Consider the following 54,768-nt stretch of genomic DNA (forward strand, 5'->3'; position numbering starts at 1 on the left):
AGACAAGCACACTGAGCTGAGATTCAAAGCCCTCTCCTCCCAAGAGAAGAGCTTGTTTGTTGGAGGCTCTTCTGGGCGATACCTGGTGCCACAGCTCCAGCTCAGCCCGTCTCTGGAGCTGAGGTGGAGCTTAGCAAGTTTCATGGTTCTCCACCACTTCCTCTCGCTGAGGACCTTCTCAGCTGGTGGTTTCTGCTCCACCTTCCAAGTTGAGCAGGTGATACTTCTGCATTCCTGCCACCAGTGTCTCTGCAGAAAGAGTCTTCTCTACTGTTTTATATTATATTGTAGAAAATTAGGATTTTTGGCTGATCTCTTAGATGTTGTTGACTAAGAGCAGGTTTTTCTTTCATAACATAAAAAGATTCAATTAGAAGAGCAAATGTATTATTTTATGAGCTACTTCCACTACTATTATATACACATACTTCCATATTGTCTTAGATTGCAAGCTGCATTTATTGCATCGTTCATAGAAAGTCATATTTGTGAGGAGAAAAACTCAAATAAGGTCATTTTCTTTAATGACCATTACAACAGAAGGAGGCGATGAACAAACAGATTCATATAAAAATGTGTGAAAACTTATGGATGGAAACCTTTTTAAAATGGTTGCATTGTGTAGAATCGGTGTAGAATCAACTTGTTGACTTCTGATTTGGACTCCAATGGAAGTGAGGTGCAACAATTGTGGATGCTGAAAGCTTCAGATCTTCATGAAGGTTTCTGTGGTTGGACTGACCTGCTGCCCCTTTAAGAGGGAGGCAGGTTTGGGCTTCTGGCTGGAATGAAGCCACCTAAGATGAGAATGACTGCAGGCTTTCGGTACCAAGGTTTAACAGGGTGCTCACTTCACACTTGGGCTTTTCTCTTTTTTGGGATGGCTTTTCTCAGTAGAGAAGGGGCATGGCACACTGCAGCATCTTTCTTTTTGGGTTTTCTAGGTTTCCTTCTGATCTTTAAAAGACAGGAAGAACCATTTTTGATTGGTCTGAATGTTTGGGCGGTTTTGTGGCCAGCCTAAAATAAAACAAGACAAATCTACAACTGATACTTCCTTTCTAGTCATTGATGACCATCCTCACATGGGACAGATTTCCACAACCAATTTAATACTACAAATCTGTCCTGTGTGGTCTTTCTTCTGAGAACTGTAACACTACGTTTATAACAAAGATCAAACATGGAAACATTTATTGTCTAACTAGTTACACCTGGGAAAGTACTGGATCATCTCTGACTGACCTGAGAGTCTCCAGCTTACAGAGAGGATCCTGGAGAGCACCACAGAGCAGCTTCACTGCTGGATCCTTCAGCTTGTTGTAGCTCAGCTCCAGAACCCTCAGATGGGAGGGATTGGACCTCAGCGCCGAGGCCAGAGAGTCACAGCTGATCTCTGATAACCAGCAGTCACTCAGTCTGGAAAAGGAATAAATGGGGCAAATAAAAACACATTTCTAAATCTGAAAATGAAGAGAAAAGCAGAAAATGTAAAGAAATTTAGAAAAGGCCAACAGAGGCCTCCTGACCTGAGCGTCTCCAGTCTGCAGTTTGGATGCATCATTGCAGAAGACAGTAACTTTACGGCATCTGCCAGGTTTTCGTTCCAGCTTAAGCTCAGCTCCCGTAGATGAGAAGGGTTTGACGTCATTGCTGAGGCCACAACTTCCCAATGACTCATTGAAAGAAAACTATCAGACAGTCTGTTGTGTATGAAACAAAAATAGTGAGTCAAACTTTGGGATTTCTAATCAACTTATCTGAGAATCTACCTCAACACAAATGTAGCTCATTTCCTGGAAAAGCTAAATTCAACACCGTAGAGCAACAGTTTGAACGACCATCAGATCTGAAATGCAACTGAATTATTCTCAACATTTGTCTTATTTTAGAACAGCTCATAATTACTCAATATTTAAAATGATTATAGCAAATGGTTTAAAGAAACGTGCATCTTTTTATCTGTCTATCGGCTCTTTGGATATTTTGCATTTCATCCCATTTGTACGATGGTGCGTCAAGTCTTAATTCAGCGATCCGATCGATGACATCAGAGTCTCTGGTTGCATCGATTGCCCTCAGCTTCTGTTATATCTGCCTGTTTCCCTTCAAATCATTTTCACTGCACCTTTTGTTGCTAGTGATGAAGTTGCCACCTAACGGGTGTGGAAAGGCTCAAACAACTTTGTGGGTCACATAAAGGCTCCAAACGGAACCGCCACAAAGACCTAAAACACCCATTTAAACCAACGAGGCCGGCTGTTTTTACGTTGAACAAATAAAGCAAAATAGTCACGTGTCATTAGTTAAAATGTGTTTTTCTGTTGTTTGAATATGATGTATACAAACAAACAAAAGTGATTTAATGACATGACAGTAATTTCATGATAGTCAGTTCACTTGTGGCTCCTATTATTCCTGCCTTATGTTGGTTTGTCTGGATTGACCTTTGAACTTATATCCAGCCAGTGTTGAACATTTCTGGATGAATTGTTGTTGTTTTTAATTTATGGACGCTGCAATAAGAAGGGGGACCGGAGGGTGTGTTCCAACTATAGGGGGATCACACTCCTCAGCCTCCCTGGTAAGGTCTATTCAGGGGTACTGGTGAGGAGGGTCCGCCGGATAGTCGAACCTCGGATTCAGGAGGAGCAATGTGGTTTACGTCCTGGGCGTGGAACAGTGGACCAGATCTACACCCTCAGCAGGGTCTTCGAGGGTGCATGGGAGTTTGCCCAACCAGTCCACATGTGTTTTGTGGACTTGGAGAAGGCATTCGACCGTGTCCCTCGGGGGATCCTGTGGGGGGTTCTCCGAAAGTATGGGGTGTCGGGCCCGCTGATACGGGCCGTCCGCTCCCTGTACGATCGGTGCCAGAGTTTTGTCCGCATTGCTGGCAGGAAGTCGAACTCGTTGCCGGTGAGGGTTGGTCTCCGCCAGGGCTGCCCTTTGTCACCGATTCTGTTCATAATTTTTATGGACAGAATTTCTAGGTGCAGTCATGGTGTTGAGGGGGTCCGGTTTGGTGACCTCAGGATCAGGTCTCTGCTTTTGGCGGATGATGTGGTCCTGTTGGCGTCATCGGCCCGTGACCTCCAACTATCACTGGATCGGTTCGCCGCCGCATGCGAAGCGGCTGGGATGAAAATCAGCACCTCCAAATCCGAGGCCATGGTTCTCAACCGGAAAAAGGTGGAGTGCCTTCTCCGGGTCAAGGAGGAGATCCTGCCCCAAGTGGAGGAGTTCAAGTACCTCGGGGTCTTGTTCACGAGTGAGAGGAGAATGGAGCGGGAGATCGACAGGCGGATCGGTGTGGCGTCCACAGTAATGCAGACTCTGCACCGGTCCGTAGTGGTGAAGAGAGAGCTGAGCCAAAAGGCGAAGCTCTCGATTTACCGGTCGATCTTCGTTCCTACCCTCACCTATGGTCATGAGCGTTGGGTAATGACCGAAAGAACAAGATCACGGGTACAAGCGGCTGAAATGAGCTTCCTCCGTAGGGTGGCTGGGCTCTCCCTTAGAGATAGGGTGAGAAGCTCTGCCATCCGGGAGGAGCTCGGAGTAGAGCTGCTGCTCCTCCGCGTTGAGAGGAGCCAGATGAGGTGGCTTGGGCATCTAGTTAGGATGCCCCCTGGACGCCTCCCTGGTGAGGTGTTCAGGGCATGTCCCTCCGGTAGGAGACCCCCGGAAGACCCAGGACACGTTGGAGAGACTATGTCTCTCGACTGGTCTGGGAACGCCTGGGGATCCCCCCGGATGAGCTAGAGGAAGTAGCTGGGGAGAGGGAAGTCTGGGATTCTCTGCTTAGGCTGCTGCCCCCGCGACCCGACCCCGGATAAGCGGTGGAGAATGGATGGATGGATGGATGGATGCAATGGAGATAAAGAATTGAAGGAATGACCACTGGAGGGGGTATTGCTACCTGACATGATCCACTCGCTTGATTTAAACGCCGATGTCCAGCCCTAAAAATCTTTACTTACTCGGCCTTCCTGCAGTTCCTCACAGCTGGAATCAGGCGACGTCGTCCCTCATCTGAGGTGTTGTACTGCCGTAGGTTCAGCTCATCCAGAACCTCCTCTGACATCTGCAGCAGGTAGGCCAGAGCTGAACAGTGGATCGCTGACAGTTCCCTCTCTGATTTCTTCTCTGACTTCAGGAACTCTTGGATCTCCTGATGGACTGACTGATCCTTCATCTCCATCAGACAGTGGAAGATGTTGATGCTTCTGTCTGGGGAGAATTCACCACTGTTCACCTCCTTCAGGTTGTTGAGGACCTTCTGGATGGTTTCTGGGTGGCTGTCCATCTGATCCAACAGTCCACCCAAGATCCTCTGATTGGACTCCAGAGAGAGACCATGAAGGAAGCGAACAAACAAGTCCAGGTGGCCATTTTCACTTTTGAGAGATTTCATTAGTGCTCTCCTGAGGAAGTCATCAAGAGATGTGACTGGATCGTTATTAAACAACCCAACAAACCCGGAAAAGGGGTTTGGTTTCAAATATTCTAGGAACTGATTTATAACCACTGTGTCTTTCCTGGTGTAACGGTGGAACATGTAGACGGCAGCCAGAAACTCCTGAACGCTCAGATGAACAAAGCAGTAGACTGATTTCTGGAAGATCACACTCTCTCTCTTGAAGATCTCTGTACAAACTCCTGAGTACACCGACACCTCGGAGACGTCCAGTCCACATCGCTCCAGGTCTTCTGAGTAGAACATGATGTTTCCTTTCTCCAGATGTTCAAACGCCAGCCGACCCAACTTCAGAAGGAGTTCTTTATCAGCCTCAGTCAGTTTCCCTGGTCTCTGCTTTCCTCCATACTTCTGCTTCTTCCTCTTTATCTGAACCCTCAGGAAGTGTGAGTAGAGGTCAGTCAGGGTTTTGGGCAGCTCTCCTCTCTGGTCTCTGGTCATCATGTCCTCCAGAACTATAGCAGTGATCCAGCAGAAAACTGGGATCAGACACATGATGTGGAGGCTCCTGGAGGCCTTGATGTGTGAGATGATTCTCTTGGACAGATCTTCATCACTGAACCTCCTCCTGAAGTACTCCTCCTTCTGGGAGTCAGTGAAGCCTCGTACTTCTGTGATCCTGTCAACACACGAGGGAGGAATCTGATGGCTGCTGCAGGTCTGGAGGTGATCCAGATGAGAGCTGAGGGAAGCAGGTTCCCCTGGATGAGGTTCACCAGGAGCACGTCAACGGACGATACTTGTGTGACATCAGAGATGAGCTGATGCTTGTTGAAACCCAGTGAAAATCTGCTTTCATCCAGGCCATCAAAGATGAACAGAAGTTTCCAGACAGTCAGATCTTCTGCTCTGATCTTCTGTAATGTTGGATGGAAAACATGAAGCAGTGAGAGAAGACTGTGCTGCTCATCTCTGATCAAGTTCAGCTCCCTGCATGAGAGCGGAAGCACCAGACTGATGTCTTGGTTCTCCAAACCTTCTGCCCAGTCCAGACTGAACTTCTGCACTGAGAAGGTTTTTCCAACGCCGGCGACACCGTTGGTCAGAACCACTCTGATGTGTCTCTGTTGCTCAGATAAGACTTTGAAGATGTCCTGGCACTTGATTGGAGTGTCCTGGATGTTCTTCTTGGAGGTTCTCTCAAGCTGTCTCACCTCATGTTGTGTGTCCACCTCCTCACTTTGTCCCTCAGTGATGTAGAGCTCAGTGTAGATCTTGTTCAGCAGGGTTCCACTTCCTGCTTCATGAGTTCCTTCAGTCACATGTTCACATCTTCTCTTCAGACTCATCTTATGACCTTCTATCAGCTCCTGCAGATCACTTCCTGAACATAAGTAAACCAATGATTTCCATCTATAATAAATCATCAACACAACTCCAAATTCGTGACATCACAAGTTAAATCTCATATTGAACAGTTTTACTTTGTTTGGGCTTCATTTCAGCATCTCCAGATCTGCTTCCAGATTGTGAACAAGAGGACTCTCCTGGTGGAGCTGCCTGGTCCCAGTTTGATAGGATGTGCTCCCCCCTCTCACTATGAAACACATCTCTATCAGTCCTTTGATTTATAGGATGAAAGAACCTGATCAAGACTCAATATTGTTCCAGCATTTATGTCTGAATTCATCTTTCAGTTTAAACATGATTCTTGTTTCTAATCAACAATATTCACATTAAGTCTGTAACTATATGACTGTCTGAGGTTTAAGTGTTAAACATCTCCAATAATAAACTCACAACCTGCTGCTGTTAATGTGACTAACAGCTGCCACACAAACACATCATCACGCTTTAGTTTTCTTACATTTTGTCTGAACTTCTGAAGTTTATTATTTTATCTTTGGACCAGTCACTCTTCAGGGACACCCAGCTGGGCACTGTGGACTCTGCTCTGTCCTCGTCCATCCTGAGGAAACATCAGAAATAGTGATGAGACTGTGATGAAGGTAAATAATCTGTAGAGGTTGGAGTTAAATAATCCCAATTCACTGCATTTTTATCAAACAGGAACATTTCTAATCCATTCTGGATAACAACTGAATCAATAAATCAATGATGTCTCTGTATAATTTTCATGTTTTCAGAGTTTAAGCTGCTTTTTTTAACTGTTCCCTGCAGTGAGAAAAGAACTGGCACCTTTTCCAGCCCCTCATCCTGCAGCACTGAATGTGCTCTAAAGTTCTTTCCAGAGCAAACGTCTCTGCACTTGCAGCAACATGTTGTAGTCATGGATCCGTGAGGAGAACCGGATACAGGAAACGCCCCCACTTTGATCCCAAAACCCAACTGGTGGCCAACGGTGGTCCGGCAACGACGGGGACGCTGGTCCATCGGCCCACAACACTGGTTTTCCACAGGCCAACATGGTGAAAGGACTGTCTTCAGCTCAGCCACTAAATTATCTGGTGCTACATAAACATACTAGTCAGGACTTTTTAACTTCCCTCCTTTGTTCCCCTCTTCAATTATTTCTATGATCCAAGTCCTCAAAGATCACTGCTCTATTTAAAATAGATGAAAGAAATGACACCCACTCCTGCATTTCTTTCACAGTGGTTCCACAACATAGAACAATAAACCACTGGGAGAAAACGTGCAACATGAACCCAAAATCCTGTTGGTGTCCTGTGATCCTGTGTGGATTTATTTAATTTTTTTTTAAAGTTTATTGTCTTAAATAATATCAAAATATCCAGCTGTGACCTGGACTGTTGAACAACTCTAATAACTCTAAGAGCTTTTCACCTGTCACAAAAATGTCGCTCTTCCTGCTTCGTCTGAACAGAATACTTTCACTTTTAAAACCTAATCAGCAGCTTTATGGCGTATATATTACTACCATTAATGCGTTCTGGGAGGGTTTAAAGTTCTTTTAGGATCAGTAGCAAAGAGCAGAAAAATAAACTAAACTTCACTTAGAAAGACTATTCAACTATAACTAAAGCCAGACTATAAGAAAGTTAAATAAGACCTCTTCATTTATAATGTATAACGATGTTTTGTGCTAAAACTAAATATGAAGTCTTGTTGAATTTTCTTAAGCCAAGAATTCTTCAGCTCTATGCAGCTCTTCAATAGTAACAAAAATGTTTTCAAATCTTGATTTTATCTCCAAACACAACTGTCAATTCTTTTCAATAATGCTCTTCGTTTACTCACCTTGTCGGTCTTCAGTCTTCCTGCTTAGTCTGAAAGGAATACTTTTAAAAACTGGTTTGTTGGGTTCCCAGTTTCTGGGACCGTTGTTGCTGGTGTCTACCTGCAGGGGGCGTGGAGGAGCCGCTCATCAGCCACAGCTGGCCCCGCAGACACACGCACCTGCGGTCTCTCTTCAATCTCCCGTTAGATTTAAGGACAGAACTCCCGTCTGCCAGCGGCGGAGTGTTTTCGTCCTCATCGCCAAACCCTGACTTCTGTGGCTTGACTATTTTTGAGAGTTTTCCTCGCGGACTTGTTTTGGACTCTCTCGAGGTCTCTCCGCGTCTCTGTGAACGCGGACCGAACTGTTCTGGTTCACTTTAAAATAAAGACGCTTTTCGGACACTATTCTCCACCATTATTCAACCTGGTTAACTAAATAAGATTTATGATGCTTGACAGATTTGAAAGACTTGTAAAAGCGGCATATTTCTGCAGCCCTGGAGTCCAGGAGGAGCAGCAGAGGTCAGAATGTGTCGGAGCGCGTTAAACTAGTGTCTGCAGTCCCAGGCGTGTCCACCGGGTGGCGGTAAAGCATCACATGATATTTCTCCTTTTTGGAACTTCTTCAGCTGCGTTGAGCTTTAAATCTTCACCTGTCGCTCCCTTTAAGCTCTAAACTTTGCGGTTCTGTGTGTAGTTTGTTGGTTTGAATATTTCTGATGAATTCTGATGACGACTGAAACTGTCAATGACCAATAGAAAGTTTGTCCATTTTTCTACTGTGTCACACATTTTCATTATTTATTGTCATTTTAGGGTCTAAACTGGGCCAGTTCTGTGAGCTGTTTTGCTTTTTCTGTGGACCAGATGTTCCAGGCAGGTTCCATCATCGGACACAGGCGGAGACAGGTCACGTGACAACAGTCAGCCTTTAGTTCTTTATTACAGGAGGATCTGGTTTATATACAGACACGTATCTGCAAAATACTAAAAAGTCTATGAACCCAAAGTACTAAAAAGTCTACATCCACGCACACGCGTGTATTAAGTGTTTATACACACGTGTGCGCGTACGTGCACACTGTATATTCATCTAATAACTGTTAGTTTCTAAAACACCAAAGTAGAGTCACTGAGGCACGGCTTCACCTCCTTTACACCGAGGTTTCCCTGAGCAGGTGTGATGAACTGTTGCAGAAGGAAAAGCATGGAACATGTTAATAACCGGACACAACAACACTCAGGTTTATTGTCTGACGGCATCAGTGTCTCTGGTTGCATCTGTCTGAGGAGCATTGTGAAACCAGGAGCAGTGTAAATGAGGGGGGGGGGGGGGGCAGTGAGTGGATGCTGCATTCATCAAACACACAATAGTCAGAAGAGAAGAAGGAAGAACAGAAGCCCGTGTTCCTCAGTGTTGGTGTGGAGACGCCTGTTTGGAGGAGCAGGAAGCAGGCTGGACTCTTCCAGCTGGCTTTAATGCCACTTCTCTTCTGAGAACCTCCCAGCAGCTTTCTCTCCACCATCTTTTTACGCTGAAGCTTTTTGATCATTTCAGGTCAGATGTTCTTGGACTGAGGTTAAACATGTTTGTTCTTGTGCTCGGAGCGAACCGACGATCCTCTAAAGTCAGGCATCCTAAAGGTGGATGTTTTCTGAGGCCTGGAGGCTTTAAAGTGGCGCTTTTACCCACTTGTCCTCGTTCTGTTGGAAACTTGATCCAAAAACCTTTTCTGGAGCTTCATGTTCTGCTTTTTTGAAGGAATGAAATGGTTTCATCAGCGCTGCCGGGGGCTGAGCAGGCTTCATAAATCTGAAGCTCTGAGATCCTTTAAAGATCTCCTGGAATCAGCAGATGGGGGTTTGATCAAAAACTGTAAGAATCAGTCAAGCTATCAAATCTTGACTCAGTCCAAGCGTGAACCAGTCCATCCAGAGCTGATTATGGCTCAGCCAGGAGGAAAGCACGGCCTGGGGGGGTTCATATGGAGCAGGCACACTCTGGCTCTATTGCTACTGAAAACAGCCCTTCAGCACAGCAGCCTGGAATACAGTTCTGGAGAACACCTGTTCCCAACAGAACCTGTTTAAAACGGGACCAGTAAAGATGCCCGGCGTGACCACGACCACGGGGAGAGAGGGGGGGGGGGCAGAGACAGGCGGTAACGCCGCTGCCCACCGATTCACCTGGAAACAACAAAAACCCCAGCAGCTTGGACCCAATATGGCAGCGTGTTCCTCAAAAACGCTCCTCAAACTCTCCCCACAGCTTCATTGCTAAACAGGATTTGGGTTTTTTGTCCGTGCTAAATGGAAAGTGTTTGTCCTTTGGTGGTCCAACAGGACCACGATTTGGATGGATGGATGATTTGATGTTATTGAGAATAAAAACAGCTGAAAATGGAAGCGGAGATGTTTCAGAGCACCAGAGTTCAGAAAGAGTTTCTAATCAAACACCGCCTTTATCTTTCAAAATATGGTTTCAACCCCTTTAACATGATCAAATAGTCATAACAATGAACAAGTATCACTTGTCCTGTTATTTATACTTGAATTCGTTATGTTTAATACATTTCCGTGTGTGTACAACCACCTCCTCAGCAACGATGCCCAATTCAACGTGGCCTACTACTGCAACGTTCTGGTGGATTCACAGGTCTCTGCTACTGGTTACCACCCGCCATCTTCAGATCATCCTGCTCCATCAGCGTCAAATATTTCCCCTTGACTGGCAGGACTGCACGCTCAAATTCACGTATGCACGGGCAGGATTTTTCATTGTTGTTTGAAACGCAGACAAACTCTGACATGATGTTTTAAACTGAGCTGAGTCAAGATTTGATAGAATCTAAACACATATGAGAGGAGAAAAAGGTGCAAAAATAAAATGCATGGTGCAGCTAAACTCTCCCAGAGGAAAACAGGCTTTTTAAATTCTGAACTGCATTTCCCATGTTGCCTTGCAGCTCTCTAACGTACAATGCCAAAGAGATCAGGTTGCTCCTGAAGGAAGACATAGTCATTGAAACCAAGTGGACGGTTGAATGGATCATGATTGATCCTGCAAGCTTTACAGGTAACCAAGTAAAGATTCATTTCCATTTATTTTTATTTTTTACTGCATACAGTCCTGGAGCTTGTGGGGGACTTTCAGTGTACTGGATGCTGTTGATACATGCAGAGAAGTTGTTTTCACCAGAGCTGAGCCTTCAGACTGGCTGCAGCTCCAACCAGACTGACAGTCATAACTTCATCACTTGTGTCTGAACTCTGGCTTTGACCAACAGAGAATGGTGAGTGGGAGATCATCCACCGACCCGCCAAGAGAAACACCTACAAACACATTCCCATGGAGAGCAACAAGCATCAGGACATCACCTTCTACCTGGTCATCAGACGCAAACCTCTCTTCTACGTGGTCAACATCATCATCCCCTGCGTGCTCATCTCCTTCCTGGCCTCGCTGGTCTACTACCTGCCCGCAGACAGTCAGTGCAGAGTCACAGAACGTACTGAAGCCAGCGTCAGGCAGATTAACAGTCTGGGACCTTTTCAGAATCACAACTACATGAACTGAGTTAACCTTCAACAGCACCCAAAGAATCAGACATTATAGCTGAATATCACGTCAGCACGGGACAACACAGCTAATAAAGCAGCAAACATCGGTAGTGGGCGGAGCTGAGGGGCCGCCATTAATGGAGAAACATTAATTAGCTCCCCAACAGATTTTTGAATATATTTTAAAAAGATAATAAAAATGGTGTGTGTGTGTGTGTAGGTGGTGAGAAGATGACACTGTCCATCTCGGTGCTGCTCGCTCAGTCTGTCTTCCTACTCTTGATCTCTCAAAGGCTCCAGAAACATCCACGTCCGTTCCTCTTATTGTGAAGTAGGTAAACGCACCATTTATTCCACATCACTTTAACTCTGAATTAGATATATTCTGCTTCTCCAAAATACTAAAAAGTCTATGAACCCAAAGTACTAAAAAGTCTACATCCACGCACACGCCTGTATTAAGTGTTTATACACACGTGTGCGCGTACGTGCACACTGTATATTCATCTAATAACTGTTAGTTTCTAAAACAGCAAAGTAGAGTCACTGAGGCGCGGCTTCACCTCCTTTACACCGAGGTTTCCCTGAGCAGGTGTGATGAACTGTTGCAGAAGGAAAAGCATGGAACATGTTAATAACCGGACACAACAACACTCAGGTTTATTGTCTGACGGCATCAGTGTCTCTGGTTGCATCTGTCTGAGGAGCATTGTGAAACCAGGAGCAGTGTAAATGAGGGGGGGGGGGGGCAGTGAGTGGATGCTGCATTCATCAAACACACAATAGTCAGAAGAGAAGAAGGAAGAACAGAAGCCCGTGTTCCTCAGTGTTGGTGTGGAGACGCCTGTTTGGAGGAGCAGGAAGCAGGCTGGACTCTTCCAGCTGGCTTTAATGCCACTTCTCTTCTGAGAACCTCCCAGCAGCTTTCTCTCCACCATCTTTTTACGCTGAAGGTTTCTGATCATTTCAGGTCAGATGTTCTTGGACTGAGGTTAAACATGTTTGTTCTTGTGCTCGGAGCGAACCGACGATCCTCTAAAGTCAGGCGTCCTAAAGGTGGATGTTTTCTGAGGCCTGGAGGCTTTAAAGTGGCGCTTTTACCCACTTGTCCTCGTTCTGTTGGAAACTTGATCCAAAAACCTTTTCTGGAGCTTCATGTTCTGCTTTTTTGAAGGAATGAAATGGTTTCATCAGCGCTGCCGGGGGCTGAGCAGGCTTCATGAATCTGAAGCTCTGAGATCCTTTAAAGATCTCCTGGAATCAGCAGATGGGGGTTTGATCCAAAACTGTAAGAATCAGTCAAGCTATCAAATCTTGACTCAGTCCAAGCGTGAACCAGTCCATCCAGAGCTGATTATGGCTCAGCCAGGAGGAAAGCACGGCCTGGGGGGGTTCATATGGAGCAGGCACACTCTGGCTCTATTGCTACTGAAAACAGCCCTTCAGCACAGCAGCCTGGAATACAGTTCTGGAGAACACCTGTTCCCAACAGAACCTGTTTAAAACGGGACCAGTAAAGATGCCCGGCGTGACCACGACCACGGGGAGAGGGGGGGGGGGGGCAGAGACAGGCGGTAACGCCGCTGCCCACCGATTCACCTGGAAACAACAAAAACCCCAGCAGCTTGGACCCAATATGGCAGCGTGTTCCTCAAAAACGCTCCTCAAACTCTCCCCACAGCTTTATTGCTAAACAGGATTTGGGTTTTTTTTGTCCGTGCTAAATGGAAAGTGTTTGTCCTTTGGTGGTCCAACAGGACCAGGATTTGGATGGATGGATGATTTGATGTTATTGAGAATAAAAACAGCTGAAAATGGAAGCGGAGATGTTTCAGAGCACCAGAGTTCAGAAAGAGTTTCTAATCAAACACCACCTTTATCTTTCAAAATATGGTTTCAACCCATTTAACATGATCAAACAGTCATAACAATGAACAAGTATCACTTGTCCTGTTATTTATACTTGAATTCGTTATGTTTAATACATTTCCGTGTGTGTACAACCACCTCCTCAGCAACGATGCCCAATTCAACGTGGCCTACTACTGCAACGTTCTGGTGGATTCAACAGGTCTCTGCTACTGGTTACCACCCGCCATCTTCAGATCGTCCTGCTCCATCAGCGTCAAATATTTCCCCTTTGACTGGCAGGACTGCACGCTCAAATTGAAGATTAATTTTTTTTCTCTTTATTTGAGCATGTCGCGACTGAACGTGGCTGGGGCGTTTCGGATCAGGTAATACTGCTCCAAACTGTCTTAACGGGCAAGGGCCAGGAGGCGTTCATTGCGTTGTCACCTGCGGAGAGAAGGGAGTATGAAACGGTGAAAAATGCTGTATTAAAAGCATATGAAAGAATTCCTGAACACTATCGACAGAAATTTAGGAATTGGCGAAAAACGGACAAACAAACTTATACGGACGTGGCCAGAGAACTTGTGAGCCTTTTCAATCGGTGGTGTGTGTCTGTGGGCGCAAATACTTACGAGACATTGACTGATTTATTAATCCTGGAGCAGTTTAGGAACATATTGCCTGAGAGGATTGCAACCTATGTGCAGGAGAATAAAGTAACATCCGCTGCTCAAGCCGCCGTCCTTGCGGACGAATTTGTGTTAACTCACAAACCCTCCCGTGATCGGTCACAATTGGAGTATAGCCGTCCAGATCGTTCTCAACCAGAGTATAGCCGTTTCGGTCGCCGTTTCTTTTCGGGCAATGACGCGCAAAGAGGGCCTTCGAGCAGGCATGGTAATGCAGCCCGCTATCAGGACGATTCGGGTGACAAGTGTCGCTATTGTTATGAGCCAGGCCATTGGAAAAAGGAATGTCCTTTACTCGCAGCTCGAAATAAAATTCGTTCTGGGAGCACTAAACCAGTGGGATGTGCGGCTCCAGCTAAAATTGATGCCCCCCAAACTGAGCGTGAGTCGGTGCGCCCGATCCCAAACATAAATGGCAAAGATGTCGCAACTACAACACAACATATCGACTACAGTCCATTTATTACGGAGGAGTTCGTGTCAATTGTGGGCGATACGAAGAAAGTCCGTGTCCGTATTTTGAGGGACACTGGAGCTTGCGTTAGTTTTATTAGTGAAAAGGTTTTGCCTTTTGATGATGTGTCAGACACGGGAACGAGTGTGCTAATTCGTGGAATTGATCTAAATTCATTTTCAGTGCCAATACATAAAATTCACTTAAGCTCGGGGTTGGTTGATGGAGTTGTAAATGTAGGTGTCCGTCCTACATTGCCAATTGATGGCGTGGATGTCCTTTTGGGCAACAATCTAGCAGGCGGTCGAGTGTGGCCCGAGCCTGTGCCTCCTATGGTTAAAACTAACCCAGTACCAAACACACAGCAGAACGATTGTTCTACAGCGTTTCCTGAGGTCTTTACAGCGTGCGCAATGACGAGGGCTATGTCTAAAAAATCTGTCGACACGATCGAGCTCCTCTAACGGGAAATATGTTCCAGTTCTTCCTCCATCACTGTCGCGTGAGAAAGTGAGCCTGGCGCAAAAAGAAGACAAATCTTTGTCCTTTCTGTTTGAGCGAGTGTCCTCAGGCTCTAGTGCAGAGTACGCTATCGATCAAGGTCTCCTGCTACGCAAGTATTCGCCCCCAGGGAAGTCAGATGTGGCAGGTCCGGTGACCCAAGTGGTGATCCCTATAGGGTATCGCGACGTAGTGTTGGAAACTGCGCACGGAGAGGCGTCTGGGCATTTTGGAGTCAATAAAACATATCGGCGAATACTTGAACATTTTTATTGGCCTCGGATAAAACGAGACGTGGCTAAATTTGTGAAGTGTTGCCATGTGTGTCAAATGGCTGGAAAGCAAAATGAAAAAATAGAGCCTGCACCATTACAGCCTATTCCGTCGGTGGTCAAACCATTTCGGCATTTAATTATTGATTGTGTGGGGCCGTTGCCGCCGTCAAAGTCGGGTAGCGCTTACCTTTTGACTATCATGTGTCAAGCAACTCGCTATCCTGCGGCCTATCCATTAAGAACAATTACCACCAAAAACGTTCTAAAGGCATTGACACAATTTATGGCCGTATTTGGTATTCCCCGGTCGTCCAGAGTGACAGGGGGTCAAATTTTACGTCGGCTGCTTTTGCGGATGCACTCCGTCAGTTACGTATTCAGCACAATATTAGTAGTGCGTACCATCCCCAGAGCCAGGGTGCTCTTGAGCGTTTTCACGCGTCACTGAAGTCTCTATTGAGAGTTTACTGTGTTGAGCTTAACCGGGATTGGGAAGAGGGCCTACCCTGGTTGTTACTCGCAGCCAGGAGTGTAGTGCAGGAGAGCACTGGGTTTAGCCCTAACCAATTAGTGTTTGCGCACCAAGTTCGCTGTCCCTTGGATGTTTTACGAGGTGATACCAAAATATCCGATTCACCGGATGACTTGGTTGATTATGTCCATGGTTTTCGGCGGAAGCTATTTTTGGCATGGAAGATGGCCAGTGACAATTTAACTGAAGCACAAAAACAAATGAAAAAACGATTTGACAAAAAATCAAAACTCCGTGTGTTTAGTCCAGGAGACCAAGTGCTCGCGTTACTATCTCTCCCTGGGTCTCCGTTCGCTGCAAAGTTTTCGGGTCCTTATGTGATCAAGAGGAAAATCTCTGAGACGAATTACGTGGTGTCTACTCCTGCTCGCAAGCGGGCTACGCAGCTTTGTCACGTTAATCTCCTAAAACCTTATTACACCTCTTCCAATGCTTCGGGGGGAGCGAAAGCAGTAGCTCTGGCTGGGGGCGGGGCGCCGTCTCTTCAGGTGGCAGGTGGAGATGACGGGGTCGGTCCTGATGATGCGGTGCTGCTGGGGAGGTTGGATAATTCTGTTAAATTGGCGGAGTTAGACAAACTTGTGGGACATCTGGGTGAAGATCGCGCTGAAGAATTAAAAGATTTGATTCTGGAGTTTAAATCTTTATTTTCTGACACACCTTCTTGCACCCATTTAATTACACACGATATTGATGTGGGTGAAACAAGCCCAATAAAACAGCGTTTTTACCGCGTGGCACCTAAGAAAAGCAAAGCTTTAGATGATTGTGTGGAGTATTTAGTAAAGAATAATCTGGCTCAGCCTTCATTTTCTAGCTGGGCGTCACCGTGTTTGCTCGTACGGAAGGCTGATAACACCTATCGGGTTTGCACCGATTACCGGAAGGTAAACGCAGTGACTAAGCCAGACTCATTCCCTTTGCCTAGGATCGATGACTGTGTTGATCGGGTTGGTGCTGCACAATTCGTGAGTAAATTCGATCTTTTAAAGGGTTATTATCAGATCAGGCTTACTCCGCGCGCACAAGAAATCTCCGCATTCGTTACACCATCTGGGCTCTATTCATATCGGGTTATGGGGTTCGGTCTTCGGAATGCCCCTAGCACATTCCAACGGCTCATGAACCGAGTGGTCGCTGGGTTGGAGGGATGCGCTGTTTATTTGGATGATGTAATTGTCCATAGTGAGACGTGGGACGATCACATTGCGCGCACGCGCGCGCTCTTTGAGAGATTGGCATCGGCGAACCTCACTCTCAACTTGGCTAAGTGCGAATTCGCAAAAGCTACGGTAACCTACCTAGGCAAAATCATGGGGCAGGGGGCAGTTCGGCCTGTCAGTGCCAAGGTTGAGGCTATCCATTCCTTTCCTCCTCCTACCACCAAAAAGGAGTTAATGAGGTTTTTGGGAATGGTTGGGTATTACCGGGGTTTTGCGTAAATTTCTCGACGGTGGTTTCACCATTAACAGATTTGTTAAAAGCTAAATCCGTGTTTGTCTGGTCTCGAATGTCAGCGTGCATTTGAGAATGCAAAATTCCTGTTGAGTTCAGCACCGGTTTTGGCTGCGCCGCGATTGAATGACCCATTTCAGCTGCAGGTGGACGCGAGTCATGTCGGGGCCGGTGCGGTGCTTTTACAGGCAGATGGAAATGGAATCGATCGTCCAGTATGCTATCTTTCCCGAATGTTCAAGAACCATCAGCTGAACTATTCGGTTATTGAAAAAGAAGCATTAGCATTGGTTTGGGCGTTGATGCACTTTGATGTTTATGTGGGCGGGGGTTCCCAAGTAGTGGTCTACTCGGACCATAATCCCCTGACGTTCCTAAACTCATTGCAAAACTCCAATCAAAGGTTGATGCGGTGGTCTTTATTCTTACAGCCTTACAATTTAGTGATTAAACACATTCGTGGGCTGGAGAATGTTATGGCGGACGCTCTCTCCCGAGCTCCGTCCGAGTGAGCCTCGGTTGTTCTGTGTCTGTCTGTCCGCCCATGTCTTTGTTTGTCGCCCTTAAATGTGCTTTCCAGGCGCCGGATAGCTGGACGGCCGATAAAAAGGAGAGGTTGGGGTCTCCAGGAATTTAGCTGGTTTAGAGCGGCAAGATGTGGGATGTTGGTGTCCAAATTAAAGAACACGAATACAGATGTCCAGGTTATGGATTATGATTTATTCTGCTGTGGTCTGCAACAACAACACAACGAATATCCATCAGCACAGCAAGCACACATCAAATACACAAACACAATCAAATGAGCAACACCGCAAATGAAGCAGTACAGTTCAATTCTCATTTATCCCACAACAAATCACCTAACACAAGACATTTAGATATTATTATTATTAGCTTGAACACACATTAACATAACATAAAGTTAGCTTATACACAACTAAATAAGTACAACTATGCACTGCCAACTCCTTACCTTATGGCATTCACACACAGCAATAAACCACAGGAGCACAGGCAAATGGAGACAAATAGGCAAAAAAGGTGAAATTATCTCAGCGTAGCTGCATCTGAATGGACACGCACTCTCTACAGTTGCATCGGGTGTGAACAATTAACTAATTAAAGTACCGCGTGCACAGACGGCAGTGGTGCGTTCAAGAGCGTCGGACATCAGTGTTGCATTCGAGAGCATCGGAAATATGAAACTTCAAGGAAAAAACTAAATAACGATGAATAAAACATACTACTTAGATAAACTCTAACAGTATACAATAATATAAACAGTGTGGGCTTTCGAACAGCTGACAAGTACGCTTGGGTGAGAGACAGGCCGAATGCTTGGGGTCACGTGAGTTGCAAGTGTGAGGCTGTAATGTTTACGAGTGTGCATGAGCATGTGTGTATGAAGGTTTCTTTTGGTTAAAATATTTTCTTTTTCGTTTAATGGGTTTTGGTAATTAACTCCCCCTCCTGCTATGGGCCTTTATCTTTTGGGGGGAGGTGTGACGGCCCACTAGGTGGCCTCACGTCTGGGTTTAATATTTGGGATATGGTGTCTTTGGCTGCGCCTGGTCTGGTGTTGTGCTTGGCCTGAAGATGGAGCTGTCTGGACCTGTTTGGGAGGCCACCACTCCAGGTGGGGCTCATTAACCTGATGAACCAGTGATGGCTTAAAAACCCGTGTTCAGGAGGAGATGGGGCTGATCGGGCCGAGGGTCAGCTGCTGCCGAACGAAATTGGAAACCTTGCCGAACGCGTCCACTGGAGAGTGCCAGTCCCGTTGTTAAAGCCTCGTTGGGATTACCCTCGTTGGATTCTGATTATACCCTGTTGCACCCTACTGCTTTCACTGTTACTATTGACTGTTCACTTTAATTTTCAATAAATCCCTTTTTGTTAAAAGTGCTTGGTCTCCCCGTTTATGTTGTGGTCATTCGGAGCCAAGTGGTCATGACAATGAACATGTGGTTTTTCCACTATAACACACAGACACATACACACATCAGTATCAGTGTTCCAAATCCTGTTTTCTTTTTCTGCCAGCTCTTCCTCCAGCGATTACCCCACATCTTGCGCATGTCCCGCCCTGCTGAGGCAGAGCCATACTGGGATGGAGCGTTACCGTGGCGATCCAGCTCAGTGGGCTACATTGCCTCGGCTGAGGAGTACGACAGTGTGAAGTCCCGCAGTGAGCTGATGTTTGAGAAACAGTCTGGGAGACACGGACTGGTGACCCGAGTCACACACGCTGCCAGGACGTTTCCAGAAACATTTAAACACATGAGATATAGAAGCATCAGTAGCTTCATTTGAGTTCTGAGCTTTGGTGTCTGTGTGGAGCTGTGAAACCACAAGAAGAGGGAGGAGCCATCAGCTGTACGCAGAGATCAAGCCGGCTGTGGATGGAGCCACTACATCATTAAACACATGCGCAACAAGAACGACTACAATGAGCTCAGAGGGTTCAAACAGAGTCCTCAACCCAAAGTCTGATTTAAAAAGATCAAAAGTGGCGTAAATGTCTGGTCCTGACAGGAGAAGGATAACTGGAGCGGCATCGCTCGTACAGTAGACCGACTCTGCCTCTTCCTGGTTACCCCGGTGATGACCTTTGGCACCGTAATCATCTTTCTGAGGGGAATCTGTAACCAACCTCCTCATCTGCCCTTCAAAGGAGCCCCGCATGACTCCAGAGAGGAGAACCCACGCCTGCTGTGATGCACACACACAGCCAGGGCTTTTTCCATCGCCATCGTTTCTCTGGGGGAAATGTTGCATTTCTTTATCTTAATAACAACAAATCTTTAGTTTGTTCTACAGGAGCTCCATATGTTTAGTGTCAAAGACTTCTTAGATTGTGTTCATTGCTGGCACATAAAGAAAAATGCTTTGATTTTACTAAAGTGACACAAACCCATCTCAACACTGTTTTTTATATCCTCTATATTATTGTGCGTAGTCTGTGTAACTGTTGTGCTTTATTTCTGCTGGCTTCTTTAATGGGATGTAACCAGCCTGACATAATACCAGTTGGGGACTTTATTTGATGTTGCCAAAGGTTTAAAAACAGCCTGAAAGAATAAGAAATTGTGAAAATTTAGAGGATGAATTATACCTGGTGGGATCTGATCTTGAATGGCAAATTTTAGAGTATTTTATAGGGAAGTGAAATAATGTTTGGACCTCTTATCAGGCAAAGAGAAAGTTGTTAAGAACTGCTCTAAAAACACCACCTCAGGGGGACTATATCCAAATCTCTCCGTTTACTGATGGGACGTTGAAACGTCAATACGCGGATTCATACATTTAGAACTGGACGTTGCACCAGAACTGGAAGCGCGGACTGATACATTTTTAACAGCGGTCCTGCTTCAGCCCTCCGGGGCTTAATAACAAAATACGAAAAATACCAAAATTTTAATTTTGGAAACATTGTTGTCGGTTGTTCGACTTGCCGGTTTTCGCAAAATTGCTAAATACGCGCTAGCATGCATGTTTTAAGCTATCGTAGCGGTATGTTTTACCATGCCCGCGCCCTATAATCCGGAGCGCCTGATGTATGTGTTAAATACAGAAATAGCACCCGTAACTGAGGCTGCACCTTTTAATACGGTGCGCCCTTTGGTCGCGAACATACGGTATATAGAACATAGGGCACGTTTGTGCGTGATATCACTCCGCGTCTGCGCAACGACCACAACCTCCTATCTTTAGTATTGCTGCGCCAACTGGTGGTCTTTTGGGTTGAGGATAACGGTGATCTATATGTAGCTATATGTAGCTATAGCGTCATTGGCCTCCACTCCAGCCACTCTTGGTAGTTCCTCAAAAACACTGAGTTTTTAGTGGATGCACAATCTGTGGAAGCCAACATAGAAACTTCTGAAGAGCCAAAGTTCTTGCAACAAAAATATAGTCCCCAATTAGTTGTTTTGTTATCACACGACCCCGTCCCCATTATCTTAAGAGAATATAAAAGAATGAGTGGAGACAGAAGAGAGAATGAGACGTTTTTGGCGCGTGTCGCTCTTGATTTTGTGTTTATTTTTGCAGTAAACTTAAAGGAGGCCTTTTCACTTTATGTTTGATTAAATTTAAGCTGATATTCCATTCTTGACATCTTTAAATTTACACTATTCATGGGAGTTTTATTTGGTCATTTTGCTTCTTTTTATTTCCTATTTCCTACATTTATTCATAGTTTTTATTAGATTGCAATAAATCCTATAACATTGAACAGACTGACTAAAGTCAAATGACCTGCGGTTCCCACCGATAGCCGTCATTCTGATGGGTTTTTGCTGGCTGCAGCTGAAATATTCCAATGCTCCAAGTCACAGAGACAATAAATACTGAACCCTAAAGATTCTGAAGGCATGATGTAAAATAGTAACGTATAATACAGACATTTGAAGAGACAATTAAGAGAATGTTTTCATGCTTATGAGAGTGGCCGAGGAGCCATTTAGAACTTTATAAAGATGCAGTGTGATACCAGGAACTAATTTAACTTCAATGGCAGATGTTTCCACAGATGCTCTTCACCAGTGGTCAGTGAGTGATGCAGCAGATGAGCGGGAGTTGGCTGGCCTCAACCAGAAATGTCTCAATGTCTCCAGCCCATAGTGTGGATTCTCTACGAGATCAGACAGCAGCTTCACTCCTGAACCCTGCAGCTGGTTCTGACTCAGCTCCAGAACCCTCAGATGGGAGGGATTGGACCTCAGCGCCGAGGCCAGAGAGTCACAGCTGATCTCTGATAACCTGCAGCTCCTTAATCTAAATACAGAAGGGAAACTTTTATAAGGTTATAAGTGAAACCAGTATTAATCTGAAAGGTTAATCAAAGGCATGATCTGTAAATATTTAATTTAGTTACAGGTTAAAAAATGATAGTAATATGTAATGACCACAATTCCAACCTCTCAGGTTTGCACTGTTCCAGAGGAGAATATATATTGTTCTGGCCCTCACTCTTCCCAGGTTCTCCCACCTCTTTCCCTCCCATCTCATCATGGAGATCCATCTCACCTGTGGCTCATCTTTAAAGGCACAACCTGTCTTAGATGACTTCCTGTCTCCCTCACCATCTCCCTCCTCGTTGGCTGGTGTCTACCAGGCACCCTCACCTAGTTTTGTCTAATTTTGGTTACCATCTGTCGGCTTTTTCATTGTCCTTAAATCAATTTATCATGAATAAGTGGTCCCCGTGTGGCCCTCCCTCCTGAAGGAACTGGGCACAACACACACACTCAGAAAGTGTGAGGACCCTCGGATGGAATAATGGACATTTTTGAGAATGGTGTTTACCTCAGAGTTTCCAGTCGGCAGTTTGGAAAGTGGAGAAAACCACAGAGCAGCTTCACTCCTGAATCCTGCAGCTGGTTCTGACTCAGGTCCAGTTCTCTGAGATGGGAGGGATTGGACCTCAGCGCCGAGGCCAGAGAGCCACAGCTGATCTCTGATAACTGCAGTCCCTTAATCTAAATACAGAAGGGAAACTTTTATAAGGTTATAAGTGAAACCAGTATTAATCTGAAAGGTTAATCAAAGGCATGATCTGTAAATATTTAATTTAGTTACAGGTTAAAAAATGATAGTAATATGTAATGACCACAATTCCAACCTCTCAGGTTTGCACTGTTCCAGAGGAGAATATATATTGTTCTGGCCCTCACTCTTCCCAGGTTCTCCCACCTCTTTCCCTCCCATCTCATCTCATCATGGAGATCCATCTCACCTGTGGCTCATCTTTAAAGGCACAACCTGTCTTAGATGACTTCCTGTCTCCCTCACCATCTCCCTCCTCGTTGGCTGGTGTCTACCAGGCACCCTCACCTAGTTTTGTCTAATTTTGGTTACCATCTGTCGGCTTTTTCATTGTCCTTAAATCAATTTATCATGAATAAGTGGTCCCCGTGTGGCCCTCCCTCCTGAAGGAACTGGGCACAACACACACACTCAGAAAGTGTGAGGACCCTCGGATGGAATAATGGACATTTTTGAGAATGGTGTTTACCTCAGAGTTTCCAGTCGGCAGTTTGGAAAGTGGAGAAAACCACAGAGCAGCTTCACTCCTGAATCCTGCAGCTGGTTCTGACTCAGGTCCAGTTCTCTGAGATGGGAGGGATTGGACCTCAGCGCCGAGGCCAGAGAGCCACAGCTGATCTCTGATAAACTGCAGTTAATCAATCTGAAAAATGCAGGATGAGGTTATACGGTGCAGGTCTGCATGTTATCTGCGTCAGTACTAAACCTACGTTAGTTCTTAGTTGGGTCAGACCTGAATTCACGATATTCCAAGGAATTTTTTTAATGTGGTGCATCACAGCAGTGTTGAGAACAGCCTCACTTCACCATCTTAGCAGCTGGTATATAGGTAGAAAAATGAAGACTGACCTGAGCCTCTCCAGTTTACAATTTGGACTCTCCAGTCCAGAACAGAGCCGCTTCACTCCTGAATCCTTCAACGTGTTGAGGCTCAGGTCCAGAACCCTCAGATGGGAGTGGTTGGACTTCAGAGCTGAGGCCACAGAATCACAGCTGGTCTCTGATAAACTGCAGCCACTTAGTCTAAAATAACAATTATTTTGAGAGAAGACAAATAAAAATCAACATGTACCAGAGCAAAGCACAGCTTACAAGCAACAAACCTCTGGTCCTGCACCGGCTTATCTGCCGTATGTTCCTATTTTGGGTTCTTTCAGGGCGGTTGGACAAGATCTCCAGCGTATGTAAAGTGTGTGTAGGTCAAAATACCTTCCAAGTTTGTGAGACCACATTTCTCAATAGCACTCAACTCTTGTCAGGAGTTGGGACAAAGCGACCCACTCCTGATAGCTTGTGGGCGATGCTGCAGCGACCCTGCAATCCCTACACTCTCTGGTGAAACCAAATCAAAGGTTTTAGACACTGCTGGATGCTGGAAGGGTGGCTATAGTCTGGACGCAGAGTTCCCCTGACTGCACATTTCTCCAACAATGATTGGCAGCTGGTGTCACTTGTTCTCCAGATGAGAGAAGGAAAGAGAGCCCCCCCACAGTGTGTTTGATTGCCCCACTGCAAACTCAATGCTGCCAGAAAACATTGCAGGAGCATCAATTCCCCTCAGGGCATCAACAAGGACCTCAGGAAAAGGTGCAGCTGCCACCTACTAGAGACAAGCACACTGAGCTGAGATTCAAAGCCCTCTCCTCCCAAGAGAAGAGCTTGTTTGTTGGAGGCTCTTCTGGGCGATACCTGGTGCCACAGCTCCAGCTCAGCCCATCTCTGGAGCTGAGGTGGAGCTTAGCAAGTTTCATGGTTCTCCACCACTTCCTCTCGCTGAGGACCTTCTCAGCTGGTGGTTTCTGCTCCACCTTCCAAGTTGAGCAGGTGATACTTCTGCATTCCTGCCACCAGTGTCTCTGCAGAAAGAGTCTTCTCTACTGTTTTATATTAGATTGTATAAAATTAGGATTTTTGGTTGATGTCTTAGATGTTGTTGACTAAGAGCAGGTTTTTCTTTAATAACATAGAAAGATTCGATGAGAAGAGCAAATGTATTATTTTATGAGCTACTTCCACTACTATTATATACACATACTTCCATATTGTCTTAGATTGCAAGCAGCATTTATTGCATCGTTCATAGAAAGTCATATTTGTGAGGAGAAAAACTCAAATAAGGTCATTTTCTTTCATGACCATTACAAAAGAAGGAGGCGATGAACAAACAGATTTATCTAAAAATGTGTGAAAACTTATGGATGGAAACCTTTTTAAAATGGTTGCATTGTGTAGAATCGGTGTAGAATCAACTTGTTGACTTCTGATTTGGACTCCAATGGAAGTGAGGTGCAACAATTGTGGATGCTGAAAGCTTCAGATCTTCATGAAGGTTTCTGTGGTTGGACTGACCTGCTGCCCCTTTAAGAGGGAGGCAGGTTTGGGCTTCTGGCTGGAATGAAGCCACCTAAGATGAGAATGACTGCAGGCTTTCGGTACCAAGGTTTAACAGGGCGCTCACTTCACACTTGGGCTTTTCTCTTTTTTGGGAAGGCTTTTCTCAGTAGAGAAGGGGTATGGCACACTGCAGCAGCTTTCTTTTTGGGGTTTCTAGTTTTCCTTCTGATCTTTAAAAGACAGGAAGAACCATTTTTGATTGGTCTGAATGTTTGGGCGGTTTTGTGGCCAGCCTAAAATAAAACAAGACAAATCTACAACTGATACTTCCTTTCTAGTCATTGATGACCATCCTCACATGGGACAGATTTCCACAACCAATTTAATACTGCAAATCTGTCCTGTGCGGTCTTTTTTCTGAGAACTGTAACACTACATTTATAACAAGATCAAACATGTAAACATTTATTGTCTAACTAGTTACACCTGGGAAAGTACTGGATCATCTCTGACTGACCTGAGAGTCTCCAGCTCACAGAGAGGATCCTGGAGAAAACCACAGAGCAGCTTCACTCCTGGATCCTTCAGCTGGTTCTGACTCAGGTCCAGTTCTCTGAGATGGGAGGGATTGGACCTCAGCACCGAGGCCAGAGAGCCACAGCTGATCTCTGATAAACTGCACCTAATCAATCTGAAAAATGCAGGATGAGGTTATACGGTGCAGGTCTGCATGTTATCTGCGTCAGTACTAAACCTACGTTAGTTCTTAGTTGGGTCAGACCTGAATTCACGATATTCCAAGGAATTTTTTTAATGTGGTGCATCACAGCAGTGTTGAGAACAGCCTCACTTCACCATCTTAGCAGCTGGTATATAGGTAGAAAAATGAAGACTGACCTGAGCGTCTCCAGTTTACAGTTTGGACTCTCCAGTCCAGAACAGAGCCGCTTCACTCCTGAATCCTGCAACATGTTGGAGCTCAGGTCCAGAACCCTCAGATGGGAGAGGTTGGACTTCAGAGCTGAGGCCACAGAATCACAGCTGGTCTCTGATAAACTGCAGCCACTTAGTCTAAAATAACAATTATTTTGAGAGAAGACAAATAAAAATCAACATGTACCAGAGCAAAACACAGCTTACAAGCAACAAACCTCTGGTCCTGCACCGGCTTATCTGCCGTATGTTCCTATTTTGGGTTCTTTCAGGGCGGTTGGACAAGATCTACACCGTATGTAAAGTGTGTGTGGATCAAAATACCTTCCAGTTTGTGAGACCACATTTCTCAATAGCACTCAACTCTTGTCAGGAGTTGGGACAAAGCGACCCACTCCTGATAGCTTGTGGGCGATGCTGCAGCGACCCTGCAATCCCTACACTCTCTGGTGAAACCAAATCAAAGGTTTTAGAACCTGATGGATGCTGGAAGGGTGGCTATAGTCTGGACGCATCGTTCCCCTGACTGCACATTTCTCCAACAATGATTGGCAGCTGGTGTCACTTGTTCTCCAGATGAGAGAAGGAAAGAGAGCCCCCCCACAGTGTGTTTGATTGCCCCACTGCAAGCTCAATGCTGCCAGAAAACATTGCAGAAGCATCAATTCCCCTCAGGGCATCAACAAGGACCTCAGGAAAAGGTGCAGCTGCCACCTACTAGAGACAAGCACACTGAGCTGAGATTCAAAGCCCTCTCCTCCCAAGAGAAGAGCTTGTTTGTTGGAGGCTCTTCTGGGCGATACCTGGTGCCACAGCTCCAGCTCAGCCCGTCTCTGGAGCTGAGGTGGAGCTTAGCAAGTTTCATGGTTCTCCACCACTTCCTCTCGCTGAGGACCTTCTCAGCTGGTGGTTTCTGCTCCACCTTCCAAGTTGAGCAGGTGATACTTCTGCATTCCTGCCACCAGTGTCTCTGCAGAAAGAGTCTTCTCTACTGTTTTATATTAGATTGTATAAAATTAGGATTTTTGGTTGATGTCTTAGATGTTGTTGACTAAGAGCAGGTTTTTCTTTAATAACATAGAGAGATTCGATGAGAAGAGCAAATGTATTATTTTATGAGCTACTTCCACTACTATTATATACACATACTTCCATATTGTCTTAGATTGCAAGCAGCATTTATTGCATCGTTCATAGAAAGTCATATTTGTGAGGAGAAAAACTCAAATAAGGTCATTTTCTTTAATGACCATTACAACAGAAGGAGGCGATGAACAAACAGATTTATCTAAAAATGTGTGAAAACTTATGGATGGAAACCTTTTTAAAATGGTTGCATTGTGTAGAATCGGTGTAGAATCAACTTGTTGACTTCTGATTTGGACTCCAATGGAAGTGAGGTGCAACAATTGTGGATGCTGAAAGCTTCAGATCTTCATGAAGGTTTCTGTGGTTGGACTGTCCTGCTGCCCCTTTAAGAGGGAGGCAGGTTTGGGCTTCTGGCTGGAATGAAGCCACCTCAGATGAGAATGACTGCAGGCTTTCGGTACCAAGGTTTAACAGGGTGCTCACTTCACACTTGGGCTTTTCTCTTTTTTGGGATGGCTTTTCTCAGTAGAGAAGGGGCATGGCACACTGCAGCAGCTTTCTTTTTGGGGTTTTCTAGTTTTCCTTCTGATCTTTAAAAGACAGGAAGAACCATTTTGGATTGATCTGAATGTTTGGGCGGTTTTGTGGCCAGCCTAAAATAAAACAAGACAAATCTACAACTGATACTTCCTTTCTAGTCATTGATGACCATCCTCACATGGGACAGATTTCCACAACCAATTTAATCTGCAAATCTGTCCTGTGTGGTCTTTTTTCTGAGAACTGTAACACTACGTTTATAACAAAGATCAAACATGTAAACATTTATTGTCTAACTAGTTACACCTGGGAAAGTACTGGATCATCTCTGACTGACCTGAGAGTCTCCAGCTTACAGAGAGGATCCTGGAGAAAACCACAGAGCAGCTTCACTCCTGGATCCTGCAGCTGGTTTAAACTCAGGTCCAGAACCCTCAGATGGGAGGGATTGGACCTCAGTGCTGAGGCCAGAGAGTCACAGCTGGTCTCTGATAAAGTGCAGCACCACAGCCTGGAAAAGGAATAAATGGGGCAAATAAAAACACATTTCTAAATCTGAAAATGAAGAGAAAAGCAGAAAATGTAAAGAAATTTAGAAAAGACCAACAGAGGCCTCCTGACCTGAGCGTCTCCAGTCTGCAGTTTGGATGCATCATTGCAGAAGACAGGAACTTTACTCCGGCATCTGTCGGGCTTTTGTTCCAGCTTAAGATCAGCTCCCGTAGATGAGAAGGGTTTGACGTCATTGCTGAGGCCACAACTTCCCAATGACTCTTTGAAAGAAACTATCAGACAGTCTGTTGTGTATGAAACAAAAATAGTGAGTCAAACTTTGGGATTTCTCATCAACTTATCTGAGAATCTACCTCAACACAAATGTAGCTCATTTCCTGGAAAAGCTAAATTCAACACCGTAGAGCAACAGTTTGAACGACCATCAGATCTGAAATGCAACTGAATTATTCTCAACATTTGTCTTATTTTAGAACAGCTCATAATTACTCAATATTTAAAATGATTGTAGCAAATGGTTTAAGAAACGTGCATCTTTTTATCTGTCTATCGGCTCTTTGGATATTTTGCATTTCACACAATTTGTACGATCGTGGGTCAAGTCTTAATTCAGCGATCCGATCGATGACATCAGAGTCTCTGGTGGCATCGATTGCCCTCAGCTTCTGTTATATCTGCCTGTTTTCCTTCAAATCATTTTCACTGCACCTTTTGTTGCTAGTGATGAAGTTGCCACCTAACGGGTGTGGAAAGGCTCAAACAACTTTGTGGGTCACATAAAGGCTCCAAACGGAACCGCCACAAAGACCTAAAACACCCATTTAAACCAACGAGGCCGGCTGTTTTTATGTTGAACAAATGAAGCAAAATAGTCACGTGTCATTAGTTAAAATGTGTTTTTCTGTCGTTTGAATACGATGTATACAAACAAACAAAAGTTATTTAATGACATGACAGTAATTTCATGATAGTCAGTTAACTTGTGGCTCCTATTATTCCTGCCTTATGTTGGTTTGTCTGGATTGACCTTTGAACTTATATCCAGCCAGTGTTGAACATTTCTGGATGAATTGTTGTTGTTTTTAATTTATGGACGCTGCAATGGAATAAAGAATTGAAGGAATGACCACTGGAGGGGGTATTGCTACCTGACATGATCCACTCGCTTGATTTAAACGCCGATGTCCGGCCCTAAAAATCTTTACTTACACGGCCTTCCTGCAGTTCCTCAAAGCTGGAATCAGGCGACGTCGTCCCTCATCTGAGGGTTTGTACTGCTGCAGGTTCAGCTCATCTAGAACCTCCTCTGACATCTGCAGCAGGTAGGCCAGAGCTGAACAGTGGATCTCTGACAGTTCCCTCTCTGATTTCTCTCTGACTTCAGGAACTCTTGGATCTCCTGATGGACTGACTGATCCTTCATCTCCATCAGACAGTGGAAGATGTTGATGCTTCTGTCTGGGGAGAATTCATCACAGTTCTCCTCTTCAGGTTGTTGAGGACCTTCTGGATGGTTTCTGGGTGGCTGTCCCTCTGATCCAACAGTCCACCCAAGATCCTCTGATTGGACTCCAGAGAGAGACCATGAAGGAAGCGAACAAACAAGTCCAGGTGGCCATTTTCACTTTTGAGAGATTCCATTAGTGCTCTCCTGAGGAAGTCATCAAGAGATTTGACTGGATCGTTATTAAACAACCCAACAAACCAGGAAAAAGGGTTTGGTTTCAAATATTTTGGAGAGACTCCATAATCCTTTTATTGATGGTGTAACAGTGGAACATGTAGACGGCAGCCAGAAACTCCTGAATGCTCAGATGAACAAAGCAGTAGACTGATTTCTGGAAGATCACACTCTCTCTCTGAAGATCTCTGTACAAACTCCTGAGTACACCGACACCTCGGAGACGTCCAGTCCACATCGCTCCAGGTCTTCTGAGTAGAACATGATGTTTCCTTTCTCCAGATGTTCAAACGCCAGCCGACCCAACTTCAGAAGGAGTTCTTTATCAGCCTCAGTCAGTTCCTCTGGTCTCTGTTCCTCCATACTTCTGCTTCTTCCTCTTTATCTGAACCCTCAGGAAGTGTGAGTAGAGGTCAGTCAGGGTTTGGGGCAGCTCTCCTCTCTGGTCTCTGGTCATCATGTCCTCCAGAACTATAGCAGTGATCCAGCAGAAAACTGGGATCAGACACATGATGTGGAGGCTCCTGGAGGCCTTGATGTGTGAGATGATTCTCTTGGACAGATCTTCATCACTGAACCTCCTCCTGAAGTACTCTCCTTCTGGGAGTCAGTGAAGCCTCGTACTTCTGTGATCCTGTCAACACACGAGGGAGGAATCTGATGGGCTGCTGCAGGTCTGGAGGTGATCCAGATGAGAGCTGAGGGAAGCAGGTTCCCCTGGATGAGGTTCACCAGGAGCACGTCAACTGACAATACTCGTGTGACATCAGAGATGACCTGATGCTTGTTGAAACCCAGTGAAAATCTGCTTTCATCCAGGCCATCAAAGATGAACAGAAGTTTCCAGACAGTCAGATCTTCTGCTCTGATCTTCTGTAATGTTGGATGGAAAACATGAAGCAGTGAGAGAAGACTGTGCTGCTCATCTCTGATCAAGTTCAGCTCCCTCCATGAGAGCGGAAGCACCAGACTGATGTCTTGGTTCTCCAAACCTTCTGCCCAGTCCAGACTGAACTTCTGCACTGAGAAGGTTTTTCCAACGCCGGCGACACCGTTGGTCAGAACCACTCTGATGTGTCTCTGTTGCTCAGATAAGACTTTGAAGATGTCCTGGCACTTGATTGGAGTGTCCTGGATGTTCTTCTTGGAGGTTATCTCAAGCTGTCTCACCTCATGTTGTGTGTCCACCTCCTCACTTTGTCCCTCAGTGATGTAGAGCTCAGTGTAGATCTTGTTCAGCAGGGTTCCACTTCCTGCTTCATGAGTTCCTTCAGTCACATGTTCACATCTTCTCTTCAGACTGATCTTATGACCTTCTATCACCTCCTGCAGTTCACCACCCTCTGAAACAAACAATCTTTTAAATCCTTTTACAATTGTCATCTACAGCAGTAACACAGATGTCCTCAACTGGAAAATATTCTGTCATGTTTGAATGATAGAAGCAACAGTCGGGTAATGACCCATCTCACTGTCAGTTTGAAATGTTATGTCTTCTTATGTACACCTATTCTTTTATTTCATTGGGTTTCAATGTAATTTAGTCTATAACAACCATTTCCATGTCTTCCAAGAGTTTGCTTGGACTAAACAGCTGGTAAAAGCTGGATGATATTTAGAAAAACACATCAAACCTTCTCCAAACACATCATACTCAGCAGACCCATTGTCCTGTAAAGGTCACCTGCCTTCAACTCTTTAACACTTTCCAGAACTAAATGACTAAATGTTGCTAAATACTGTCTAAGCATTTAGGAAGGTCTGAAGAGGGTCCAGGGGTTCCAGTGGAACCAAACAAGAGCTCTCTGGATCTTCTCTTGCACATTGTAAATACACAAGTTGTTACTTTATTCCGACCCAAAAGTATTATAAATACAAATGTACGAGCTTACGTGAGACGCTGTTGTTCAGGTCGGCGGTCTGCAGTTCAGTTCTCCGTTTCTTTTCACCCTCGGGACAGGAGGAATCTCCAATGGAAGCAGACCGTTTCTGATAGCTGTCAAAAATGGGAATAGTGGTTATACATGTCTACTGGGCGTTAGCAACGCCTAAGAAAGGCTGCGTTCACTTCTACTTTCAGTTTGCTCTGACAGTTGAAGATTGAATGAACACTGAGCAAAAAATATAAAGTTATTTACGTTCCAACAAGCTCGTTTAGTTGGAGAAAAGTGTATTTGATCTAAGTGTTTAGTGGTTCTTCATTGTGAATTTATGTGAAAATATAAAAGTGCCAAATCAGGAATATAAACTCATAGAATAGAACAAAAGTTCTCCATTTATGCTCCAAATACAGTAGTCTGGTCTCTGAAACTGATCATTAAATAGCACAGAGGTCACGCGTATTCAAAAGCTTATTTCAACCATTTAGAAATGACTGATATTGTTGTCTATGGGTTTATTAGAACCAGGAGCCTTAAAAATAGACTTTTTAATGAATTTTCATGACATGTGGTGGAACAGTGTGGCAGAACAAGCTGCACAGACCTGCCATGTCTTACCCATCCGTATCTAAATGGAGAGCTGGAGCACTCTGCAATGGTGGATATTGTTGGGAAACTTTAAAATATATGCCTAGGAATTTTTGTGAGATGATGTTAACCCATGTAGGAGAAATGACCAGTTAAAAACAGAAGCAATTTTCAGTTTTAAAAGATTTACCACACTAAAATTAACATGGGAGTTAATGGGAGCGAACACCTGACATGTTGGTGCACCGTTTCATTTTAAGGACCTGATGAATTTCATTTTTCACGATAGTGGAGGCTAATACCCACAAAATGATGTTTTGTATGGTTGTGAAATGTTCTAAGGCAGAGTTATGTGGTTCAGAAAACCTTACTTTAAAGGTGACCCTTGAGGTCCAATACCAAAGTTTAAAGGGTGCCACACAAACACATCATCATGCTTTAGTTTTCTTACATTTCCTCTGAACTTCTGAAGTTAAACACCTCATCTTTGGACCGGTCACTCTTCAGGGACACCCAGCTGGGCACTGTGGACTCTGCTCTGTCCTCGTCCATCCTGAGGAAACATCAGAAATACTGATAAGACTGTGATGAAGGTAAATAATCTGTAGAGGTTGGAGTTAAATAATCCCAATTCACTGCATTTTTATCAAACAGGAACATTTCTAATACATTCTGGATAACAACTGAATCAATAAATCAATGATGTATATGTATAATTTTCATGTTTTCAGAGTTTAAGCTGCTTTTTTTAACTGTTCCCTGCAGTGAGAAAAGAACTGGCACCTTTTCCAGCCCCTCATCCTGCAGCACTGAATGTGCTCTAAAGTTCTTTCCAGAGCAAACGTCTCTGCACTTGCAGCAACATGTTGTAGTCATGGATCCGTGAGGAGAACCGGATACAGGAAACGCCCCCACTTTGATCCCAAAACCCAACTGGTGGCCAACGGTGGTCCGGCAACGACGGGGACGCTGGTCCATCGGCCCGAAAACACTGGTTTTCCACAGGCCAACATGGTGAAAGGACTGTGCACCGTTTCATTTTAAAGAGCTGATGAATTTCATTTTTCACGATAGTAGAGGCTAATACCTACAAAATGATGTTTTGTATGGTTGTTAAATGTTCTAAGGCAGAGTTATGTGGTTCAGAAAACCTTACTTTAAAGGTGAGCCTTGAGGTCCAATACTGAAGTTCCTCTCAGGTTCGTCTTTGGACCTGTCGCTCTTCAGGGACACACAGCTGGACACTGTGGACTTTGCTCTCTCTTCTTCTTCCATCACACATTCGCTCATTTTTAAATGTGAGTCTAAACGGTTAAGCAGGACAGTCTGCTGACACAGAAAAGAAGATTAAAGAACATGATTCTCAGCATGAAGACAAGCAGAGGTCTGTCCAATGACGTATTGTCGGCTCATTCACATCAAAATCTATTATATGATGTCACCCTGTACATCATACAGGCCACATATATATTGGAAAACAGTTTTGGGACATCTTAAAAGTTTACACCATGTTAAAATATAAAATAGTTGTGGAAAAAATGTTTCTCCTGGGTGTTTCAGAAGGTGCGGTGGCATCAGACGGACGCACACAAATTAAATCATTTTTTATCTTAAAATGTGCTTCCTCAACCTCTAAAATGTTGGCTCAGGGTTAGCGGAAAACGCAGTTAGAGGAAACACGCTACAAAGTTTGATCATCCGTCACAACATTCCCGTCGACCAGCTGCAATGTGCGTCCGAAACACGCGCACGCTCATTGCGAACACGCAGCTTATTAAGCCGCATCTCGCAGCGGAACATTGATTCGAGACGACAGCAGTGAAAGAACCAAATGCTACCTGAATATTAGAGGTTTTCCATCAGGGCTCGGTCACTCAAGATGGAGCCCGAAGTTGGGAACTTTTCACTTTCGCTTCTTCTTCCTCTTTTGCAGGAGCAAATTGCAGCAACTGGGACTCCAACTTTGACACCAATTCCAACCGGGTCAGTTTGACTTTCAGCTGAAATTCAAAGAAATTCAGGTCAACACTCAAACCTTAATAATGATTCTTCATTAAATCAGCTGACTGATGACATGAAGATGCTTTTTATAAACTTTTGTGGTGGTTTTGTGTTCATTATTTTCCTTTTTCTAATTTACATCTACTTCATGAGGTTACTTTCAATCTGTCAAATTTGGGCTGGTTGAACTTTGACCCACCGACTGTCTCACCTGGACTCTCGCTGACAGTCAACGCCGTGATGGTGACGTATGTTTCCTCGCCGTTACTGAGGTCACATGTGTACGTTCCCTCCTGGGATGAAGACACATGTTGCAACGTGAGGTCACCTGACTGGGACACATTCTTCACGTGATGCTTCCAGCTGTCTGACACCAGATCATCGGCACCGACTGTGCGATTCAGGATGATCTCTGCCTGGTTGAACCTCCAGGTGAGATCTGCCACTGCAGTGTTTAATTGGGGGCAGAATATTGTTGTTTCATGGGCCGACACAGTGATTGGACCTCCGATGAAGACAGATAAAAGAGGAAAATAAGTTTATAGCAACGCCTCATGAAGGATCTTTCAATAAACAGCAGAAACACCTACGTGCTTTAAACAAAGTGGTTTTCCTTTTGTTTCTGACGGTGCAGCTGTAGCTCAGAGCAGTCGAGTTCTTGACAATCGTAGAGCTGATCTTGTAGAGCCCATCTTCCATCAGCTGGACCTCAGGTGGATCCCTCATGGGGGAGGGAGGGTTCGTGGACCAGCTGAGCTCAGGTTCTGGGTAGATCCTCTCTGAGCTGCAGGTGATTGTGTCATTTACCTGCTTGATGTTGACGTTACGGATCAGAGCTGCAAAGACAAAGAAGAAGCAACATCTTCTGTGTGAGTTGGTCCAAAAGAACACAATCACATACTCAACGAGCACAACTCTTCAGAAATACTGCTGGATCACTTCCTGGGTGGTGGAGACTGACCTTCCACCTTCAGCTCTATGACGTTCTCTGAGTTGTCAATGTCAGTGCTGGTGTAACACATGTATCGACCTTGGTCCTCCACCTTCACCCACATCAGCAGCAGCGAGGCGTTCCCTCTGGAGATCTGGTCCTGGAAGTGTGAAGTCCGGCTTTGAAAGATGGTCTGTGATCCCAGCTGGTCTTTGTTGTCATAGTATGAATGGATGATATTTTTGTTAGGCATTTGCATCCAGTGGATGAGAGTATCTCCTCCAGGGAGGAAAGTGCACGGAAGGATGCATCTTTGTCCCACAACACAGACTGTTGATTCTGTGAAGCAACAGATGAAGAAGCACCATCAACCTTCAGATTAATATTTGACTCGGTCGTGTGAAGGTGTGGACTTTGGAATGTGAGCAGAACGCAGGCAGGTTCCACAAGATTCCAGAGCTCAGCTGTTCAGGTTTCTGTTTCATTTGCTGCTACATTTTAGTCCTTTTTAGCCTAAAAGTGTATTTCTTTTAAAACTCGGTTCAGCTCAGGTGAATATTGTGAGGATCTGGGTGTGAAGGCGCCTGCAGTGCTGTGTGTGAGCTTCAGGAGCTTCAACGCCTGCTGACATTACTGATGTTCCACCGCTGATCTGGAGCTTATTTACTCATTTCAGCAAAAGTTAGATCCCACTGAATGAGCCCACTTTATTTTCTAAAAAGTTTAACGTTGACACTGATCAAAGAAACTGGAGCAAATCTTCATAATTATGAGAGATTCTATCTTTAGATTTCAATAAGGAGCTAAAAATGAATTTCATCTTTGTTCAAACACTGATTCAACAAGGGTCACTCACCTCCCCCCCTCAAAGTCCACAGGAAAATTAGGCCCACCAGCAACAGAGGACGCTGATACGTTGACATGATTTCCATTAAAATCCAGTACGGGAATGTTTCACTGGCAGCAGAGTCCAACTGGTCTGATCGGTGTGTGTGTGTGTGTGTGTGTGGGGGGGGGGGGGGGGGGGGGGGGGTGTGGGGGGGGGGTGATAACAGTGAAACTCACACCTGTAATAGCTTGTAGTTCAGCTGTTGTGCAGCAACCCGTAAACAGTGGTTCTGGAAGTTAGACACCAGAAAACAACCCTGACAGTTGAGTCAAGTTTTCCTTTGAATGTATGTAAAAAAAAATTATGTTTTCTAATATTACAAAGGAAGCTTTGATTAAGCATTGATGAGGATTTTTTAATTTTTGGTTATTGTTCATAAAATTACCATGATAGCATTGTCAGTAAACAAAATATAAAAGAGAAAGAAACAAGATTTCTCTCATTTCAGAGGTAAAGAGGTGACAGAGACGATGATTAGTCCTTTTAATAGCAAAATAATGATTAAACAGTGCTAATACAGCAAATGTTCAGTTTCTGAAAACTTGCTAAACGTTTCCCACAGAAACTTCTCCGATTCCCACTTGGCAACTGTAATAAAACAGCACCTTTATTTCTTCAACAGAGGGGAAAAAAGACCAAAACCATCAAAGCCATCTGTGTCTGTTTTTTCATGTTAGTTTGGTGGTTGGTCCTCAGGCTTTCTGGGTGGTTTTTATCATGTTCAGGTTAATTCTGAGGTGTTCTGGACTCCTGAGGGTCTGTTGGTGCTGCTCACAGCCAGCGGGCCGCTTCCTTCCTTCGAGTCTGTTGGAGTCAAAGTTAAAAGAGTTCATATTCACACGTTAATCTTGGGACCTTAGCTGTTTTATTCACTGCCATTTAGCGAATAACTATGTGATTTTGAATGTCTGTCTCCCAGAATTGATCAATTCTACAGATTTATGGTCTTTTTTGTGGCTTTTTGCAGAACTGTAGATTCTTTATTTCACTGACCTTTGACCAAATGAAGCTCTGCTGCCCCGTAGTTTGAGCTGCAGAGGCGGGTGGCCCATAGGGGGCGCTGGGGCACCGCCCTCCTGAAGTGGTGGGGAAAAAATTATAATATAATTTTCTTTTTACAAAATGTTATTATCATCAATGTCATTTAAGTGTATTTAAACTGTATACACATCATTTCCACCAACTGACTCTCATTCAACAGTGAATTTCCACTGACAGGACAAACTGGTATCATTTAGTCCAGGGGTCCCCAGACTTTTTCCTGTGAGGGCCACATAACTTTCCCCTTCTCTGATCAGGGGCCAGTGTCAGTGTGTAACAGAAACAGTCTGAGGATTGCAGGAGTGCCTAAACGTAAAAATGTATTGTTTTCAAGAAAGCACAATCAAATAACCCTTTCTGGATTCTTCACAGAACAAAAGTCAGGAAATAAATAATAACACTATTAATGAAATAAATAATAACCAAATAACCCTCTCTGGGTTCGTCACAAAAAAAAATATTCAAATTCTTTCGTCTTCTGCTGCAGCTGGGCGTTTACATTACCCCCGATTTCTTCAATGTGTCTGGTGATTGTACTCGCTGATACACTCACGGCATTAAAGACATCTTTCTTCTCGGGACACACCACCTCCGCCACAGCGTTTATGCATTTCTTGACAAACTCTCCATCAGTGAAAGGTTTACGGCTGCTTGCTATCAGTGGAGCAGCCTGAAAGCTGGCCCCAACAGATGCCTGGTTCAGCTGAGCTTGGCGTCCAAATGTATTCTGCTGAGCTAACGGTCCACTTGTTCGCTTTGAGAGTTTGTCTGTTCGCATTTGGCCTTGCAAGCTATCGTACTTGTCTTTGTGACGGGATTCATAGTGTCACCGCAGATTGTATTGTTTGAATACCGCCACCTCCTCTTGACAGATGAGTCAGGCAGCCTTTTCTTTGCATTGAACAAAGAAATAAGTTTGTCCACTGCAGGTTAAATGCCCTGCGTTCTGAATCAATTTTTCTCTGAACTAATCTTTTCGCCATTATTCCGTTCTCTCTTTGAGAGGGGCGGATTAAGGATTTTTTTGTTTGTTCTGTACTTCATATGTAGCATATGAACTTTACACACTACTATAATAGGACTTTAATATCTTCATGGAAGAATTGAATTTTTATATGGCTGCTTTTAACTTGTTGACACTTCTACACTTTAGAGACATTTCCAGTAACCACATATAGATGAAGGGCCTGATTTACTTTATTTTTTTTATTCATTAAATACATCATTATCGTTTAAATATATTTTTATATTATCTAAGGTATTTTTCTCCTTTATGATTATTTTGATCTCTAGGTGCATCATTGTCTGTATTTTCTACATATTGAATATTTTCATTGAGAGAAAAATAATGATTTCAGCACCAGCGTTCACAGAACGTAACTGAACATTTGTAAAATATGACACCAAATACACAAACAATATTGGTCATTGAAACACATCAAAAGGATCCTTTTCCCACAAACTCTCATGTTTTTACAGTGTTAATCCTGAATGTGATCTGAAGTTACAGACCTTCTTTAGCTAACGTAACTGATCAGCCTTTATCATCAGCAGCTTCCCCAATAAACCAGCTGCTTATAAAGAGACTAAAACTGACCCGTCCACTCTTTCATTCCTCAGTAGAACTTCTGGAGACCTCCCTCAGGTGTCCAAGTCACTGAACATCAAGTATCTGGATCTGGCTTCCCTGTACGACATGATGGAAAGCCTCAAACCTTCTGAAGCTGGACCTGTGTGCTGATTCTCCAGGTCCTTTTGATGGTTGAGGTCAGTTTTCATGGACTGTGATTGTCTGATGGTGCCGTTTTAAGCCTTTAAACATCATTTTTCAGTGGAGAAGCAACAGTCGTCTCCTGGTGTCCCTTTGACCTGAAGCCTCCAGACATCGTGTTGGTGTCGGATCATGTTGCTGAGTTGAGCATCTGCTCCAGTGACGTGCGGTGAGGTTCATGGCTGGTGAGGCTCTGACTCCTCAAGAGTCAGATTTACGATTTAAGAACTGAAAAAAGCATCTTATTTCACCATTTTTCCAACAGCATACAACTCCTGATAATGCTTCATATCCCATCAGCATTCCTCTTTCAATTACACTCACAAACCAACACAAACATATACACAGGACCATATTTGTCCTATAAGGAACTTTCTTTTATAGCTATGGATAGAGCTCCATCTTGTGTTTTAAGAAATTCATTTATACTGTAAACAAATTAAAGTGCAGAGATGTGTGCAGCACAAATTTAATTTTGACCAACAGCAAAAATTTCTGTTATTTTTCAAACAAATTCTGGTGCTTCAATAAATTTGAATAAAGTTTGCCTATTAAGGCACCAGCGAGGAAGCGCCTGCCAGCCTGCGTGCGCCCCCCTGGGGGTGAGGCCGAGTACTGTGTTGGGAAATATCGTGAATTGCATTTTATGTTATTGCTATTTTAATAAAAGTAGAGTAGTTTCGTAGGTAATACGAGAAGGATTCAAATGTGGGAAAGTGGAGTGTGGGAACGGATCTGTATGTGAGCGTGTTAGTAAGAAGGAGGACCAAACAATAATGTGTGATATCTGCTTAGGTTAGGGCCCTCAGGCCCGTGCACCTGTGCGTAGGCTGAGAACCGCTCCAATATGGTCAAAACATGAGCAATGTGACTCGGCGAGCATGAACGTTCCCCTGCCTGTGTGAGAAATGTAGCTGATGCCGTCTGTGTAACGAAGATACGCCTCCTGCTGTGTAATCATGCCTGTTTTAATAAAAGAGACAACGCTGGGGAGGAGGAGGAGAGTCTCTGAGATGACGCGGCAGAGTTCGTGTCTGATCGGAGCGCCACTCCCCCCTGGCCAGGGGACAAGTCTTCCAAGTCTGGTCTCAACTTGTGGTGAACTTTGTTGGTGCGCCTGTCTGAGTACACTTCTGAGGATTTCGACGACATTTGCCTGCCTCACCTGCTGACTTTCCTCTGCACTTTATTGGGCGGTCAGCAAAAGACATTGGGCCAGATTCACGAAGCGTTCTTACGAACAAATTTGTTCTTAAGTCCCACTTACGAACAGTTGACGAAGATTGTGGCATTCACCAATTTCTTCTTATCCTGGATTTATTCGTAGGTAAGAACAATCCTACGAACACTCAGGAGTACTCTTGCGCACATTTCAGTGCCGACATGTTGGCATGGTTGTGTTTTCTTCTCTTGTGCAGTTCAATAAAATTCAATATTACAATGATAATTCTGTCATATTTATTTATTTATTTGTTTATTTCCTATTTTTGGTGATTTACGGAGAATTTAAAATTACGTAAATGTGCCAATGACTTAACATTAATCAACCAAATTGGAAACCATGCCAAAACTGTCTTTTTATTTGATTTTATCTTGATTTATTTTATTAGGGGATCGAGGATATGCCCTGGCTCCCTGGTTGTTGACACCACTGACCAACCCTCAGACTCCACAGGAGTTTTATTCAATCAGATGCATGCGCGCAGTCGCTCCACCATTGAACGCACCATCGGCATGTTAAAGGGGCGCTGGATGTGTTTGGACACAGAGCCACAACCCCGTGAGGATGTGCGTCCTGACGCAATGATGGGGCCAGACTGCAGGCACGCGGTTCACGTTCGAGCGCGATTAATTGCCCGTTTGTGAATAAAATGCATTATTGTCACAATCCGAGCACAGCTTTTACACGTTTATTTTTTTTTTACATTCTTCTTTTTTTACATTTGTTGGATCGCAATACCTTTGTGCGTAGCTGCTAATCCGCGTGTTCTTTGAATGAAGACTTAAAGAAGAAAAATACCAATTTCAAAATGTTTTTAACACTAGAACCAATTCGAGATACAAATATTACAGAGCTCCGGGCCAGTTCATAACCCTAGCAACAACAGAGTCAATTGCCAGGGCACGAGTCTGACAGCCTAACTATCCCTGGCCCAGTCTTTTATAGAAACACACATGCAAATTCTCAATGTTCATGCAATCCAATCCTGTTCCTCTGCTGGGATGACCTCGTCCTCTTCTTCCAGTCTCCTTTGGTGTTGATACAGTCCTTCTTCTCCATTATCTTCCCCGGTGGCCAGATCAAAGTTCCCATTCTTTATGCAATAAGATCACCAACCCCACCATGATGTCCCATTTATGATGGGTGTTTAACACCCCCTGCCTGACTGGCTCCTGAGATTACAATGGAACAACAACAACAACAATCCTGTGAAAGGAATGTCTCTGATCTTTGTTACATCTGCTAATGACTTCTAAGAGAAGACAGGAACATATGGTAAAACACATACAACAAGATAAAGACAATTCTCATCACATTCTCATTGATTTCTTTAAGCGTGTTGGCTATAGTCATGTTGAGAATTGTCTTTATCTTATGTGTTTCACCATATGTTTCTGTCTTCTCTTAGAAGTTAGGCAAGGTAGACTCATTGGTAAATGTAATAAAAACAGAGACATTCCATTTGCAGGATTGTTGTTTGTTCTATTGTTATCTCAGGAGCCAGTCAGGCAGGAGGTGTCAAACACTCATTGTAAATGCAACATCAGGGGGGTTGATGATGATCACATTTGCATGAAGAACGGGATCTGGCCACCTGGGAAAACAATGGAAGAGAAGAACTCTACCAACACCAAGTGGGACTGGAGGAAGAGGACGGGGACATCTCAGCGGGGGATCTGGATTGGATTGCATGGACATTGTGAATTTGCATGTGTGTGACTATAAAGGACTGGGCCAAGGGATAGTTAGGTGGTCAGACTTCGTGCCCTGACAATTAACTCTGTTGTTGCTAGGGTTATGAACTGGCCCGGAGCTCTGTAATATTTGTATCTGGAATTGGTTCTATTGTCAAATACATTTCGAAATTGGTACTTTTCTTCTCGAAGTCTTCATTCAACGAACACGCGGATCGGCAGCTACATACGGGAGGTATTGCGATCCAACAGTCATCAGGGTTGAGGCAATTTTATCAAGCGTGTTAGCCATCCTTTCTTGATTGTTCAACACGGCGTCAGAAATCAGGCGTGGAAAGGCAAGCTTTGGGCATTTCGCTTTGGGCATTTTGCTGCTTTTTGCTCTGTCTACAGGGTCCTGCTGCAGTTCCTTTTATGGGCATTAGTGGGCGGTGACTTATGCTAATCGTATGTTAATTAGACTCACCTGACACGCGCTTTCAACTTACGAACAGATGGCATTCATCAATCTAAGAACACAGCTGCGAACAATTCTGGGGCTTACGAACGCGTTGATGAATCCGACGTAGGGTTTTCTTAAAAAACTTCTTAAGGACAACTAAGAAAGAATCTAAGAAGATTCGTAAGAACATATTGGTGAATCTGGCCCATTGTTACCATATGGATTTTAGAGAGGACCTGAGAGCAGACCAGAGCGCGGTGGTAAGAAGGTCCAAATGAGTTTTATTTTGGGGGGCAACACAAAGACAAACAGTCCTGGACTGCGGGTAGCTCAGGAGTAGGATCCGCACTTCATGGGGTCCAACGGAGAGTCCTCAAACCAGAAGCAGTCCTCCGGGACTGCTGAGAACCCAGGAACAGGAACAGTCCTCCACGACTGCGGGGAGCCCAGGTGAGTCCTCGAAACAAAAGCAGTCCTCCGGGACTGTAGAGAACCCAGGACCGCTCACCGGTCCAGCAGAACGGCATGGAGTCCTCGAGCGTGCCAGGAAAAAAAACGGGACAGCAACAGAGACAACAAAACACTCCAGCCCCGATGGGCAGGCGCTCCCTCCTTAAGTAGGCAGCCAGGTGGCAATCGCCCACAGGTGCGCCTGCCTACAGTGCCAGCTGTAGGCAATGAAGCTCCCCTACGCCCCCTGGAGGAAAAAAACAGACACCACCCTGGACCCCAACAGACATGACAGACTGCAGAAAGTCATGGTGTATAACTATTTCTGTAAAGTTCATATTAGCAATATGGCACACGTCATGCAACCCAGTTTGTATTGGATCGTGCAGTCAGACGTGAGGCACAATTCTCCCCTGCCTCACCCGGGGTTTCTGCCCTGGATTTGATCGGGAAAACAATTTTTACTTAATAAAATGGCAGAAATGTGTAGTCATACTCCAAATGCATTTTAACACATATCAGTGGAAAATATTAATCTTTATTTTTGTACACTTTCTTTTTTGGTCAGATGAGGCACTGCCTCACCTGCCTCCCCTCCCCACGTCACTGTGTTAATTATGTCCTACCTGGTCAAGAGTGAATTCAGTACCCGACACTCAACAGCTGACTGGACAGTTGTGCCGTCAGTACTAACGGACCAGTCGGAGCAAAGATCTGGTCTGTGCAGCAATTTTAGTAAATATTGTCATTTTAAATGTCATACTAATGAACGTTCTACTTGGGAGAGAGTTGCTCTAATCAGAATAATTGGGAATTCATGCAATCTGATTGGCTTTTAGTGGAGGTACCGTAATTTCACGAACACATGGAGCACTTAAGTCTTAAATCTTCTCCAACCTGGACGGGGCCCCTGATACTGCGGTGGCCTTCAGAACTGAAGAAGCCTTCTGGACAGAAGGTGAAACGTCTTCAAAAGAGAGTAAAACACTGAGTTTCTAGTGGATGCACAATCTGTGGAAGCCAACATAGAAACTTCTGAAGAGCCAAAGTTCTTGCAACAAAAATATAGTCCCCGATTAGCTTGTTTTGTTATGACACGACCCCGTCCCCATTATCTTAAGAGAATATAAAAGAATGAGTGGAGAGACAGAAGAGAGAATGAGACGTTTTTGGCGCGTGTCGCTCTTGATTTTGTGTTTATTTTTGTAGTAAACTTAAAGGAGGCCTTTTCACTTTATGTTTGATTCCATTTAAGCTGATATTCCATTCTTGACATCTTTAAATTTACAGTATTTGTGGGAGTTTTATTTGGTCATTTTGCTTCTTTTTATTTCCTATTTCCCACATTTATTCATAGTTTTTATTAGATTGCAATAAATCCTATAACATTGAACAGATTGACTAAAGTCAAATGACCTGTGGTTCCCACCGATAGCCGTCATTCTGATGGGTTTTTGCTGGCTGCAGCTGAAATATTCCAATGCTCCATGTCACAGAGACAGTAAATACTAAACCCTAAAGATTCTGAAGGCACGATGTAAAATAGTAACGTATAATACAGACATTTGAAGAGACAATTAAGAGAATGTTTCCATGCTTCTAAGAGTGGCCGAGGAGCCGTTTAGAACTTCATAAAGAAGCATTGTGTGATACCAGGAACTAATTTAACTTCAAGGCGAAGCTGCTTCTGCTTTGTCGACCATCGACTGATCTCCTGAAAGTCAACCAGCGCTTTTTAAAAACTGAATTTTTCATCTATGGAGGGAGTAGACGGCAGATGTTTCCACAGATGCTCTTCACCAGTGGTCAGTGAGTGATGCAGCAGATGAGCGGGAGTTGACTGGCTTCAACCAGCTACTGACTCAATGTCTCCAGCCCATAGTCTGGATTCTCTACGAGATCAGACAGCAGCTTCACTCCTGAATCCTGCAGCTGGTTCTGACTCAGGTCCAGTTCTCTGAGATGGGAGGGATTGGACCTCAGAGCTGAGGCCAGAGAGTCACAGCTGATCTCTGATAAACTGCAGCGCCTTAATCTAAATAAAGAAGGGAAACTTTTATAAGGTTATAAGTGAAACCAGTATTAATCTGAAAGGTTAATCAAAGGCATGATCTGTAAATATTTAATTTAGTTACAGGTTAAAAAATGATAGTAATATGTAATGACCACAATTCCAACCTCTCAGGTTTGCACTGTTCCAAAGGAGAATATATATTGTTCTGGCCCTCACTCTTCCCAGGTTCTCCCACCTCTTTCCCTCCCATCTCATCATGGAGATCCATCTCACCTGTGGCTCATCTTTAAAGGCACAACCTGTCTTAGATGACTTCCTGTCTCCCTCACCATCTCCCTCCTCGTTGGCTGGTGTCTACCAGGCACCCTCACCTAGTTTTGTCTAATTTTGGTTACCATCTGTGGGCTTTTTCATTGTCCTTAAATCAATTTATCATGAATAAGTGGTCCCCGTGTGGCCCTCCCTCCTGAAGGAACTGGGCACAACACACACACTCAGAAAGTGTGAGGACCCTCGGATGGAATAATGGACATTTTTGAGAATGGTGTTTACCCCAGAGTTTCCAGTCGGCAGTTTGGAAAGTGGAGAAAACCACAGAGCAGCTTCACTCCTGAATCCTGCAGCTGGTTCTGACTCAGGTCCAGTTCTCTGAGATGGGAGGGATTGGACCTCAGCGCCGAGGCCAGAGAGCCACAGCTGATCTTTGATAACCTGCAGTAACGCAATCTGAAAAATGCAGGATGAGGTTATACGGTGCAGGTCTGCATGTTATCTGCGTCAGTACTAAACCTACGTTAGTTCTTAGTTGGGTCAGACCTGAATTCACGATATTACAAGGAATTTTTTTCATGTCGTGCATCACAGCAGTGTTGAGAACAGCCTCACTTCACCATCTTAGCAGCTGGTATATAGGTAGAAAAATGAAGACTGACCTGAGCCTCTCCAGTTTACAGTTTGGACTCTCCAGTCCAGAAAAGAGCCGCTTCACTCCTGAATCCTGCAACTTGTTGAGGCTCAGGTCCAGAACCCTCAGATGGGAGAGGTTGGACTTCAGAGCTGAGGCCACAGAATCACAGCTGGTCTCTGATAACCTGCAGCCCCATAGTCTAAAATAACAATTATTTTGAGAGAAGACAAATAAAAATCAACATGTACCAGAGCAAAACACAGCTTACAAGCAACAAACCTCTCGTCCTGCACCGGCTTATCTGCCGTATGCTCCTATTTTGGGTTCTTTCAGGGCAGTTGGACAAGATCTACAGCGTATGTAAAGTGTGTGTGGGTCAAAATACCTTCCAAGTTTGTGAGACCATATTTCTCAATAGCACTCAACTCTTGTCAGGAGTTGGGACAAAGCGACCCACTCCTGATAGCTTGTGGGCGATGCTGCAGCGACCCTGCAATCCCTACACTCTCTGGTGAAACCAAATCAAAGGTTTTAGACACTGCTGGATGCTGGAAGGGTGGCTATAGTCTGGACGCATCGTTCCCCTGACTGCACATTTCTCCAACAATGATTGGCAGCTGGTGTCACTTGTTCTCCAGATGAGAGAAGGAAAGAGAGCCACCCCACAGTGTGTTTGATTGCCCCACTGCAAGCTCAATGCTGCCAGAAAACATTGCAGGAGCATCAATTCCCCTCAGGGCATCAACAAGGACCTCAGGAAAAGGTGCAGCTGCCACCTACTAGAGACAAGCACACTGAGCTGAGATTCAAAGCCCTCTCCTCCCAAGAGAAGAGCTTGTTTGTTGGAGGCTCTTCTGGGCGATACCTGGTGCCACAGCTCCAGCTCAGCCCGTCTCTGGAGCTGAGGTGGAGCTTAGCAAGTTTCATGGTTCTCCACCACTTCCTCTCGCTGAGGACCTTCTCAGCTGGTGGTTTCTGCTCCACCTTCCAAGTTGAGCAGGTGATACTTCTGCATTCCTGCCACAGTGTCTCTGCAGAAAGAGTCTTCTCTACTGTTTTATATTATATTGTATAAAATTAGGATTTTTGGTTGATGTCTTAGATGTTGTTGACTAAGAGCAGGTTTTTCTTTAATAACATAGAGAGATTCGATGAGAAGAGCAAATGTATTATTTTATGAGCTACTTCCACTACTATTATATACACATACTTCCATATTGTCTTAGATTGCAAGCTGCATTTATTGCATCGTTCATAGAAAGTCATATTTGTGAGGAGAAAAACTCCAATAAGGTCATTTTCTTTAATGACCATTAAAAAAGAAGGAGGCGATGAACAAACAGATTTATCTAAAAATGTGTGAAAACTTATGGATGGAAACCTTTTTAAAATGGTTGCATTGTGTAGAATCGGTGTAGAATCAACTTGTTGACTTCTGATTTGGACTCCAATGGAAGTGAGGTGCAACAATTGTGGATGCTGAAAGCTTCAGATCTTCATGAAGGTTTCTGTGGTTGGACTGACCTGCTGCCCCTTTAAGAGGGAGGCAGGTTTGGGCTTCTGGCTGGAATGAAGCCACCTAAGATGAGAATGACTGCAGGCTTTCGGTACCAAGGTTTAACAGGGTGCTCACTTCACACTTGGGCTTTTCTCTTTTTTGGGATGGCTTTTCTCAGTAGAGAAGGGGCATGGCACACTGCAGCAGCTTTCTTTTGGGGTTTTCTAGTTTTCCTTCTGATCTTTAAAAGACAGGAAGAACCATTTTTGATTGGTCTGAATGTTTGGGCGGTTTTGTGGCCAGCCTAAAATAAAACAAGACAAATCTACAACTGATACTTCCTTTCTAGTCATTGATGACCATCCTCACATGGGACAGATTTCCACAACCAATTTAATACTGCAAATCTATCCTGTGTGGTCTTTTTTCTGAGAACTGTAACACTACGTTTATAACAAAGATCAAACATGGAAACAGTTATTGTCTAACTAGTTACACCTGGGAAAGTACTGGATCATCTCTGACTGACCTGAGAGTCTCCAGCTCACAGAGAGGATCCTGGAGAAAACCACAGAGCAGCTTCACACCTGAATCCTGCAGCTGGTTCTGACTCAGGTCCAGTTCTCTGAGATGGGAGGGATTGGACCACAGCGCCGAGGCCAGAGAGTCACAGCTGATCTCTGATAAACTGCATTCCCTTAATCTAAATAAAGAAGGGAAACTTTTATAAGGTTATAAGTGAAACCAGTATTCATCTGAAAGGTTAATCAAAGGCATGATCTGTAAATATTTAATTTAGTTACAGGTTAAAAAATGATAGTAATATGTAATGACCACAATTCCAACCTCTCAGGTTTGCACTGTTCCAAAGGAGAATATATATTGTTCTGGCCCTCACTCTTCCCAGGTTCTCCCACCTCTTTCCCTCCCATCTCATCATGGAGATCCATCTCACCTGTGGCTCATCTTTAAAGGCACAACCTGTCTTAGATGACTTCCTGTCTCCCTCACCATCTCCCTCCTCGTTGGCTGGTGTCTACCAGGCACCCTCACCTAGTTTTGTCTAATTTTGGTTACCATCTGTCGGCTTTTCCATTGTCCTTAAATCAATTTATCATGAATAAGTGGTCCCCGTGTGGCCCTCCCTCCTGAGGGAACTGGGCACAACACACACACTCAGAGAGTGTGAGGACCCTCGGATGGAATAATGGACATTTTTGAGAATGGTGTTTACCTCAGAGTTTCCAGTCGGCAGTTTGGAAAGTGGAGAAAACCACAGAGCAGCTTCACTCCTGAATCCTGCAGCTGGTTCTGACTCAGGTCCAGTTCTCTGAGATGGGAGGGATTGGACCTCAGCGCCGAGGCCAGAGAGTCACAGCTGATCTCTGATAAGCTGCAGTTAATCAATCTGAAAAATGCAGGATGAGGTTATACGGTGCAGGTCTGCATGTTATCTGCGTCAGTACTAAACCTACGTTAGTTCTTAGTTGGGTCAGACCTGAATTCACGATATTCCAAGGAATTTTTTTCATGTCGTGCATCACAGCAGTGTTGAGAACAGCCTCACTTCACCATCTTAGCAACTGGTATTTAGGTAGAAAAATGAAGACTGACCTGAGCCTCTCCAGTTTACAGTTTGGACTCTCCAGTCCAGAACAGAGCCGCTTCACTCCTGAATCCTGCAACGCGTTGTGGCTCAGGTCCAGAACCCTCAGATGGGAGAGGTTGGACTTCAGAGCTGAGGCCACAGAATCACAGCTGGTCTCTGATAAACTGCAGTCCTTTAGTCTAAAATAACAATTATTTTGAGAGAAGACAAATAAAAATCAACATGTACCAGAGCAAAACACAGCTTACAAGCAACAAACCTCTGGTCCTGCACCGGCTTATCTGCCGTATGTTCCTATTTTGGGTTCTTTCAGGGCGGTTCGACAAGATCTACACCGTATGTAAAGTGTGTGTGGGTCAAAATACCTTCCAAGTTTGTGAAACCACATTTCTCAATAGCACTCAGCTCTTGTCAGGAGTTGGGACAAAGCGACCCACTCCTGATAGCTTGTGGGCGATGCTGCAGCGACCCTGCAATCCCTACACTCTCTGGTGAAACCAAATCAAAGGTTTTAGACACTGCTGGATGCTGGAAGGGTGGCTATAGTCTGGACGCATCGTTCCCCTGACTGCACATTTCTCCAACAATGATTGGCAGCTGGTGTCACTTGTTCTCCAGATGAGAGAAGGAAAGAGAGCCCCCCCACAGTGTGTTTGATTGCCCCACTGCAAGCTCAATGCTGCCAGAAAACACTGCAGGAGCATCATTTCCCCTCAGGGCATCAACAAGGACCTCAGGAAAAGGTGCAGCTGCCACCTACTAGAGACAAGCACACTGAGCTGAGATTCAAAGCCCTCTCCTCCCAAGAGAAGAGCTTGTTTGTTGGAGGCTCTTCTGGGCGATACCTGGTGCCACAGCTCCAGCTCAGCCCGTCTCTGGAGCTGAGGTGGAGCTTAGCAAGTTTCATGGTTCTCCACCACTTCCTCTCGCTGAGGACCTTCTCAGCTGGTGGTTTCTGCTCCACCTTCCAAGTTGAGCAGGTGATACTTCTGCATTCCTGCCACCAGTGTCTCTGCAGAAAGAGTCTTCTCTCCTGTTTTATATTATATTGTATAAAATTAGGATTTTTGGTTGAGGTCTTAGGTGTTGTTGACTAAGAGCAGGTTCTTCTTTAATAACATAGAAAGATTAGATGAGAAGAGCAAATGTATTATTTTATGAGCTACTTCCGCTACTATTATATACACATACTTCCATATTGTCTTAGATTGCAAGCTGCATTTATTGCATCGTTCATAGAAAGTCATATTTGTGAGGAGAAAAACTCAAATAAGGTCATTTTCTTTAATGACCATTACAACAGAAGGAGGCGAGGAACAAACAGATTTATCTAAAAATGTGTAAAAACTTATGGATGGAAACCTTTTTAAAATGGTTGCATTGTGTAGAATCGGTGTAGAATCAACTTGTTGACTTCTGATTTGGACTCCAATGGAAGTGAGGTGCAACAATTGTGGATGCTGAAAGCTTCAGATCTTCATGAAGGTTTCTGTGGTTGGACTGACCTGCTGCCCCTTTAAGAGGGAGGCAGGTTTGGGCTTCTGGCTGGAATGAAGCCACCTAAGATGAGAATGACTGCAGGCTTTTGGTACCAAGGTTTAACAGGGTGCTCACTTCACACTTGGGCTTTTCTCTTTTTTGGGATGGCTTTTCTCAGTAGAGAAGGGGCATGGCACACTGCAGCAGCTTTCTTTTGGGGTTTTCTAGTTTTCCTTCTGATCTTTAAAAGACAGGAAGAACCATTTTTGATTGGTCTGAATGTTTGGGCGGTTTTGTGGCCAGCCTAAAATAAAACAAGACAAATCTACAACTGATACTTCCTTTCTAGTCATTGATGACCATCCTCACATGGGACAGATTTCCACAACCAATTTAATACTGCAAATCTATCCTGTGTGGTCTTTTTTCTGAGAACTGTAACACTACATTTATAACAAAGATCAAACATGGAAACATTTATTGTACTAGTTACACCTGGGAAAGTACTGGATCATCTCTGACTGACCTGAGAGTCTCCAGCTTACAGAGAGGATCCTGGAGAAAACCACAGAGCAGCTTCACTCCTGGATCCTTCAGCTAGTTCCCAGTCAGGTCCAGAACCCTCAAATGGGAGGGATTGGACCACAGCGCTGAGGCCAGAGAGTCACAGCTGATCTCTGATAAACTGCAGCACCACAGCCTGGAAAAGGAATAAATGGGGCAAATAAAAACACATTTCTAAATCTGAAAATGAAGAGAAAAGCAGAAAATGTAAAGAAATTTAGAAAAGACCAACAGAGGCCTCCTGACCTGAGCGTCTCCAGTCTGCAGTTTGGATGCATCATTCCAGAAGACAGTAACTTTACGTTGGCATCTGTCAGGCTTTGGTTCTTGCTTAAGCTCAGCTCCCGTAGATGAGAAGGGTTTGACGTCATTGCTGAGGCCACAACTTCCCAATGACTCTTTAAAAGATAACTACCAGCCAGTCTGTTGTGTATGAAACAAAAATAGTGAGTCAAACTTTGGGATTTCTAATCAACTTATCTGAGAATCTACCTCAACACAAATGGAGCTCATTTCCTGGAAAAGCTAAATTCAACACCGTAGAGCAACAGTTTGAACGACCATCAGATCTGAAATGCAACTGAATTATTCTCAACATTTGTCTTATTTTAGAACAGCTCATAATTACTCAATATTTAAAATGATTATAGCAAATGGTTTAAAGAAACGTGCATCTTTTAATCTGTCTATCGGCTCTTTGGATATTTTGCATTTCATCCAATTTGTACGATCGTGCGTCAAGTCTTAATTCAGCGATCCGATCGATGACATCAGAGTCTCTGGTTGCATCGATTGCCCTCAGCTTCTGTTATATCTGCCTGTTTCCCTTCAAATCATTTTCACTGCACCTTTTGTTGCTAGTGATGAAGTTGCCACCTAACGGGTGTGGAAAGGGTCAAACAACTTTGTGGGTCACATAAAGGCTCCAAACGGAACCGCCACAAAGACCTAAAACACCCATTTAAACCAACGAGGCCGGCTGTTTTTACGTTGAATAAATGAAGCAAAATAGTCACGTGTCATTAGTTAAAATGTGTTTTTCTGTCGTTAGAATACGATGTATACAAACAAACAAAAGTGATTTAATGACATGACAGTAATTTCATGATAGTCAGTTAACTTGTGGCTCCTATTATTCCTGCCTTATGTTGGTTTGTCTGGATTGACCTTTGAACTTATATCCAGCCAGTGTTGAACATTTCTGGATGAATTGTTGTTTTTTTAATTTATGGACGCTGCAATGGAAATAAAGAATTGAAGGAATGACCACTGGAGGGGGTATTGCTACCTGACATGATCCACTCGCTTGATTTAAACGCCGATGTCCGGCCCCAAAAATCTTTACTTACTCGGCCTTCCTGCAGTTCCTCACAGCTGGAATCAGGCGACGTCGTCCCTTCTCTGAGGTGTTGTACTGCCACAGGTCCAGCTCATCCAGAACCTCCTCTGACATCTGCAGCAGGTAGGCCAGAGCTGAACAGTGGATCTCTGACAGTCTCCTATTTGATTTCTTCTCTGACTTCAGGAACTCTTGGATCTCCTGATGGACTGACTGATCCTTCATCTCCATCAGACAGTGGAAGATGTTGATGCTTCTGTCTGGGGAGAATTCATCACTGTTCACCTCCTTCAGGTTGTTGAGGACCTTCTGGATGGTTTCTGGGTGGCTGTTCCTCTGATCCAACAGTCCACCCAAGATCCTCTGATTGGACTCCAGAGAGAGACCATGAAGGAAGCGAACAAACAAGTCCAGGTGGCCATTTTCACTTTTGAGAGATTTCATTAGTGCTCTCCCGAGGAAGCCATCAAGAGATGTGAATGGATTATTTTTAAACAACCCAGCAAACCAGGAAAAGGGTTTTGGTTTCAAATATTTTAGGAACTGTCTTATAACCGCTGTGTCTTTCCTGTGTGTAACAGTGGAACATGTAGACGGCAGCCAGAAACTCCTGAACGCTCAGATGAACAAAGCAGTAGACTGATTTCTGGAAGATCACACTCTCTCTCTTGAAGATCTCTGTACAAACTCCTGAGTACACCGACACCTCGGAGACGTCCAGTCCACATCGCTCCAGGTCTTCTGAGTAGAACATGATGTTTCCTTTCTCCAGATGTTCAAACGCCAGCCGACCCAACTTCAGAAGGAGTTTTTTATCAGCCTTAGTCAGTTCCTCTGGTCTCTGCTTTCCTCCATACTTCTGCTTCTTCCTCTTTATCTGAACCCTCAGGAAGTGTGAGTAGAGGTCAGTCAGGGTTTTGGGCAGCTCTCCTCTCTGGTCTCTGGTCATCATGTCCTCCAGAACTATAGCAGTGATCCAGCAGAAAACTGGGATCAGACACATGATGTGGAAGCTCCTGGAGGCCTTGATGTGTGAGATGATTCTCTTGGACAGATCTTCATCACTGAACCTCCTCCTGAAGTACTCCTCCTTCTGGGAGTCAGTGAAGCCTCGTACTTCTGTGATCCTGTCAACACACGAGGGAGGAATCTGATAGGCTGCTGCAGGTCTGGAGGTGATCCAGATGAGAGCTGAGGGAAGCAGGTTCCCCTGGATGAGGTTCACCAGGAGCACGTCAACTGACGATACTTGTGTGACATCAGAGATGACCTGATGCTTGTTGAAATCAGTGAAAATCTGCTTTCATCCAGGCCATCAAAGATGAACAGAAGTTTCCAGACAGTCAGATCTTCTGCTCTGATCTTCTGTAATGTTGGATGGAAAACATGAAGCAGTGAGAGAAGACTGTGCTGCTCATCTCTGATCAAGTTCAGCTCCCTGCATGAGAGCAGAAGCACCAGACTGATGTCTTGGTTCTCCAAACCTTCTGCCCAGTCCAGACTGAACTTCTGCACTGAGAAGGTTTTTCCAACGCCGGCGACACCGTTGGTCAGAACCACTCTGATGTGTCTCTGTTGCTCAGATAAGACTTTGAAGATGTCCTGGATGTTCTTCTTGGAGGTTCTCTCAAGCTGTCTCACCTCATGTTGTGTGTCCACCTCCTCACTTTGTCCCTCAGTGATGTAGAGCTCAGTGTAGATCTTGTTGAGCAGGGTTCCACTTCCTGCTTCATGAGTTCCTTCAGTCACATGTTCACATCTTCTCTTCAGACTGATCTTATGACCTTCTATCACCTCCTGCAGACCACGTCCTGAACATAAGTAAACCAATGATTTCCATCTATAATAAATCATCAACACAACTCCAAATTCATAACATCACAAATTAAATCTCATAATGAACAACTTTACTTTGTTTGGGCTTCATTTCAGCATCTCCAGATCTGCTTCCAGATTGTGAACAAGAGGACTCTCCTGGTGGAGCTGACTGGTCCCAGTTTGATAGGATGTGCTCCCCCCTCTCACTATGAAAGACATCTCTATCAGTCCTTGATTTATAGGATGAAAGAACCTGATCAAGACTCAATATTGTTCCAGCATTTATGTCTGAATTCATCTTTCAGTTTAAACCTGATTCTTGTTTCTAATCAACAATATTCACATTAAGTCTGTAACTATATGACTGTCTGAGGTTTAAGTGTTAAACATCTCCAATAATAAACTCACAACCTGCTGCTGTTAATGTGACTAACAGCTGGCACACAAACACATCATCACGCTTTAGTTTTCTTACATTTGGTCTGAACTTCTGAAGTTTATTCCTCTACCTATGGACCATTCACTCTTCAGGGACACACAGCTGGGCTTTGTGGACTCTGCTCTGTCCTCGTCCATCCTGAGGAAACATCAGAAATAGTGATGAGACTGTGATGAAGGTAAATAATCTGGAGAGGTTGTAGTTAAATAATCCCAATTCCCCCCACTTTGATCCCAAAACCCAACTGGTGGCCAACGGTGGTCCGGCAACGACGGGGACGCTGGTCCATCGGCCCGACAACACTGGTTTTCCACAGGCCAACATGATGAAAGGACTGTCTTCAGCTCAGCCACTAAATTATCTGGTGCTACATAAACATACTAGTCAGGACTTTTTAACTTCCCTCCTTTGTTCCCCTCTTCAATTATTTCTATGATCCAAGAGAGTGTTCTCGCCGCTGACTTCCCACGCCGAGTCACTGACTTAAAAGCACCAAAAAGCAGGTTTGAACTGCTCAGCCGTCCGTTTGAGGTTGAGGTGGAAAGCTCAGCACCAAAGCTCCAAATGGAGGTGATTGAGCTCCAATGCAGTGATGCCCTGAAGG

At 44.5% G+C, this 54,768-nt stretch overlaps 4 protein-coding genes and 3 long non-coding RNA genes across 8 annotated transcripts; 1 reads left to right on the plus strand and 6 right to left on the minus strand.

Moving 5' to 3' along the window:
* Positions 1-89: 89 nt before the first annotated feature.
* On the minus strand, positions 90-5,137 carry LOC130519884 (NLR family CARD domain-containing protein 3-like). Its single transcript, XM_057023496.1, has 3 exons — positions 3,984-5,137; positions 1,530-1,703; positions 90-1,419 (listed from the first exon to the last, which is right to left on the minus strand). The coding sequence occupies exons 1-3, from the start codon at positions 4,973-4,975 to the stop codon at positions 1,209-1,211; spliced, it is 1,377 nt and encodes a 458-aa protein (XP_056879476.1). The 5' UTR covers positions 4,976-5,137; the 3' UTR covers positions 90-1,208.
* A 12,507-nt stretch (positions 5,138-17,644) lies between these two features.
* LOC130519889 (uncharacterized) lies at positions 17,645-18,241 on the minus strand. Its single transcript, XR_008948517.1, has 2 exons — positions 17,922-18,241; positions 17,645-17,679 (listed from the first exon to the last, which is right to left on the minus strand). It is a non-coding gene; the product is annotated as an uncharacterized LOC130519889 (long non-coding RNA).
* A 4,480-nt stretch (positions 18,242-22,721) lies between these two features.
* LOC130519887 (ribonuclease inhibitor-like) lies at positions 22,722-27,900 on the minus strand. Its single transcript, XM_057023499.1, has 5 exons — positions 27,732-27,900; positions 25,730-25,903; positions 25,350-25,523; positions 23,348-23,521; positions 22,722-23,141 (listed from the first exon to the last, which is right to left on the minus strand). The coding sequence occupies exons 2-5, from the start codon at positions 25,801-25,803 to the stop codon at positions 22,964-22,966; spliced, it is 600 nt and encodes a 199-aa protein (XP_056879479.1). The 5' UTR covers positions 25,804-25,903; positions 27,732-27,900; the 3' UTR covers positions 22,722-22,963.
* Positions 27,901-29,399: 1,499 nt separating this feature from the next.
* On the minus strand, positions 29,400-33,396 carry LOC130519885 (NLR family CARD domain-containing protein 3-like). Of its 2 annotated transcripts, XM_057023497.1 has the most exons (4): positions 33,213-33,396; positions 32,508-32,609; positions 31,481-31,584; positions 29,400-30,931 (listed from the first exon to the last, which is right to left on the minus strand). In XM_057023497.1, the coding sequence occupies exons 1-4, from the start codon at positions 33,344-33,346 to the stop codon at positions 30,090-30,092; spliced, it is 1,182 nt and encodes a 393-aa protein (XP_056879477.1). In that variant the 5' UTR covers positions 33,347-33,396; the 3' UTR covers positions 29,400-30,089. The 2 variants fall into 2 exon arrangements, with proteins under 2 accessions (XP_056879477.1, XP_056879478.1); XM_057023498.1 differs by lacking the exon at positions 32,508-32,609.
* A 2,950-nt stretch (positions 33,397-36,346) lies between these two features.
* On the minus strand, positions 36,347-36,971 carry LOC130519890 (uncharacterized). Its single transcript, XR_008948518.1, has 2 exons — positions 36,871-36,971; positions 36,347-36,681 (listed from the first exon to the last, which is right to left on the minus strand). It is a non-coding gene; the product is annotated as an uncharacterized LOC130519890 (long non-coding RNA).
* A 2,799-nt stretch (positions 36,972-39,770) lies between these two features.
* On the plus strand, positions 39,771-40,582 carry LOC130519888 (uncharacterized). Its single transcript, XR_008948516.1, has 2 exons — positions 39,771-40,016; positions 40,300-40,582. It is a non-coding gene; the product is annotated as an uncharacterized LOC130519888 (long non-coding RNA).
* A 3,094-nt stretch (positions 40,583-43,676) lies between these two features.
* Positions 43,677-53,190, minus strand: LOC130519883 (ribonuclease inhibitor-like; the record flags this gene model as incomplete). Its single annotated transcript, XM_057023495.1, has 9 exons — positions 43,677-44,532; positions 45,064-45,237; positions 45,444-45,617; positions 47,446-47,619; positions 48,151-48,324; positions 48,531-48,739; positions 50,820-50,991; positions 51,918-52,425; positions 52,460-53,190. Coding segments are annotated over 9 exons (2,497 nt in total), but the record flags the coding sequence as incomplete, so codon positions are not given.
* Between the last annotated feature and the right edge of the window lie 1,578 nt (positions 53,191-54,768).

Source organism: Takifugu flavidus, unplaced genomic scaffold, assembly GCF_003711565.1.
Source record: "Takifugu flavidus isolate HTHZ2018 unplaced genomic scaffold, ASM371156v2 ctg239, whole genome shotgun sequence".
NCBI lineage: Eukaryota > Metazoa > Chordata > Actinopteri > Tetraodontiformes > Tetraodontidae > Takifugu > Takifugu flavidus.

Excerpts from the sequence above, each read along its gene's own strand:
- LOC130519884 (XM_057023496.1), bottom strand. The coding sequence starts at position 4,975 with ATGTGTCTGATCCCAGTTTTCTGCTGGATCACTGCTATAGTTCTGGAG. Across the intron at positions 1,704-3,983 it reads AGGAACTGCAGGAAGGCCGA|ACTGTCTGATAGTTTTCTTT; the intron begins GTAAGTAAAGAT and ends CATACACAACAG. Across the intron at positions 1,420-1,529 it reads TGCAGACTGGAGACGCTCAG|ACTGAGTGACTGCTGGTTAT; the intron begins GTCAGGAGGCCT and ends TTCCTTTTCCAG.
- LOC130519887 (XM_057023499.1), bottom strand. The coding sequence starts at position 25,803 with ATGTTGCAGGATTCAGGAGTGAAGCGGCTCTGTTCTGGACTGGAGAGT. Across the intron at positions 25,524-25,729 it reads TGTAAACTGGAGACGCTCAG|ATTGATTAGGTGCAGTTTAT; the intron begins GTCAGTCTTCAT and ends TGCATTTTTCAG. Across the intron at positions 23,522-25,349 it reads TGTGAGCTGGAGACTCTCAG|ACTAAGTGGCTGCAGTTTAT; the intron begins GTCAGTCAGAGA and ends TTGTTATTTTAG.
- LOC130519885 (XM_057023497.1), bottom strand. The coding sequence starts at position 33,346 with ATGAGCGAATGTGTGATGGAAGAAGAAGAGAGAGCAAAGTCCACAGTG. Across the intron at positions 32,610-33,212 it reads CCTCAAGGCTCACCTTTAAA|GATGGACGAGGACAGAGCAG; the intron begins GTAAGGTTTTCT and ends ATGTTTCCTCAG. Across the intron at positions 31,585-32,507 it reads TTCAGAAGTTCAGAGGAAAT|CTATCAGAAACGGTCTGCTT; the intron begins GTAAGAAAACTA and ends CATTTTTGACAG.